General features: G+C 35.5%; 7 protein-coding genes across 9 annotated transcripts; 2 read left to right on the top strand and 5 right to left on the bottom strand.

Annotated features, from left to right (window-relative positions):
• Window positions 1-14,502: 14,502 nt before the first annotated feature.
• On the bottom strand, window positions 14,503-15,471 carry LOC112002883 (protein VACUOLELESS GAMETOPHYTES). Its single transcript, XM_024035041.2, has one exon. The coding sequence runs from the start codon at window positions 15,390-15,392 to the stop codon at window positions 14,652-14,654; it is 741 nt and encodes a 246-aa protein (XP_023890809.2). The 5' UTR covers window positions 15,393-15,471; the 3' UTR covers window positions 14,503-14,651.
• A 6,740-nt stretch (window positions 15,472-22,211) lies between these two features.
• Window positions 22,212-27,585, top strand: LOC112003245 (protein FAR1-RELATED SEQUENCE 9). The gene is made up of 3 exons (XM_024035437.2): window positions 22,212-22,427; window positions 25,236-26,733; window positions 27,445-27,585. Exons 2-3 carry the CDS (start codon window positions 25,253-25,255, stop codon window positions 27,473-27,475), a joined length of 1,512 nt encoding a protein of 503 aa, XP_023891205.2. The 5' UTR covers window positions 22,212-22,427; window positions 25,236-25,252; the 3' UTR covers window positions 27,476-27,585.
• Window positions 27,586-32,633: 5,048 nt separating this feature from the next.
• Window positions 32,634-35,478, bottom strand: LOC112003220 (protein FAR1-RELATED SEQUENCE 5). The gene has a single exon (XM_024035408.2). The coding sequence runs from the start codon at window positions 34,878-34,880 to the stop codon at window positions 32,649-32,651; it is 2,232 nt and encodes a 743-aa protein (XP_023891176.2). The 5' UTR covers window positions 34,881-35,478; the 3' UTR covers window positions 32,634-32,648.
• Window positions 35,479-37,568: 2,090 nt separating this feature from the next.
• On the bottom strand, window positions 37,569-39,232 carry LOC112002959 (small ribosomal subunit protein uS5x). The gene is made up of 2 exons (XM_024035128.2): window positions 38,450-39,232; window positions 37,569-37,923 (listed from the first exon to the last, which is right to left on the bottom strand). The coding sequence occupies exons 1-2, from the start codon at window positions 39,107-39,109 to the stop codon at window positions 37,765-37,767; spliced, it is 819 nt and encodes a 272-aa protein (XP_023890896.1). The 5' UTR covers window positions 39,110-39,232; the 3' UTR covers window positions 37,569-37,764.
• Window positions 39,233-46,188: 6,956 nt separating this feature from the next.
• LOC112003229 (AT-rich interactive domain-containing protein 6) lies at window positions 46,189-53,150 on the top strand. 3 transcript variants are annotated; one of them, XM_024035428.2, is made up of 13 exons: window positions 46,189-46,477; window positions 46,875-47,696; window positions 47,800-47,839; window positions 48,761-48,813; window positions 49,106-49,151; window positions 49,256-49,327; window positions 50,488-50,610; window positions 50,775-50,820; window positions 50,903-50,978; window positions 51,092-51,158; window positions 51,265-51,315; window positions 52,118-52,210; window positions 52,684-53,150. In XM_024035428.2, exons 2-13 carry the CDS (start codon window positions 46,993-46,995, stop codon window positions 52,786-52,788), a joined length of 1,476 nt encoding a protein of 491 aa, XP_023891196.2. In that variant the 5' UTR covers window positions 46,189-46,477; window positions 46,875-46,992; the 3' UTR covers window positions 52,789-53,150. The 3 variants fall into 3 exon arrangements, with proteins under 3 accessions (XP_023891196.2, XP_023891191.2, XP_023891184.2); XM_024035423.2 differs by having other exon boundaries at window positions 46,190-46,477; window positions 46,939-47,696; window positions 50,769-50,820; XM_024035416.2 differs by having other exon boundaries at window positions 46,190-46,477; window positions 50,769-50,820.
• A 736-nt stretch (window positions 53,151-53,886) lies between these two features.
• LOC112002891 (cellulose synthase-like protein D4) lies at window positions 53,887-59,011 on the bottom strand. Its single transcript, XM_024035050.2, is given in 8 exon segments — window positions 53,887-55,050; window positions 55,181-55,524; window positions 55,727-56,046; window positions 56,049-56,130; window positions 56,476-57,280; window positions 57,567-57,962; window positions 58,127-58,142; window positions 58,145-59,011. Coding segments are annotated over 8 exon segments (3,267 nt in total). The 5' UTR covers window positions 58,485-59,011; the 3' UTR covers window positions 53,887-54,086.
• Window positions 59,012-62,011: 3,000 nt separating this feature from the next.
• LOC112002900 (AT-hook motif nuclear-localized protein 25) lies at window positions 62,012-64,162 on the bottom strand. Its single transcript, XM_024035059.2, has one exon. The coding sequence runs from the start codon at window positions 63,317-63,319 to the stop codon at window positions 62,480-62,482; it is 840 nt and encodes a 279-aa protein (XP_023890827.1). The 5' UTR covers window positions 63,320-64,162; the 3' UTR covers window positions 62,012-62,479.
• Between the last annotated feature and the right edge of the window lie 7,550 nt (window positions 64,163-71,712).

Here is a 71,712-nt window from a genome sequence, read left to right as displayed (position 1 = left end):
GATGCAACTTTCTTTACACGTCACATGCTCATGCATTGTTCATGCATACATACCTTTTCATTTCCGTATTTTGGTACTATTTGTGATGGTACTTTTCTATTTCTCTCCCTTTTTCTCTCTCTCATAGTCTGCAAATGGCACCCAAGTGCAAAACCACTCCGTCTTGGAACCCTCTTTGTTCTGGGGCATCTTCTTCTAATCCTACTCCTCTTCACATTCGATTCCATGATGAGAAGGCCCAAAAGTACTTCTCAGAGAACTTCTCCAAACATGGTGTTCATTCAGAGCGCTGCATGATTCTATCAAATTTTTCCGATACTACTCTACCCACTGTCATTCATAGTCGAGGATGGGAATCTCTATATGAGATACCCATAAGTTGTCCCACCATGATCATTTAGGAGTTCTACTCCAACATGCATGGTTTCGATACCTCTATACCTCAGTTTGTTACGCGCATTCAAGGTACATGTATCATAGTCACTTCGGACATTGTTTTTGAGATACTACACATTCCGAGGGTATCGCATCCTAATTACCCTTCATGTCCATGTCTAAGGATTGTGTCCAAAGACGAACTTCTGTCTCTCTTTTGTGAGGCACCTTTTTTATGAGGTGATCGTCAAAACACCCCATGCTCAGGCTTTACAAAAGGTCCGAGGTTCCTTAACATAGTGATGACATTTGTTCTCTGTCCCTTGTCTCAGTATAACTCCAATACTGAGCCTCGTGCTCGCTTTCTACTTTCCCTCATTGAGGACCTTACTATAGACTTTTCCTCTCATTTTATTCTCTCTTTTATAAATGTCTATAAAGATACAGCGACCCATGTTAAGCTAATCTTTTCTTCTGCAATCACGAGGATCATCCGACATTTTTCTGCTCGTTATCCTGAGCCTTCTCACTTCACTGTCATAGGTTCCATCAGCGCGACATCTATTCGATGGAGCAAGGCCCAGCTTTGACCGAAACGGCCACGGACTAAAACAGCGACTCCTCCAGCCCATTTCGCTCCATCCACCTCCGCTCCTTCTTCTTCATCTGCAGGTGGTGTGACACTAGAGGCCATCATGGTGTAGCTTGGACGCATGGATGCTTACCTTAATACACTCACTACTGAGTTGTATCAGGTGAACACCTGTGTTAGTCGTATCACACTACGACAAGCTCGTATGGGTGGCTTCACCGCGTCTCCATCTCCCCCTCCATCTCCACAAGCTTTAAAGGATGAGGACAATGACGAAGGTTTCGGTGATGAGGAGATGACCGCTTCTCCGTGACTTGCCCTTTGTCATTCATGACAAAAAAGGGAAGTAGTTTTGGGTTGAGAGTAGTCATGTACTTAAGGGGAGAGTTAGCGTAGGACTTTTTGATAGGGGAAGTGTTTATTTTTTTAAGGGATGTAGTGAGGATTTATGTATCTTTTCTTTTTTTTTTCTTTTTAGATACATTATCTTTTGTATATCGGTCTTATGACCATTTAGTGATAGCAAACATTGTACTTCTTTATCTTATATATATGATGATGTTGTTATTGTTTCACCTATCTCTTCGTGTGTTGTTTCTTTTCTCTCTTTATATACATGTTTCTTATGTATGCAATCTTTTATTTATGTTTCACACAAAGATACTTTGATGAGTTTTTGTTTAAAGTGTTTCAGAAAGACAAGTTGTCAAAATCTATCATGCCATGAACTCTCTTCTTGCAAAGTTTTTTAAGAGTTTGTGTTAGGATTAGATTTTATTGTATTTAACAACTGATTATGAGTTGAGTGATTTATGACTTCTCTCATACTTTATTTGTTTGTTGTGATTTTGTCAAGGATTGCTAAAGGGGGAGATTGTTAGGACATATGTGGAACTTGTTAGAACATATGTCATGTAGGATTGGCTAATCCATTGACAAAACACATTTTACTTGTAATTGGGTAGATCTAGGATGTGTTTAATACTTCAAGTAACAAGAGTTCAAGTCTAGTATTGAAGCCATACAAATTTGTCCAAGAAATAAGTGAAGAAGTGCTGTTCATTAAAGCTCGACAGATAGCTCGACAAATGTATCTATCGAGGTTTAATGTTTAATTCTCGACAGCTCTCGACAGAAGCTGTATCTATCGAGAATTACAAAATTCAGATTTCTATTTCTGTTTTTCACGCATATCTAAGTTATTTGTGTAGGATTTCTTTCTCACAACCTTAGACATATATAAAGATTATTTTAAGGGCTGTCAAAGATGATGCAACTTGATGCAAAGTGATTATTCACTCAAATTGTGACCAGAGATAATTTGCCCTAGTTCATCTTCTTTGTAGAAGCTGCTGCGTCTTTGCGCCAAGGGTTTTGTAACCAAGGAGCTTTTTGATCTTCTTCATGTGGATGAACTGAAGAACTTTGTAGCCAATATTTTTCTCAAGTTGGTGTGTTAGTCACGTACTGAGATCCGTACATCAATTGGCTATTCATGTACTTGGAGCCATGCATTGAAAAGAGATATTTTCACTACATTGCAAGTCCAATTGTGTATTGGGATAAGGGTTCAACTGTAGGTTAGTATTAGCAATTGGGATTCCTTTTACTTGTAACCACTTGTTTTGATAATAGTGGATTCTTGGGAGCGGTGACTTTAAATTCACTCGGTAGGGTTTTGCCTCGATAGTTTTCTCCATTCATAAACAAAACACCCATGTCAAATTTAATTTCTGCTGCATTTAGTTATTTGGTGATTTGTTTGTGCTACCACGCTTATTGCATGTAATTGAATCTAATTAATTTCACTTGGCTAATTAATTAATTAAGTTACCAAAGGGATCAATACATTCTTGGCTTATCAGCTGCCTTACTCTGGGCTGTCCAACTTGCCTTTGATGAAGGTTGGACCCATGTCATTTTCAAAGGAGACTTAAAAGAGTGCATTGACTCGCTTTCTGTGGTTAACTTTCAGCCTAGCTAGGCTATCGCCAACATTGTTAGTAATTTCCTCAATTATAGTGCGTCTTTCCTTTCATGCTCTTTTGTTTAGGTTTGGAAAGCTGGCAATCTTGTTGCCCACGTAGCTGCAAAGATTGCTCTAAACTCCAACACATCTTTATGTTTTAATAAGGATAGTCTGCCACCAGTTTTAGCTGATGCTTGTAAGGCAGACTTCCCCCCTTGTATTTCACTTGTTTAGTTTAATGACATTGAAGTTTATCAACAACAAAAAAAATATATATATTTTATGTATTATACCATCCCACTTTATAATACACTCTACATCCTAATTTTTAAATTTTTATACAACACAATAAAATAATATAAGTCAACACAATAAAATAATATAAGTACAAATAATATATTATAAATCTCTCTCTCTCTCTCTCTCTCTCTCTCTCTCTCTCTCTCTCTCTCTCTCTCTCTCTCTCTCTCTCTCTCTCTCTCTCTCTCTCTCTCTCTCTCTCTCTCTCCCCTACCACTATCTAGTACCACCACCATCGGTTCAAATGCAAGCCCCAACCACTAGCCACCAAAACTATAGCTAAGCACCTCCAAAACAACCCAACCCACACCAATTCATGTTATGACAGTTAACTGTGTTGTGGAAGTTTTTATCATCAATTTTATGTAGCTTTTTATCAATGATTCACATTATGATCTTGTATATAAGTGCTCAATTGGCAGGGACGAACCCAGGTGGGGGCCCGGGGCCCCTTGGGTCCAAATTATTATTTTTAAGTTATTATATATTTAATTTTTTTAGTTGTGGCCCCTTCTAAAACCTTAGGCCCCCAATTTTCCTCAATAAGCCTAGCTAGCCTCACTCAAATGACAACTATCCAACCCAAAAACTTAACAAAATAAATAAAAGCATTCACAATGGTGATTGTATCTTAGCAAAAAAAAAAAAAAAAAACTATATTACCCCCAAAGAACCAAAAAATTATGTGTTATTGAAGAAGGTAAAGCTAAATTTTTTGCAACTACTGTAAACTGGTATAAATACCAATTAACTATAGCAAGTTGTTAAAAATAAAATACAATATTTTATTAAGATTATATTTCTTCCTTCAATTAAAAAACTCAAATTCTCTCCCTTCCTTTATTAATTTAATTAGTTGTTTATATTATTTTAAATGAAGTGATAAAAAATAAAACATTTGATATTGGGTGTATTGTAAAGTGAGGTGGTAAAATAGATAAAATAGCTTTTTGAGGTGTATGTATTATTTTTGGTAGCTTAAAATCCTAAGTCCGTCCCTATCAATTGGCATACTTTGAAAAATAATACATACACATCAATTTGTGTTCGTAATTATGGAAACTTCTTTTTAAAAAAAAAAATTCTTTCTTTTTTTGAAATGGAAAAGATGAAATCCAATAATTGTGATGTCAAAATTGAATCATGTCTTATACTATGGTAGGTGCAACTTGTAAACCCGTAGTGGAAACTGGATATGAAAATCTCTTACTTGTGAGGTTATTACTAGAGATAAGAATACCTTCCATTTGGAAGTCCTCAGTGAGTATATATCCACTCTACTCTATTCTCAATCCATTCTTCCATAATTATAGGTTTTAACTTTGACCAATTCTCCAATATACCCTCAACTGTGAGTCCCTCTGCAACCTACTTCAATATATACTAGAACTGAAACCCAACCAACACCCAAATGACCACCATTGAAACCTACCACCAATTTGAACCTAGTAACCACTGAAACACCAACCCATAGCCAACCAAACACCTACCCACAACCACTCAAACATAGCAACTACAATAAGCAAAAACAAAAAACAAGAAGAGAGAAGATAGACAGAAGAAATGAAGAGTTGGAGAAAGAGGAGAGAGGAGGAGAAAAAGAGAGAGAATCGTGATTGGAGAGAGAGAGAGAGAGAGAGAGAGAGAGAGAGAGAGAGAGAGGAGATTTTTCATTAAAATAATTTTTTTTTTTTTGTATCCCACACTACAGTTGGTTCTATATTTGAGAACCAACTATTCACAGGTTGTAAAAAAAAAATGAATACCCACCCCCAGATGTAAGGGATTTATGGCTTGCTAGTTGCTAAAATAGCAACTGGAATGTTTTACACCCAAATGCTAGTGCTCTAATAATGGTAGTTACAACTTACAAACATTGGTAGCTTATATATGAGAATTCAAAATTTAAGAGCTTTTGCATTGATAGTACTTAGTAGTAAACGTATGATGTATCAAAATTAACGCTAAAAACTTTCCTAAGAACCTTGTAGTCTAACGACATTTTTTTATATTTCCAATGAAATTGCCTAGAGTTCGAATATCCTTTCCCCATTATAACTATCAAATGTAACCCAAAAAAAAAAAAAAACCCAAAACAAAAAGATAAACACTAAAAAATCTTTTCAATGTGTGTTGCAGACACACTTTACTTATAATTTGGTAGATCTAGGATGTGTTTAATACTTCAAGGAACAAGAGTTCAAGTCTAGTGTTAAAGCCATGCAAATCTGTCTAAGAATTAAGTGAAGAAATGCTGTTTATTAAAACTCAACGGATAGCTTGACAGATATACCTATTGAGATTTAATATGTGATTCTTGACAACTCTCGATAGAAGCTGTATCTATCGAGAATTATGAAATTCAGATTTCTAGATCTGTTTTTCATATATATCCAAGCTATTTGTGTAGGGTTTCTTTTCTCACAACCCTAAACATATATAAGGATTATTTCAAAGGTCTAAGGTGATGCAAAGTGATTATTTACTCAAATTGTGACTGGAGATAATTTGCCCTAATTCATCTTTCTTCGTAGTAGCTACTTCGTCTTTTCACCAAGGGTTTTGTAACTAAGAAGCTTCTTGATCTTCATCATGTGGATGAAATGAAGAACTTTGCAACTAACATCTTTCTCACGTTAGTGTGTTAGTCACGTACTGGGATCCGTACATCAATTGGTTAGTCACGTACTTGGAGTTGTGCATTGAAAGGAAAGATTGTCACTACATTGCAAGTCCAATTGGATATTAGGGTAAGGGTTCAATTATAGGTTGGTATTAAGTACTAGAATTCTTTTTACTTGTAACCGCTTATTTTGATAATAATGGATCCTCGAGAGTAGTGACCTTAATTCTCCCGGTGAGATTTTGCTTTAATGATTTTTCCTATTCGTAAACAAATCATCTGCATCAAATTTATTTTTCGCTACATTTAACATAGTTAGTGATTTGTTTGTACTACCACACTTATTGCATGAAATTGAATCTAATTAATTAACTTGGCTAATTAATTGATTAATTTACCAAATGGGTCAATATATTCTTGGCCTATTAAGTGGTATCAGAACGAGCACACTCTGATTAGGGTTAATCTTTACTGTGTGATCCATTGACCTCTGTTTATCATTGATAGAGAACAATCTTTAATCATCCCTTCTTTATTTGATGGCACTAATTATGCATACTGAAAAGTATGCATGAGAGCTTTTTTGCAGTCTTTAGATGAAAAAGTGTGGCAAGTTGTGAAGATAGGTTGGACCAAGCCAAAGGAAGCGCCGGCTGATTGGGATGATGCTAAGATCAAAGTGGCAAACTTCAACAGTAAAGCATTAAATGCTTTATTCAGTGTAGTCACCAATAAAGAATTCAAGAAGATATCCTCCATCGAAATTGCTAAGGAAGCATAGACTATCTTCTAGACAACCTATGAAAGGACTAAGGTTGTTAAGGATTCAAAACTTCAAAGACTTACTACAGGCTTTGAAGAGATTAAGATGGAGGAGGATGAGTCGTTTGATGAGTTCTATGCCAAGCTGAAGGACATAGTGAACTCTATCTTTAATCTTGGGGAAACCATTCCCAAACTCAAGGTTGTACAGAAGGAGTTCAGATTTCTGCTTAAGAGATTTCATGCTAAGATCACTACTATTGAGGAATTAAAGGATATTGACAAAATTCCTTTGACAGAGTTGGTTGACAACTTGCAAACCTATGAATTGGGTTTAATTAAGATAGGGAAATCAAGCAAGAGCAAGAGTATGGCTTTGAAGGTCAAAAGCAGTGATACTGATGAGTCTTATGATGATGAAGATTCTAAAATGAAATCCTATATCACGAGGCAGTTCAAAAAGCTCATGAAGAATGCCAATGCAAAGGGATTTGATAAAGACTGTAAGCAGTCCAGTTCATCTTAGTTTAAGAACCAAGACAGAGGAAAGAAGGATGCTAAGGAAGGCGATCAGTACACTGTTCCCTCTAGACCAAAATGTTTCAGATGTCAAGGTTTTGGACACATGAAACAAGAATGTCCAACTTATCTCAAGACTATTGGGAAAAGCAAGGTCTTTGCTGCTACCTTGAGTGACACCAAACCTGAGCATGATTCAGATGACAATGATGATAAGGGAATCTTGAATGCCTTCACTGCTACAATTGATTCTACTGATAGGATTTTAGAAACAGTAGATGATGAAGAGGACTTGGTGGACTCTAAGTTTGAGAAAATGGACGATTAAAATGACATCCATACAGCCTATAAAAAATTGTACAAGGTTTCTGAGAAGCATGAGAAACTATATAGGCTGACCACCAAGAAGCTGAGTGATGTGGAACTTGATCTAGAAGAGCTTTTCACAAAGTTTGACGAAGCTAATCAGACTATTGGAGCACTGCAGCTTGAAAACAATCTCTTGGCTGAAAATACGAAGAAGCTTGAAGCAGAGCTGTTTCAAGTTAAAGCTCAATTGGAGAGGACCTCCAGTGCAAAACTTGATGAAATGCTTAGCTTTTAGATATCTACTTCTGATAGAACCGATTTGAGGTATGATTTCTCTTCTCCTCATATTGCTTCTTCTAGTACTACTGTGTCTGTCTCACCTGCTAATAATGTTAATTCTAAGAATAATGATGTTAAAACTGTTGTAGCTAGTGAGAATATAGACAAGAGAAAATCTATCTTAGGAGCACCCCTTAAGCTGGATAAAAGACTAGAAAACCTAGGACTAAGAAGGGTAATAACCAAAAGTCTAAACAGAAGAAGTAGCATCTCTGTCATCACTGTGGAGCTACAGGACATACTCGACTTAATTGTTACAAGTGGTTAGCCACTCAACAAAGCAGCAGTATGATCTCATCTGGAAACCAAAATCAGTTTCCATCCTCTTGCTCCTCTTGGAGATCTTCTTAAGGCCCTAATGTTCCTTTCGAACTTAAACGGTTTCAATTCTTCCCCCTCACCGCCAGATCAAGGGTTCGCCAAACGGAATGGTTCTTCCAAGGTGTGAAAGGAAAAAGGCTCAAAGTGATTTAGTCACTTTTTCTCTCTCTTCCTCTCTTTTTGTTTATGCATTACTTGTGTGTTTTACTTTCTTGTTTTGAGTCAGTCTAGTTTTATGCTATGCTTTGTTTAACATGTTTTTGTTTGTTTGTTTTCAGTTTTGCATTTTTTTTGTTTTTCAAAGAAAAAAATTGAAAAATCTGAAAAATACAAAAACAGTGTGTGTTTTGTGTACATTGGTACTTATGTACCTTGGATGGCCATTGGAACAAAGCTTTTTAAACTTTGTATCTTTTATAGCTTAGATGAGCATCTTAATGCATAACTAAGCAAGTGATCTTAGTGGCTCGTGTTCGTGATGAGTATGATTAAATAATCTCTTATACTTAACACTCATATCACTCTTTTTGACGGAAATGATTAAAAAATCTTAAGAGAAAGGTATAAATAACAATCTCACCACTAAAGCCCATCAATCATGAATAACATCTGTGTGCTTTGACATAGCAAAATTATGATGTTTAAGCTTACATAATGGGTATTTCTTCTCTCTCCCTTATATGGTCATGCATGATATGCTCAAAATGAAAAAAATATGCAAAAATAACAAAAGCAAAAAGAATCAAAATGCTTTTAAACATGGTTGCAAGCGTGTTTCTAGGAGAGGTGGGAGTTATAGAATGTACCTCGAAGGTGATAGTCTCTATCAAGCAGTTATAATTGTGTGTAAGTTAAATTAATTTGCTTATATCTCAAATCGTCAAAACATGAGACACTTATGCAATCTTGTGATGTTTTCACACACAACACACAAATTCTTTGCTACTTTTGATATATGTGCTGGTACAATATGATTTGGCCATCACAAGAGATACATGTGTTAATGTATACTCACTAAACTGTCTTGACTTGTTTTTGAAATATAAAATTGGTTAGACTTGTTATGTGTGTGTGTGTGAGTGTGTGTGTGCTTTGGATATATAAATGCTTTGCATTGTTTTGTTAAGAGATGTTTTTGAGATCTTAACATGTTGATTGGATCTTTGATTGAGTAGCTTTAATGATTGCATTCATTTCTGTGTGTTTTTCCTCTCTTTGAAAAACCTGTTTTCATCAAGCTCGACAACTTCTCGACAAATCTTGACAGATAGCTATCTATCAAGACCCTTGGACTTCTTTTCTCGACAGATCTTAATGCATTTTTGATCCATCAAAGCTTTCTGAAATTTGTCTCGATAGCTTCTCAATCCATCGAGAAAGGTTCTACTTGGCCGATAGCTTCTCGAAAACTGTTCAATCCATTAAGGTACTTTTGCCATCGACAAATTCTTAACAAATTTATCTATCGAGAATTAGTGCTCGACAGAATCTCGATAGATCCTTGATCCATCGAGATGCGATTTCTTTAAATAGATCAAGCGCGAAATCTGGTCTCATTTTCTTTGATTTCTCTCGACATATACACTTCTTTTTCTCTCCTAAACACTTTTCCCTCAACCCATTCATCTTCCCCACATGTTTTCAATCTAATCCTCACTTTTTCCCTCTGGTATGCTTCTCTAATCTCTCATTCTTCATGCATTTCACGCATTTAGACCTAGGTTTTGGGTTTTTGTGAAATTTTTGGGGTTTTTGAAAATTGATGAGTATTTTGTGAAATTTTTTGGTTGGGTTTTACTTATTTGACGATATATGCTCATGCATTGCATTACATTTGCATTTTCACAATGTTTCATGCATTATAGATATGTGTTTTTCTAAGTTGGAACCTTATGTGCTGTTAGGATTGGCTTAGGTTGAACCCATGATGCAATTTTCTTTGCACGTCACATGTTCATGCATTGTTCATGCATATGTTCCTTTTTATTTCCATATTTGTTACTCTATGATGATGGTACTTTTTTGTTTGTCTCCTTCTCTCTCTCTCTCTCTCTCTCTCGGATAGTCTGCACATGGCACCTAAACGCAAAACTACTCCGTACCCTCTTCATTCCGGGGCATCATCTTCTGATCCTACTCCTCTTCTTGTTAGGTTTCGTGATGAGAAGGCCCGTCAGGACTTCTCAGAGAACTTCTCCAATCTTGGCATTCATTCGAAACGCCACTTAATTCTATTGGACTTTTTCGATACTACTCTACCGACTGCCATTCACAAGCAGGGTTAGGAATCTCTATGTGAGATACCTGTGAGTTGTCCCTTCGTGATCATACAGGAGTTTTACTTCAATATGCACAGTTTTTATTCTTCTATGCCTCGGTTTATTACTTAGGTTCAAGGTACACGTATAGTAATCACTCTAGAGCTTATCTCCGATGTGCTACATGTTCCGAGGGTATCACATCCTAATTACCCCGAATGTCCACATCTGAGGACTGTGTCCAAAGTTGAACTTCTGTCTCTCTTTTGTGAGACACATTCTTCATGGGGTGATTGCCAAAACACCTCATGCTCAAGCTTTGCAAAAGGTCCGAGGTTCTTGAATATGGTGATAACATTTGTTCTTCATCCTTTGTCTCAACATAACTTTATTACCAAGCCTCGTGCTCAATTTTTGCTTTCCCTCATTAAGGACCTTACTACCTTACTACAAACTTTCCCTCTCATTTCATTCTCTCCCTTATAGATGTCTATAAGGATATGATGACCCGTAATAAGCTTATCTTTTCTTCTGCTATCACGAGGATCATTCGCCATGCCTCTGTCTCCTATCCCGACTCTTCTCATTTCACCATCATGGGTACCATCAGCACAGCGTATGTTTAATGAAGTGAGGCCCAATTTCGACTGAAACGGCCACAGACCGAGATGGCAACTCCTCCAGCCCATTCTGCTCCATCCACCTCTGCTCCTTCTTCTTCTTCTGCAGGTGGTGTAATGCTTAAGGCTATCATGGCACAGCTTGAGCGCATGGATGCTTACCTTGATACACTCACTACTGAGTAGTATCAGGTGAACACCCGTGTTAGTCGCATCGCACGACGACAGGCTCACATGGGTGGCTTCATTGCATCTCCATCTCCACAGGCTTCAGAGGACGAGGACGATGATGATGGCTCCGGTGATTATGATAATGATAAGGATAAGGATGCTAGCTCTTCCAGTGATGAGAAGATGACCGCTTCTCAGTGACTTGCCATTTGTCATTCATGACAAAAGGGGGACTAGTTTTGGGTTGAAAGTAGTCATGTACTTAGGGGGAGAGTTAGCATAGGAATTTTTGTTAGGTGGAGTGTTTATATCGTTTGAGGGATGTAGTGAGGATTTATGTATATTTTCTTTTCTTTCTCTTTTAGATATATTATCTTTTTGTACATCGATCTTGTAACCACTTAGTGATAGCAAACATTGTTCTTATCTTTGATATATATATATATGATGATGTTGTTATCATTTTCACCTATCTCTCCATGTGTTGTTTCTTTTCTCTCTTTATACACATGTTTCTTATTATGTATGTAATCTTTTATTTCTATTTCACACTAAGATGCCTTCATGAGTTTTGTTTATACTGTTTTAGAAAGACAAGTTGTCAAAGTCTATCATGCCATGAACTCTCTTCTTGCAAAGTTTTTCAAAAGTTTATGTTAGGATTAGATTTTATTGTATTCAACAAGTGATTATGAGTTGAGTGATTTATGACTTCTCTCATACTTCATTTGTTTGTTGTGGTTTTGTCATAGATTGCCATAGGGAGAGATTGTTAGAACATATGTATCACAAAACGCACTTTACTTGTAATTGGGTAGATCTATGATGTGTTTAATACTTCAAAGAACAAGAGTTTAAGTCTAGTATTGAAGCCATGCAAATCTGCCCAAGAATCAAGTGAAAAAGTAATATTCATTAAAGCTCGACAGATGTATCTATCAAGATTTAATATGTGATTCTCGACAACTCTCAACAAATGCTACATATATCGAGAATTACGAAATTTAGATTTCCAAATATGTTTTTCACACATATCCAAGTTATTTATGTAGGGTTTCTTTTCTCACAATCCTAGACATATGTAAGGATAATTTTAAAGGGCCGTCTAAAGTGATGCAACTTGATGCAAAGTGATTATTCACTCAAATTTTGACTAGAGACAATTTTCCCTAGATCATCTTTCTTTGTAGAAGCTATTGCGTCTTTGCTCCAAGGGTTTTGTAACCAAGAAGTTTCTTGATCTTCATCATGTGAATGAACTGAAGAATTTTGCAGCCAACATCTTTTTTAAGTTGGTGTGTTGGTCATGTACTGGAATCTGTGCATCAATTGGTTAGTCACGTACTTGGAGTCGTGCATTGAAAGGAAAGATTGTCACTACATTGCAAGTCCAATTGGGTATTGGGGTAAGGGTTCAATTGTTGGTTGGTATTAGGTACTGGGATTCATTTTATTTGTAACCGCTTGTTTTGATAATAGTAGATTCTCGGGAGTGATGACCTTAAATTCACCGGTGGGGTTTTGCCTCAGTGGTTTTCCTCATTCGTAAACAAATTACCTGTGTCAAATTTATTTTCCACTACATTTAACTTACTCGGTGATTTGTTTGTGCTACCACGCTTATTACATGTAATTGAATCTAATTAATTAACTTGACTAATTAATTGATTAATTTACCAAAGTGGTCAATACATTCTTGGCCTATCAAATTACACTAACCTCACTTGAGATTTTATGAAATGACATTCCACCCAAATGTTTGATGAAATGACACCCCATTTTACACTAACAAAATATTCCATTTTAAAAAAAAAAATTCCTATTAATTTATGCATGGTCTAGCAATATCCCTAAGCTTAAGAATCAAGGGCGGGGGAAAGGGGTCATGGCCCTCTTGACTTTCTAAAAATTGCCCTTCCTTCTTCTATTTTTGGTAAAAATATAAAAACTTATGTATAATTTAAAATAATAGCCCTCATAGATTTGACTAATATGTTATTTTTATTTACAAAAATTACTCTTATATACCACACATAACTCTTTATTTAAAAATGTATTTAATATATTTCATAAAAATAAAAAGTTTATAAATTATTAATATACTTTATTTTTCCTCTAATTACTCGTATATCCTAATAGCTCATTGAACCAAATAATATTTAGGAGACATCCTAGAAATATATAAGTAAATATTTTTTATAAAACAATTTTAAAAACACGGCTTAATTGTTTTCACTCTAACTTATCTAAGAGCAGAACAAAAGTAAATAGTACGCAATAACCAGAACTACTCTCTAAGCCATAACCACAAGCAAGCAATGATAAATATAAAACTTAAAGAGTAAGCGAAGAGAGATGCAAATACAAGATAACACCAAAACATGTTATCGGAAAGAAAACTGAAGTACTCGGTGAAAAGCCTCTTCGCGACCCTCCAAGCCGAAATCGATCCACTAGTGAATAAAGTTGAAGTATATGAATATCAAAAAGACTCTCCAAGTCTAATCCACCCAATGTACTTGAACTCTTCAAGTTCCAGCTACCAACAGGCTTCATGGAGCCATGTTTTCACTAGTTATCTGGATCCCAAAATTAGCTCCAAATTGCATCCACCAATCTATGGCTTCTTCCAATGCTTCTCATATGCACCAAAACTTCTCTCAACACTCAGAATGGGTGAGGTAAGTGTTTGGGCTAAGAACCTCTTAAGGATGTGTAAATGGAAAGGTAGAAGTAGAGGAAAACTTTAGAGAAAATGTGTAAATAACTGTGAGTTTACAATCTCTAACTCTCAAGTGTATAGCTAAGATTTTCTTTCTTAAAAGTTCCTTGGAAAAACTTCTTCTTTCAATTTCATGGGTAATAAGGGCTTATATAGTGTTGGTAAAGGAATGAGAAAAACCCACTTTAAAAAAGCTCTAGGCAGTGAGTTTTGCGGGTCACTCGCAACTTGGCCTAAGTTGCGAAGTGACTCGCGAAATCCAGTCTAGCATGAGACTATTCAGATTCTAGTATGTGCTTTTCAAGTGGCCTTTCACAGGTTGTCACTCGCGAGCCAGTCACGAATTCTCCTTCTTCACAAATCTTCACCAAACTCTCACACACAACCCTTACATTAAATCCCACAATAAATACAAGGAAATGATTACACAAAAATTACAATCAACTTTGACACGAAATTAAAGCCAACATAAAAACATAATTGTAAATCACAACATTATTAATTTCATTCCATTCCAATGAATGTGATTGACTATACTTCAATAATATAATAAATGATTTTTTTTTTTTTTTTTTTTTGTGGTTTGTGACGCATTGATTTGTAAATTTTTTTTTTTTTTTGTGATTTGTGACGCATTGATTTGTAAAACTTATGTTATAAACTTTATAATATCACATGTGAATATTATACATGCAGAACAGAAGAGACTATAATAATTACATATATATCATATGCATTAATTTCTTTCGTTGGTGTTTTGCTCAGTTCTACCTACTTGGATATGAATCCCCCAACCACTGCAGCTATTATAGCTGTAGGATCCCCCAAGATGGCAGAGACAATAACACGAACAGCTCCACCAGCAATCTGACAGCACTTGCTCACCTTTCCTCCTCTCCCTGCTCCATGACCATGATAGTTTTTAAGTGTCCCTTTAAGGCTTGGGATCCTAGTTTGCATTTCCCTGACCTTGTTCTTGTCTACATTAAGATACATAGCCTGCCAGTTCTCCACAAGCAACTCCTTAACACATGACACATGTAGGTGATAGGTTTTGCAGTGGGACCTATAAGACCAACCGTGTCCTTTGCCCCCACAACGATGGCATGAACTAGAGAGCTTGAGGCACAAGTAAAGGTTGTATTCCCCATCGTTTAGGACCTGTGGGAGGTTTGCACAGCAAGGATGAAGATCAAAACCACATCTTTTGCAGTGGTGCACAAACCCCAGAACATTTTTCCTACACGCATCACATATTCTCCTAGCTGCACCAGGGGGATTATAGTGAAATTGGAAATCACATTTCTCGTAAAAAGGATGATGAATAATACTAGTTGGGGGTGCCACAGCACAGGCCTTATGTAAGTCAAACTCGCATTGCGGGCATTTGTATTTGAGGCCAATACCAGCTTCTTTGCACCCATCACAATTGAATGGGATCTCTGTGTATTCAAGCTTTAGTTTGTGCAGTGGATGGATTGGGTGAGAAATCTCTTTGTCGATTTTCATCATGAGGGATTTTTCTTATTTTTACTCAACTTCTAATAAGCTAGCTTATATATAGCCCGTATGAAAATTTGGGGAGATGGGATTTGTTTATATGGATGGTATGGATGAAGACTAGAAGTATAATTTGGTTTGCTTTTGAATAGCTCACAAGGATTTTTTTTCAACAGTCCTCTTGGAAGATACTTTGCGTAAGTTTTACATGTAGAGTTAGAGAATAACTTGTTTATACGGTTGTTACTACAATTTAAGGCAAAAGGTTGGTTGAGTGAGAAATCGAGAAAGCATTTGCAGGAATCTAATAAATCCTTGCTTGGGGGATGTTGTTATTGCATGCCTTCTAGCTGATGCGATTACCATCTCTAATACCAAAGTTACTGTTTTAATAACTCAAATTTGCAATGCATGCCCCTCGAGCACTCTACACGTATATATTCTAATTTACTTGCTAAACTATAGGCTTTTAAAATTGAATCTAAAGGTGTGGATTAATAAAAAGAAATAAGAAACTTAGAATAGTGTTTCTTTATCTGTTTCTCTATCTTTTTAACTTTTTGATTGATAAATTTTTGTGTTTCTCTTAAATAAAGTGGCCATTACTTGTATTGATTTTGGCTTTCTGTTTTTTCACGGTACAACACTAGGAATTTTTCAGGCATATTTTTTGTTAAAACAAGGAATTCAACGCTTGAAAAAGTTGCAGGCTGAATTATCTGGAAGGTTTGGTATCTACGTCAGAGAGTGCAAAATGGACCTGATCATAAAGTTAGTGACACGTTTTTCATGTTGTACACATTCAGCTTTTTGGTTGTGGCTTGAATGAGGTATGCGAATTGTTCTTGATTCCATGCCACTCTTCTGTACATGTGTCACTAACGCTACAATTTTAGTTGGAACTTAATTGGAAGCCTTATACCTTATATCGGTATTTGCGACCGTATGCATGCACCTCAAGATTATATATTGACTACCCTAAGGCGTTCATGAGAGAATAGAAAAGAAATCACTACTTTGTTAAAGTCACAGTTCGATGTATTATACAGAATCTGATTCCATAGGGCATGTAATTGTACGTGACTAGTTTTGTTGAAATACGGAAACCATGATACTTTAGAAATTCGAATACAAATTCATCAACATCACGGAGAAAAAAACAAGAGCTAGCACATGAGAGCAATAATTTTGAAATGTTTATAAGGTCAAGAGACTCGAGGATAATTATACATGTGGTTTTATACATTTATATCGATATTTGTGTATACTAGCCGTAGACCCACGCGATGCGTGGGAATGTAAATATTACGTAATGATGTGTAATATATAAAAAGTAACAATTACTTCAAGTATTGTCTATCCCGAGCCAAATACTTAAATTGAAAAAACCCATATAAGACCCACAACACAAAAGAGGTAGTAATAAAAGAGGGCAAAAAAACCAACAATCAAAAGAAACAATACTATTAATCTAATCCTTACATTGAATTATAAGTAATAGACATCAATTGTGAATTTAAATATGTGCCAAGGAACTGCATAAATCAATAAAGAGACATTCCACAGGTGCAAGTTATTAACAATTTTGTACCAAGGAATTGCATAAATCAAATTATTTGCATCGAGGGGCTTGTTGATTTTTTTTTTTTCTAGCAACAAATTTCGAACCCGAAGAAGTACATTCTTGAAAGTGAGAAACTTTTACACCCACCTAATTAGGAGAGAAGATTGCAAAAGCCGAAAGGTCTATGGGACAATCGAGTGATATCCTAAAAAATCCACATAAAATAACTATGAGACATGGTGGGAAATAGAAAACCCCCCACCTTTGCCCAAACATGTCTTCAAAATTTCAATAATACACACAATATGTTCCTAAACCCAGGTATATGGACTATATGACACAGTGAAAAGATAAAACCCGCATCTTTTCTCAAAACATGTCTGAAAAAAAAAATACAAAATTAATTGAATCACCCGAAACAGGAATTCAATCATATAAACAAAGAAATAAGTACATAGCTAGTTGTGTTCATATATGTTAATTATGCAGGAAAAAACTCACAAACTTCATACAGAGATGCAAAGGGAAAAACTGCAAAGATGTTCACCTACAAATATCATAATGATCAAAATAAATAAAATCCATTCTACAAAATTTAACATTTAAATAAATAAATAAAGCAAGAAGGTATGGTATGTGTTTAAAAAATGAAAGTACCTGGAGTTTGTGTGCATTTAAATAAAAAAGAATACGAAAAACATAAAAGTGGTGTGTGTGTGTGTGTGCGCTGTAATTCTTCTCAAGCTATGAAAAATTACAATTTGCATCTCTCTCTATTCCTCTATCAGTTATTTTCTCTAATTTTCCTCTTTTATTCTTTCAATTCTCTTGGAGGTCAGGCTACCTCGAATTAGCCATAAACTCTTGAATTAGGATCTTAACTATGGGGTCTCTTTTATAAAGGAAAACTACAAAACACTAAGGTAGTTGTCCTGAACCTAGACATTCCGAAACTCATGACCTTAGAAGGGATACACCAAAAAAAAGGGAAAAAGAAATTCCAATCACTAAACTATACAAATATAAGAGCATGGCCTTGAACTTCAAGTTATCATAGTTAGAGGTGGGAGGTGTTTAGGAAAATCCAAATTGAAATAGCTAAAAGAGGATCTCTGCCAGTTATATAAAGGGTACAACTTATTTCTCTCTTTTCTTCTTAAATATTCCGTTCTTATATGTTAAAGAAAAGAGAAAAATTATTGAGCTGCAGCCTAAAAGAGCTTAAGCATATATTATAGTTCTACTTTTGTATAACTTTAAATACGCTAAGACAAATGAATAAAATGAAACTGAGTTAGCATGAAGCTAGGCCCCACCATTAGATTTTCCCAAAAATACAAAATTAATTGAATCACCCGAAACAGGTATTCAATCATCTAAACAGAGAAATAGGTACATAGTTAGCTATGTTCATATATGTTAATTATGCAGGAAAAAAAAAAAAAAAACACCTCACAAACTTCATGTTGCGATGGAGAGGGCAAAAAAATTAGCGACTGCAAAAACTACAAAGATGTTCACCTACAAATATCATAATGATCAAAATAAATAAAACCCATTATAAACATTTTAACATTTAAATAAATACATAAAAAAGCAAGCAGGTCCGACAGAATATCTGGACCATCTGCAGTACTGGAGAAGAAACAACTCATGCTACCAGATACAACAATAACAGATGATAGCAAATATAAGGCCCCCAACTATGTGCACAATACCTGTCAAGGGACACATCATAAGTAGACTTAGTATCACGTTTTCTGCCCATCCAATAACCGATTTTAATAGCATCTTCCAAGACAATTTGTCTACTTACAAATATTGGTGCCTACCCAAAGCAATTTTTAAACTGATTATAGAAGCTTTAAAGAAACATTCATACATAACCAAGGAATGTTATTAGATCTGTTGAAGTCTCAAAGGACGTCAAGAAGGATAAGGGGGTGGCATTGTTGTGCCGTCCCTGTCAGATTTCATCACACACACACACACACTCAAACAACAGCCTATTAAAACTTTTTAAAAAAACCCACCAATTGGAAACTCCATTCACATCAAGGTAATTTCAACTGTCTTGAACTCGAAAGTCTGAATTTCATTATTGTGCAAAATTGACTTGTACCAAATGCAATGCTAATCTGTGGAAAATATATACCTTGCATCTGTTTGCCACATTTTTTGCATTTGAGGGACGTGCATCCACACTTAGAATGTCATTTTTCCTAGGCTGCAGATAACAAATGCCTTGATGTAACATAAAACTGAATTAAACATAATCAAGACATACTAATCGTAAATTTCTAACCACCTTGCTAAAGTATAGTCTGGCAAAGTAAAGCATTAACAATTCTTTTTGTAATTCTCACCATAGTAAAATGAAACCAAAGGGGAAAAGAAGAAAGAGAAAACTTTAAAATAATTGAATAGATTTATACCCCAGTTTTCATACAAAAAAGGACTTAATAAAATAGATGTGCAATAATATTAAGCCAGAAATTGAGAGACATACACCCAGTCATATTCACACCTTGGACCTCATAAGTTCTTTTTCGATCAGCAAACTGACTGAAGTTTGCAATATTTGTTCTATTATCAAGATCCAACGTTACATCGTGGGAGCATAACAGCACTCCATCTTAACTGCTGAGGATGTCTGTTTCTACGAAATCTGCCCCTTCTTCAATAGCTCTCACCTAGTGTTGCGTTCAAGTTTTAAAGGTCTGAAGTGAATCATCAAATATACCGTTTTAGAAAGCCAAAGGTCTGAAGTTTTGAAACAGTGTTTGGAAGAGAGAGAGGTTGGCGTTAGCTAGCTGAAGGGCTAAAGTTTCAAAACTGTGGAACACAGGTAGAGCAAAAGGAGGGGATACAGAAAGGGTTGGTGATATAGAGTAAAGGCTATTAAGAATGGGTTTGGGCGTTACGGTGGATAGCATTTTGATAGTCCTCTGTTAGAATGTGGGGAAGGGGAAGGAATGCGGTTTGTGTGAGAAATCTGTCGTTAGAAGGTGGGGAAGGAGAAGGAACATGTTTTCAGTGAGAAACAAAAGGGAAGGAAATCCAAGAAGTTGTAACCGTGATTTTCAAAGGGTTTTCGATTGAGAAGGCTTGGGTTTGGGCTTTTATGTTAGAAATAAATTTAGAAGAAGTGGGCTGGTGGAATTAAATTTATAGGAAGTAGGCTTTATGGTAGAGATAGGTTGGAAATAATTTTAGTTTTATTAGTATTTTAAAATTGATAAAAAAATATTTTAAAATTGTAGGATAAATTTCGGAAAGATGATGGAAATGACATGACTGCTGACGTGGCTCAACATGAGCGTAGCAACATTAAATACTACGCTTCAGCTTTTAGTAATATATAGATATAGATATAGATTTGACTTCTGATGATTGGTTGCATCAAGCATGGACAAAGCACAACTTTTTTTTTTTGAGATATAGAACAATGGGCAACTTGATAAATTACAAAAACAAATAAATCACAAGTATTGTCTAGAATTTAAACTTTTCCTTCTTATTTTAACTATTGAATTATCAAAAAAATAATAATCACATTGCTCTCCTAATTGCTTGTGAGGCTAAGAACACTAGAACAGGAGTTTTCTTCTCTTTTTTTTCAAAGGGGGGTGCTCTGAATTTACTAACTAAATAACCGCGTGCATGGTTGAGAGTTGAGACCTGTAAACTCTCTTGCCCATTCTAAAGGAGATGTTGATACTTTGTCTAGCACCTTTCTGAAAGAGATGGAAATGCTTCCTCCTCTTTCTTTGTTCTTATAATATCTTTTTATTACCTAACAAAAATAGAATATATCATGAGTACAATAACGACTATAGAGTTTAATTTGTTATTTTTTGAAACTTCAAACACAATATTTTTTTANGTAGGATAAATTTCGGAAAGATGATGGTATTGACATGACTGCTGACGTGGCTCAACATGAGCGTAGCAACATTAAATACTACGCTTCAGCTTTTAGTAATATATAGATATAGATATAGATTTGACTTCTGATGATTGGTTGCATCAAGCATGGACAAAGCACAACTTTTTTTTTTTGAGATATAGAACAATGGGCAACTTGATAAATTACAAAAACAAATAAATCACAAGTATTGTCTAGAATTTAAACTTTTCCTTCTTATTTTAACTATTGAATTATCAAAAAAATAATAATCACATTGCTCTCCTAATTGCTTGTGAGGCTAAGAACACTAGAACAGGAGTTTTCTTCTCTTTTTTTTCAAAGGGGGGTGCTCTGAATTTACTAACTAAATAACCGCGTGCATGGTTGAGAGTTGAGACCTGTAAACTCTCTTGCCCATTCTAAAGGAGATGTTGATACTTTGTCTAGCACCTTTCTGAAAGAGATGGAAATGCTTCCTCCTCTTTCTTTGTTCTTATAATATCTTTTTATTACCTAACAAAAATAGAATATATCATGAGTACAATAACGACTATAGAGTTTAATTTGTTATTTTTTGAAACTTCAAACACAATATTTTTTTAATCCTAGGATTTAATTTGTTATATATTTTTTAAAATGTCAAGGTTAATTTCGTTACTTTTGTTAAACTATATGATTTAATTTGTTAAATTCCCTTCCACTATAGGGTCTAAAATATATGGTCCATATGTTTTGACAAAATAATAAAATGGTTTCTAGAAAATGAGTTATCCTTCCAAAAAGAAAACTGTTGCATTTTCCTATATTTGGTAATGACCTTGTAAATAAGTTGAAAAATGTTTTCTAATGTTTGGCATGCACAAAAAATTAATAATATTTCTTATATAATTCAAAACACAAAAGAGCAACTATGAGAATGAGATTTTTTTTTTTTTTTTTTGGAAAATAAAAGTGAAAATATCCTTTTGAAATTAAACTAATTTTTTATTGAAGTTTTTCATTAACTAACTTTTAATTTTCCTTTGAACAACATTATCTAATGCCACCAAATACTGAAAAAAAAAATTAACTATATTTAAAAAAGGTTTTCTTCAAAAGAAGAAATCAAAAATTTTAAAAAGAAAAAGACTTGTCAAAAATCATATAGCTCAACTAATATTTGATGAAGTTTTGAATAGAAATCAAATTCAGCATGTATCCATTTAGTAGTCACTGGTTAAGTTAAGATTGGCAATGGGTATATAAGTAAAATTGACCAACATAAAAAAATTGGGTATGTGGAGGAGTGGATTCTTGGTACTTGGAGACTTTGAGTTGAGGAAAACAGTTCAGAATTTGGAGTAAAAGAGTAGCAGAAGAAGTGTCAATTTTCATTTGTAGAAACAGAATAATTAATAAGTTGAGTCTTGTCTTGAATCGTGCTCTCTCGCTCGCTCGAGGTTTCTGAAAACATGGAATTTGGGAAATCCACGGAGGAGGAAGACGCTCATGTTTGAAATTGAAATTGGACTCAGGTGCTGTTGTTGTTGTTGAAGTTGAAGCCGATACCACCATCAACCGCTCTGGGTTTCAGGTTTGTCTCTCTCATCCTCTTTAACCTCTCTTCCTTCTGCCTTCACAAAACAACATTGCATTTTTTGTCTTGGGTTTTGTATTTTCTATTGTATAATTTGTTTGCGTTTGGGTTTTTGAATGGGATTGTGAAGAGAGTTGAATTTTCATGGGTATTTTGTTTTGTTTTGTTTGGCTTTGGCCATGTGGTATTGGTAAGGCTGGGAGTGTCAATAACGAGGTTTGGTGCTTGGGTTGGTTTAGTTTTGTTAAGGAATGGTTGGAGATTTTATGTTTTTCAGAGTTAAAAGGTTTGTCTAACTGAAATGCAAGCAATTAACTGTTCGATGAAATGCCTCTGTGAGCTGTGTATTTTGATGCATGAATTTTTTTACACACAGATTTTGAGTTCTGGTGCCACAGTGACAAGGTTAGTAAAGTTTGTTGGTTGTCTTCAATGTAATCCAAGTAGTGGGCTTTTAAGTTTGAAACTAAGTATTATACTACGTGTGTCATGGTCACCTGACCCCCACGCCCAACCTGCTTTAAATCTAAAGAAACTGATTTTAATTGATTGGTACTTATCTTTATAGTGATTTTCTATTACGTGTGTTGCCAATCATGTATGTCCATGGAACTTGCTTAAATAAAAACCTTCGGATTAAGCTAACTAGTACAGATGAATGGGATTTGGATTCAAGGCATTTTAAATCAATTGTTTTCATTGCTATGCTTTCAATAAAATTTTATGATCTCAAATTATAATTTGACCACCTCATGATTCTCTTTAATCTTCTTCTATATATGCAACCATGACTGATTTAAGAAGTGGATAATAAAAGTCTTGTTACTGTTATCGTAAAAATAAGTTTGATTATTTTTAAGTATGGTTCCAGTTTTTTTTTAGTTTGTTGATTGCTCTGTTTAGGTGTTGCAGCTTTTTGCTGCTGGTGTTTTGTTGTTTGTATAGTTTGCTTATATCTTACATGTTTGATTAAAGGAATTGTATCTCTACTTTTAGTTTTCAGAATTAAGAAACTTCTCATAGTGAATATTTGATTTTTGGTTACCAGTTCTTTGCTAAAAACTTGGTCATTACTAGCACAAGCATGCTATACTTCTGATATGTTTCTAACGGGCTAGGTGATTAGTAATGCTGGTTAGATGTATAATTTTCTAGATATCCTATATAATTGGATACTAATACATCTCTTTCTTCTAAAAACTTTCACATATAATTGGAAATTATTACTTCTCTTTCTCCTAAGAACTTTCATGTAAAATATACTTTTTGGTGTGATTTCATGTAGAAGGATTAAGAAAATTAATAATTAAAAATATATTTTATTGATCTTAAATCCAAATCCAAATCCAAACTTAGGTAGCCAAATAGTGGAATTTCAAATGATAAATTTCATTCCTTCATTGTTTAAAAAGACCCAAACAAGGAATTTTAAAATCAATGGATTTCAAATCAAGGCATTTTAAATCAATGGATTTCAAATCCAAATCCAAATGTCCATCCAAACAAAACCTTAGCACCGATTAAAGAATACTTCCCTCCAACCTCCAACCTCCAAGGTAGGTTTTTTTTTTTACTTTAGTCCCTAATCCCTCATTCACATTGTTATTATTATTGTCTCCAAATTTTATCATCTACACTACGAGATTTCATTTGGGAATGCTTTTTCATTCCACTACAATTCAACCTTTTCTTATGTTATGTTATAACTATCTCAATACCCATCAACAACCCAACTTTGTGATTGTGATTATGATTGCCTTCTTTTTCTATTTAAGTTTCAGTATATCTGTGTCCTGTTCAACAATAATCACCTGTTGCGTTTTTGTTTGTTGGAGTTGGAATTGAACCTTTCAAAATAATTTAAAACTAAATCCAAAACCTAATTCCTCACACTTGACTTGTAACAACTCTACTCTGCATTATCTATAACAAATGCAAGCAAAGCAATAGACATTTGGATTAGGACTGTGAATATTCTTTTTTATTAAAGAGACGGGAAAATGAAAAGCATTTGCAAAGTTAGATGGATTAGGATTTAGGATTAGCCTCCACCCCTAACTATAACCAACCCCTTCAACTTCAAATTTAACCTTTCAAATATCATTGTAAAATTTTTCACTTTTTCATTGAAGATTCATTTCAAACAAACCAATAACATCTGTTCTTGTCTGCTAGAAAATAAAAACCCCAACTCACTAATGGGATTCTTCTAACTTGATATTGCTACCAGTTTCTTCTCAAAATTTAATTCCTAAAGAATATAGGCATAAATCAGTTGGTCATAAAAATAAGCTGTAATATTGTAATTGTCATCACCATGGTGCTGTGTCGAGGTATGTTTAATAATTGAATGGCTGCTGCATCTTTTCCATCTAATCAATGCTATGATTTCATTGCACATTAGGTCTAGGGAATGATAGCAGATTGCTGTGCCTGGCTTCATATTATTTGCACTGTCATGCAGTTTGCTTGGTTTATGGAAATAGTTTTAATGAACCAAAATGATTCTAATGGGAATCGTTGTCTAGTTTGAGCTGAGTCACAGCCATTATTCATGAGCTTCTACATATTGTAATAGGGTGTTAAATTATCTTGTTTCCTTACTTATCAAAAAATACATATCTGCTTTTACTTGTCAATAAAGTTTGTCAATCATAATTCATAATATAGGAATGCTTCAGCTCTAGCTTGTATCCATAAAAAAAAAAAAAAAAAAAATTCCCTTTATAGAAAGGCTTATCAATTTGACGATATCCCTTTTCTTCTGTCTCTTTTTTTCTCTCTTTAAATTTTCCTATGCCACAGTTGATATCTAGAGATACATGAGTGGCAACAGGCAGAGGACCCTTGGGGGTGGGGGTCAGCATGTACTGGACTACCTGAAACGAATGCATGCAGAGAATCCTGCTTTCTATTATTCAGTTCAGGGTGATAATGATCACACTAGTGGAAATATATTCTGGGTAGATGCAACATCCAGAATGAACTATTCTTACTTTGGGGATGCTGTCCTATTTGACACAACATACAGGATAAACCGGTATAGGGTACCCTTTGCCTCATTCACAGGGTTTAATCATCATGGGCAGCCTGTGTTATTTGGTTGTGCACTAATTCTCAATGAGTCAGAGTCCTCCCTCATATGGCTATTCCAAACTTGGCTTCATGCAATGTCTGGACGACCACCCGTCTCTATAACAAGCGATCCAGACCGGTTTGTACAAGTTGCTGTCACACAAGTTCTTCCTGAAACCCGCCATCGTTTCTGTAAGTGGACCATATTCAGAGAAATGCAAGAGAAACTGGCTCATTTATACCAGTCACATCCTACTTTCGATACAGAATTCAAGAAGTGCATAAATGAGACTGAGGCAATTGATGAATTTGAGTCATGCTGGGCTTCACTGCTGGAGAGATACTATCTCATGGGTGATGAATGGCTTCAGTCAATGTACAATGCTCGGCAACAGTGGGTCCCAGTATACATGCGAAACACTTTCTTTGGAGAGATATCTAGAAGTGAAGGAAGCGTGGGTTTAAATTTGTTCTTTGATGGATATGTGAATGCATCCACTACCATACAGATGATGATTAAGCAGTACGAGAAAGCTATAGCAAGTTGGCATGATAAGGAATTAAAGGCAGATTACGACACTACTAATGCTACCCCTGTTCTGAAGACACCATCTCCCATGGAAAAACAGGCTGCAAATCTTTATACAAGGACAATATTCATGAAATTTCAAGAGGAACTGGTTGAGACCCTTGCTAATCCTGCAACCAAAATTGATGACTCAGGGACAGTCACCACGTATCGAGTGGCCAAATTTGGGGAAGACCACAAGGCACACACTGTGACTTTCAATTCTTTTGAGATGAAAGCTAGTTGCAGCTGCCAAATGTTCGAGTATTCTGGAATTATTTGTAGGCATGTATTAGCAGTTTTTAGAGCGAAAAACGTTCTCACTCTTCCAGCTCAGTATATATTGAAACGATGGACAAGGAATGCCAAGAGTGGTGCAGTGTTGGATGAACCTGCTGCTGAGTTGCCAAACAGTTCTCGGGAATCTTTAACCGTGCGGTATAACAATCTACGTCAGGAAGCAATCAAATATGTAGAAGAAGGAGCAAAATCTATCCATATTTATAATGTGGCAATGGATGCTTTAAAAGAGGCTGCTAAGAAGGTTTCTGCTGTGAAGAATCGAGGTCCAGGACCTACACAAGGTGCTACTCTAGTAAATGGAGGTGGGCAAGAATTGCACGCAACTCAAGAAAATCAAAGGCAACATATCAATCTGTGGTAAGTCTCTCCCAGACTGAAAGATTATCTATTTCAGGGAATCTTGAAAAAAATTTTTTTTTTTTTGGAGCAATTATTTTAATTGATTGATTAGTTATTTGAAATGAGAGCGTTTCCTAAAACTGAAAGAGATATAATATATATATATATATATATATATAATTTCCTTCCTTGTCTTGTAAAACATCCATGTTTAATTGTTTTGTCAATCAGCTCTTAGCTCAAATTGTACTTTCTCCCACAATAAGAACATGGTGGAGGGTGAGGTCAAGAGTTTAAGAGCCACTCAGCACGTGTTATTTAGGGTGCGTTTGTATGAGCTATTGGAAAACGGTGTTTTGAGTTTGAAATGAGCGTTTGTAAAAAAGTTATGAGTTGTGGTTACAAAACGGAGTTTTGGGTTTTGGGATTTAAAAACGCTCTTTTAAGCTCTCAAAACACCTAACCAAACAGACCCTTACTAGAAAAAATAAATAAATAAATTAGGAAATCATATGTTTTCTCACCTGATTAGCCATTTAATTAAACATGTGTAGTATGCAATTAAACAGAAAAGCACACAGCATTAAAGATTCTCTGTAATGCGCTTCAGAAAACAAGATATAATAATTCTGTGGCATAACTTAAAAGAGTCTCATCTTTATATGCTTGTTGTGATGGTGCTTGCATTTCTATCTTGACTTTGATATGAATCATTAAATAATTGCTCAGGATGAGAAGAAAAAGAAAATTAGCGAATTGACTGCCGAGTTGGAGAATACAAATCAACGGTGTGAAGTGTATCGGTCAAACCTGCTAGCTGTTCTGAAAGATATGGAAGAACAGAAGTTGAAGCTATCAGTGAAGGTTCAAAATGCGAGGCTTAGCTTGAAAGAATGAACAGTACATGCATGACAAATTTCATGTTTCTTGTAAATCTTTCACATACTAGTGAGCATCTTGCAAGTGAGGGGGTGGGTGATTGTAGCGGCAGGCAGCCGTTGTTTGATTTGAAACATTTATTTTCCCTAAGAGATTTAGAATGTATGATAAAGATGTTAGATCCAAATGTTGAAGTATCTGGCTGGATGAACCATATGTTAGACTAAAGACAGTAGGAGCGATCTTTGTGACGAGGAAAAGAAATGCCATAAGAATACCCAAATGTTGACTCTCCTGATGCACTTTGAAGTGCAGAGGAGGAGGTTTAAACTAAAAGGCCCAATTATTAACGTCTTAATGATGCATTCCTGATGATGCACTTTAGATGGGCGAATGAACATACTGTGATTAGCCTTAAAAAAAAAAGTAAAAAGAAAATGATTTAACAAGTTGTCTTGTTTCATATAATATGATTAACATGCTATTTTTTATGTTGTGAAAATTATGAGAATAAAACATTTTCCAGCATCCTTTTTGGTCAACCATGAAATGGTGCCAGAACTGTTGTTCCAACTTGTACCTGCTCATCGTGGCCTAGCTGCCAATTGGCCGAGTAGGGTTGTGTTAACGGGCACCGTAAGGTGCCTGTTAACAACAGCTTTTTTACTTTTTTTGGTACATTTTTTTGATCTCTTCTGCAATTTTTTGCAGCTTTATATTATTTTTTACACATTTTTACAACTTTTTGCAACTTTTTGAATGAAAAATACATCCTTAGCCAGCACCAAACCTGTGCTGGTTAATATTTGCCTAGTATAATAAGAGCAATTCTAGTTGGAAGCATAAATTCGTGTAAATTGCCTACTAGTAGCAATTTTTTTTTTTTTTTTTTTTTTTTTTTTTTTTTTATGTACCACTTCTGTAATTTCTTTGGCTTCTTAAACTTGACTGTACTATTGTAATGTACTATTTAATGGTGATTTGGACCTAACACTCTCATTGAAAGCCCATAGAATTGCATGCTTAATTATTTCCTTATTGGGCAGGGAAGGGTGATTTTTTTTCTTTGGTATTTCAGATTTTTATTTTATTTTTACAGTAGTTTAGTTTTATACTTGGCACCTGGAATGGAGAATATACATAATTGACTCCATTTTAAATTATGGGTTGCTTGTACTGTCGTAGTTTTAAGTGATGCATTCCAATTTGACACTGCTACATGTAGGTTTCTGTATATATTGGCAGATCTGCTGTGCATGGTTTGTGACATTATATTGTATGTGTGCAGGATGATATGGACAGGAGAATTCGAGAACTTACCAATGAACTGGAGAGTGCAAATCGAAAATGTGAGGTTTATCGGGCAAACCTGCTTTCAGTTTTAAAAGATATTGAGGATCATAAGCAGCAGTTGTCGATTAAAGTGCAAAACATAAAGATTAGTATGAAAGACGGCCTCTAAATTGCAATACAGTTAGATACATGTAGTTTATTTTAAGTCTATGTAGTCACAATGTTCTTTGGTTTGGACTGGGCTGTTCGCCTGTTCCTTTCACTTTCAGTAAGTAGATGGTGTAGAGATTGGGTAGTCTTCTCTTGGATAGATGATGGATGTTAGGTTGCCTTGCACAGTGTATTTAATTTGGTGCCTCTAGATGTGGATTGTAATAAATTCAAAGTGGTAGTTACTTCATTCAAACCCAAACCCAATGTTTTTGCCTAAGATCTAATCAGGGGCAGTTCAACCATTAGGCCAAAGACCCAAAATAGAAGATAGCCTCTTAAATATATCTATTTTTCTTATAGTGTTGCAAAAAATAATACTGTAATAAAAAAATAAGGCCTCTCACTTAGAATTAAAAAAAATAAAAAAGAGCTTCTTTTATTGGCCGATAGAATACCTTGTCTATCTTATGGTGTAAAAAAATTTAATTAAGCTAAATAATAAATAAAATTATTTTAAATATATTACTATATTCTTTTTGAATGTTCTTCAACATTTTATTAATATGTTTTATTACGTTTGTGGTTGTAAACGTTTTCAATCTCCTAATAATTTTATTATTCCTTTTATCAAAATTTAAAAAAAAAAAATAGAATTAATCTTATACCTGCAACTACTCGCATTGATTCATAACTCCAGGTGTTTTGGAGGGCTGTTATAAATTATGAGTAGGTTTACTATAAGAATAGAAATGCCATCCAGCCANTTTTTTTTTTTTTTTTTTTTTTTTTTGGGGATGAATAATATTACCAACTAAGAGTTTGAAATGTTTTTGTAACCTAAAAGAGCTTATGCCATTTGAGCCTCTGATCCTGTAGCAACCATGTGTTATTTGGTCTCAGGACACTATCTATATATATATATATATATTTTTTTTTTTTGTGGGGGGGGGGGGGGGGTTAAGTTACAAATATAACTGTCATCTTGGCAGAATGCTATGGATTGGTTTTCAAAGTAATTCTTCATAATCTTATCAAGCATTCTCCTAGTTGATTTCCATTTGGATTTTAGCCTTAAAGAATTGCATAATCTTGTTTGTTCTTTTGGTCAATGTGTATCTGTTAAAATTAATCAGCCCCAACACTGGTGTGGTGTGGATGTTAATTATGTGTTAATGTTATATCAAATGCTCCATAGTCATGTTTGGCACTGATTCTTGTGCTTGTTTCTTTAGTAGGCAAACAATTTGCTGGGGATTTTACCTGAGTTTTGTTTATTACTTTATTTCTACTGAATTGTGTATTTGAGTTTTGAGATTTTTGAAAAATGTGATGCTGTTAACCGGAGTGGATGATTACAGCTTTGCTGTGGATTAGCTTGAGAATGATGTACCACTTCTGTAATTTCTTTGGCTTCTTAAACTTGACTGTACTATTGTAATGTACTATTTAATGGTGATTTGGACCTAACACTCTCATTGAAAGCCCATAGAATTGCATGCTTAATTATTTCCTTATTGGGCAGGGAAGGGTGATTTTTTTTCTTTGGTATTTCAGATTTTTATTTTATTTTTACAGTAGTTTAGTTTTATACTTGGCACCTGGAATGGAGAATATACATAATTGACTCCATTTTAAATTATGGGTTGCTTGTACTGTCGTAGTTTTAAGTGATGCATTCCAATTTGACACTGCTACATGTAGGTTTCTGTATATATTGGCAGATCTGCTGTGCATGGTTTGTGACATTATATTGTATGTGTGCAGGATGATATGGACAGGAGAATTCGAGAACTTACCAATGAACTGGAGAGTGCAAATCGAAAATGTGAGGTTTATCGGGCAAACCTGCTTTCAGTTTTAAAAGATATTGAGGATCATAAGCAGCAGTTGTCGATTAAAGTGCAAAACATAAAGATTAGTATGAAAGACGGCCTCTAAATTGCAATACAGTTAGATACATGTAGTTTATTTTAAGTCTATGTAGTCACAATGTTCTTTGGTTTGGACTGGGCTGTTCGCCTGTTCCTTTCACTTTCAGTAAGTAGATGGTGTAGAGATTGGGTAGTCTTCTCTTGGATAGATGATGGATGTTAGGTTGCCTTGCACAGTGTATTTAATTTGGTGCCTCTAGATGTGGATTGTAATAAATTCAAAGTGGTAGTTACTTCATTCAAACCCAAACCCAATGTTTTTGCCTAAGATCTAATCAGGGGCAGTTCAACCATTAGGCCAAAGACCCAAAATAGAAGATAGCCTCTTAAATTATATCTATTTTTCTTATAGTGTTGCAAAAAATAATACTGTAATAAAAAAATAAGGCCTCTCACTTAGAATTAAAAAAAATAAAAAAGAGCTTCTTTTATTGGCCGATAGAATACCTTGTCTATCTTATGGTGTAAAAAAATTTAATAAATAAAAATTATTTTAAATATATTACTATATTCTTTTTGAATGTTCTTCAACATTTTATTAATATGTTTTATTACGTTTGTGGTTGTAAACGTTTTCAAAAAAAAAAAAAAAAAAAAAAAAAAATCAAACTCTAACATTCTAAGTAAAAAAATGAGATTAAATGGGTACGGAATAAAAAATGAATTGAATCAAGAACCCCTAAATCTATTTCTCCATACTCCATCAAAAGAAGAGAAATAAAAATCCAGTTCTCTATATGTCCCCTGGACACAATCTGTTACACCTTAGCAAGGATTTCCAAGATAATCAAGCCCCGGTGGAGAACAAGTTGCCAAATTAACATTGATGGTTCATCCCAAGAATTTAAGAAAAATAATGGGAAATCCCAAGATTCACCCATGCGCAAGTTAAAATTCTGAGGACTACCAGTTCCTCACACACTTTTTTATTTTATTGATAATTCCCTGGTTGCAATGGGGGAAGAGATTTGAACCCTAAACACCTCTATTGTAAACATCTGCAAGTGCTAGTTGAGCTGCTGAGAAATAAGTCATCAAAAAAGTCCATGAAAGAAAAGGTGTAGAAAGTATAGGATTTGGAGCTCCACTCGTAGAGTCTTCAGAATGAGGACTTAAAAAAAAAAAAAAAAAAAAAAAAGAGAGAGAGAGGAACTCAAGATGTGGCAAAGATATCTCATTGCCCTCAAAAGGACAACAATTCCTCTCTTTTTAAATGCAGCACATAAGACATGAAGGAGCTGTACCCCACACACTCTTTAACCTAACATGTATGTATAACTTGATGCAATGCATATATACTTCTCAAGATTAATTTCCTAATGCTAATAATGACTAGGGGTTGGGTGTTCTTAAGTATATATATTCAGATGTCTTCCACCTACAACATGTACATAGAGGCATGTTATCAAAAATAAAAAATAAAAACATGCACATATAGGCATTGTCATGGGGTTTTCATACCAGATTCATAGCCATGTTTTGCAGGATCCAACACAATACAATTATTTCATGATGTTAGGGCTTAAATAAACATAACAAAACCAAGAGCAGTTCACCAGACAATTAAAAGTAACCAAAAGAGGAGGGAAGGTAAACACGTAAAAGAAAATTTACTTGATAGTAATTTAAGAGAACAAATGAAAGTAGAAAAAAAATATAAATCAATTACATGCAACTCTATGGAGACAGATAAAGCAAAGGATAAGTAGAAATGAAAATTACTCTTACCTCAGATAGATGCTGTCCTGAGCACCTTTCAAGATCATCAGTGGTGCAATTTGTACGACTTCCATCAGTCGCCAAGTTACCCTTAACACGCCCGTTGGCCATGCCTGTTTTTCCCTCGTTCTTTGTTGCATGAGAAAGTTTTTTTGCAGCCACTTGCAAAGCACCCATTGCCACATCATAAGTTTCCAGAGCCTTTGCCCCTTCATCGACAAATTTGAAAACCTCATGGCGTAGGGTATTATATCGTACGGTATGAGATTCTAGATAATTGGTATATACATCACTAGTACGTTCTTCTAATATAACACTGCTCTTGGCATTTCTCGTCCATCGTTTTAATATATAGTGAGATGGGAGAGTAAGCACATTAGTCACTCTAAATACTGCCAATATATGTCTGCAAAGAAGACCTGAAAACTCAAACATCTGGCAACTACAAGTTGCTTTCATCTCCAAAACATTGAATTTAACATAATAAGCTTTATGATCCTCCCCAAACTTGGACACTTGATATGTGATTACCTCCCCATCATCCTCAGCCTTGGATGCCATGAAAGTTAGCGTTCCAACTAGCTCCTCTTGAAACCGCACAAATAGTTTTCTCGTGTAAAGTTCAGATGCTTGTTTCTCCATTGGAGAAGGGGTCTTCAAAATCGGGGCAGTGTTCATAGTATCATAATCTGCTTTCACCTCTTTCTCATTGCGACTCTCTAAAGCTTTCTCATATAGCTTAAAGAACTGACTCAGATTGGTTGAGGCATTCACATAGCCATCAAAGTATGAATTCATACTATCACTTCGCTGGGTTATAGACATTTCTGCAAAGAAGGTATCCCGTAAATATACAGGTACCCATTGCCTGCGAGCGGAGTAGATTGTTTGAAGCCACTCATGATCCCTGAGATCATATCTATCAAGAAGTGACAACCAGCAAGACTCAAATTCCTCAATCAACTCGGTCAAGTTAACACATTTATGAAAGTCCGCTTCAAAATTTGGGTGCTTGAGAAACACATGGGACAACTTCTCCTGGCATTTTTTGAAAATGTGCCATTTGCAGAAGCGGTGGCGGGTCTCTGGGAAAACCTGTGTGATGGCTGAACGTATCACCGCATCATGATCAGTTGTGATTGACACTGGAGGTCGACCAGACATTGCCACAAGCCACGTATTAAACAACCACACAAATGATGCTTCAGATTCATTTATTAGGAAAGCACAACCAAACAAAACAGGATGTCCATGATGGTTTATCCCAGTGAAAGGTGCAAAGGGAAGACGGTACCTATTGGACCTGTAGGTAGTGTCAAATGTAACAGTATCACCAAAGTAAGTATAGTTCAGCCTCGCCTTTGGATCAGCCCAGAAAACATTGCTCATAGACTGATCCTCATCACCCTGCACTGCATAGAAGAAATTTGGGTTCTCGGCATGCATTTGTCTCAAATAATCCAGAACAAGTTGAATGTCCCCTTCTAAGCTCCTCTGTCGGTTATTCCTCATGTAATTCCTACAATCAACCTCTGTAAATCCAACTTTGCTTATTCCACCATACTCTTTAATGAGAGCAGACATAATCCTCCGAGGACCCATCCCAGCAGCCTGCAAGGTATCAATCAAGGTCTTGGCAGGGCCAGAGATTTGCCTGTGAGAGCGAAGGCAGTGCACCTGATCGGGTGGAACCAGCTCATGATTGTGTTCCCTTACAAACCCAGACACAACCCATTTCCCTGAGTCCTGCATCTTGACAGACAAGGATGCTTTGCAGCCCACTCGAGTAATGGTTCTTGGGCGCTTAATCTCTCTGTCCTTGGTGCGCTTCTCATTCAAGTTGCGAAACCCCTCCTTAGCACAGACAAATTGCCTCTGTATGATAGCCCCATCACGCCTGGAACGACGGGAGGAGCTGACACGGGTACTGAAGCCAACACGACGAGCATAAGAATTATAGAAAGCCTTGGCAGCCTCTTCAGACTCAAATTCCATTCCTTCATAAGGTTCAAGGTCCAATAGGTCCCCCTCAGGAAGATAAAGTTCAGAGCTTGTGCCAGCACCACCTCCACCACTGGTAGTGATGTGAGTTGGGCTATCAACCATTTCTTCATCATCCATATCCACACCATCATCATCACCACCACCACTCCCCAACCCAATATCAAATTCAATCATCTCATTATCCATGTAGGAATTTGAATTATTATGATTTACAATTTCAATGGGCAACCTAACCGTGTGAATTTCTCACTCATATGCTTTACTAGTAAACACTGATAATCACAAATAGAAAGTATTCTAATTTCCAATACCCAAAAAGCCAAAAAAAAAAAAAGGAAACAAATTGAAAAACAAAGCACTGACCCTCATAAGCGTAACCCAACTCTGTTTTTCATAAATAATAATATCTCCTGCTCCATCTTCAGCCAAAAGAATCTCAGCCCACAAAGCAAAAACCAATATTATAGAAAATATGAAGAAAAACCCACCCAAAAAAAAGTGTTCTTTATCTGTTTTCAGCACAAGTTGTAGGTTTAACAGACACAGAAATGTGAGGTACAGAGTGTGGAAAGAAAAGTTAAGTTACTTTATTTTTCTTTGTTTTGTTCTAGGGTTTCTGTTGAGTATTGAGAAAGAAGAAGAGAAACCCTAGAGCTAGAATCAAATGGGTTTTGATCTGGTTTAGAATTTGGAGGGTTTGCTCTTTCCTTTTGCAATAAATAAAAATAAATAAATAAAAAAAGATTGTGAAGAAATGAGAGAGAGAGAGAGAGAGAGAGAGAGAGTTTTTTTTTTTTTTTTTTTTTTTTTAATCTTTTTGATTTCTTTTCTTTATTTTTTTTGGGTCCTTTTCAAATTTAATCAAGCGTGATAGGGTTGATGAGAATTTGCTATTTTCATTCAATCTCACATTCACCTATTATGTTAATCTTATCCTAAGCAATTGTACCAAATTACCAATTACAAGTTTCTTTGTTAATTGAAGAATTGACCAATTACTTTGGCTTTTTTTCTCCCTTTCATTTTAAATTATTAAAATAAATGAATAATTTCAAAAAAATTCCGCACTTTGCACTATAAAATCTAATATTAATATTTTTACAACAATCTTTTTTGTAATTATAGATCTATAGTAGATCAGGTGTAATTTTTAAATTTTATTTTAACTTATGAAGAACTAACACTTTAATAGTTTGTAAAAATATTGAAATTTTATGATTATAAAAAATCTTTTCCTTTTTTTGTTCAATTTTTAATTTACCTCCATTTTATTTTACCAAAGAAGTCATATATATTTCAAATTCTACTTATACTTTACTTTATTTACAAATTTCCCTTGTACTTCACAACTTCATTTACAAGATCAACTTCTTTATTTCATCTTTTAATCAAATGAGAGCTTATTAATTGCACAATGATATTTAATTAATTCTATTTCGTTCCATCAATCTGTCCAATTTCAAACCATTTATATGATATTATAAAAAGACACTACCAATTAAGCTTTAGACACTTAGGGGGTGTTTAATACACTTATTTAAACAACAATTTTCAGTGTTTAAACACTGAAACACGTATTTTCACAACACTTTTTAACCTACACATATTTCCACAACACTTAAGCAATGATACTAGATACCTCTAACCTAACGAGCCCCCACATTCGCAATGTCAATGATCAACCATGAAATGAGGATGCTTGTAAGTGTAATGGTATCAATAATCACAACTTGAGGAAGAAAGATGAAAGATGCAAGGTCATGAGGGGGAATAAACATTGGAAGTTGTGCAAGAATTTGCACAAACAAACACAAGACTCATCTAGTAAGAAATTTCTAGTAACATTATTGTTTTGTAAAAATACGTATAAGCAAAAATGTATGTAAAAATATATGTTATGTTATTTAAACACTGAAAATTGTTATTTAAACAACAGTACCAAACACCCCACACTAATTGCCGATTGAAATGTGCGTTGTGCAAACCACTTGACCGTGCACCATCTCAATCCAATGGTGCAATCAGCTTGATGACGGTCCAATGAGTTTGGACCAAGATCAACGTGTAAAAAAAACCTCCTAATCCAATGAAGTTGGCTTAAGAGTTACGACTACAACATAAAATATTACTCCCATCCCATCCATGGTTACCGTTAATTTTACTCTTAAGATTTGGCTAACAGCGTTGTTAACTCTTGTAGGCGCATAGTGATAATATTCAAGCCTACTTCTGTCCCCCCTTCTTGGGTATTGTCTATAGAGGAGTGAGATACACCGCTCCACCAGTTTCAATTAATACACAAACGAGTTAGAATAATGCATTATGTGAAGAGTTCATTAGGGCCAGCTATTATGAGACTAGATACAACTTAAATATTCGATTTAGAAATAACCAAAGAGTAAGTCTTAATCTTATTAACTCGTGTTTGGCTAAGCTTGATTTCCAGCTTACTTTGATTACTTATTAGCTAATTATTGTCAGCCAAATAAAAGGCAAAGAAAACAGGTTGTAGAACCCAAGACAAGCCTATAGAGAAAAACACTTGGTAAATGAATCAACTACAAATCATAGGTAAATCCCTCTAAAGGCTCGGACAAACTTTGAGCATCATTTCCAATATGGTGTGAAACGTTTCACACGGAATCAAAATCATCCAAGGTCTATCAGATTTCACATAAGCATAAATATTGCAATATAGGAGTACATATAAAGGCAAGCACAAAGCCAAGAATAGGCAGATAAAGGCAGCTAGCATGAAACTCAATATAAAGAACACCATCCAAATCGTGCTGTGTGTAATGGATTTCATATTCTGTTCTTGCACGTTAGAGTGTTCTTCGTACCTGTGTATGATTGATTGGTTGTTTGCAGTGATTACTGCTTAATTGAATAAAATGTTATTCATTAAAAAAAAAAAACAATCAAAATAAGCATAAAACCATCCGATTCAACAGTCAAATACCAAAAAGATACGCTAGAAAGAAATAGAAAACATCTTAACCGGAAACATATACTCAAAAAAAGTTGTCTAACGGCACATTCATCTCATCGTTGTTATACCCAAACTAGCTCAAGCATCATTCCTCTCAGGCTCCTCCAGGACTAGCTTACCAGTTGGTTTTGCCAACAGATCGGTATGCTCTTGGAATGGAGACTTTGTGAAGCGAGTCTCTCTCCAAAAGTCAGGTGTAAGGAAGCCATAAGTTTTCAGCAGACATTCAAATGTTGCCTGCAAAGAAAGAACACCATTATGATCCACCGATTTATAAATAGCACATTACATCTTTAAAAATACCTTTCATGTCTCTCTCATTCAACATTTTTTTTTAATAATCATAATATCATATACATAACAACCATCTTACCTTCAAACACACAAAATTGCATTTTATGTCTCTTATTCAACATAGAATTTATATATAACTCATACATTTTAACCTAAGGGAACTACGTATAAGAAATTCTCACTATTGCAACTGATATAATAATATCTTTGAAAACCAACAAGCCTCTTGAACGAGTAATCAACCTTCACCAAGCCAATAGTATATATATCCTCTCTATTCAAATGGACCCATTTCATCATTCAGACTAGACAATAGAATAACATTTCTCAAATTTTCATAAACCCAAATATTGAATCAATAGTGCAGACAATAACATATCACTACAACAATAAATCTTATCGATTCAAATCCCAACATAAGCAGCATACAACATATCATGAAAGAAACAAAAAGAGAGAGAGAGCTAACCTTGACGAAGTTTCCGAGAGTCTTAGTGGAACCCCTGGAGGAAGTGAAGACATCATCAATACCAGCAAACTGAAGCACCTTCTTCGGAACCCTAGCGGCCACAATTCCGGCACCACGAGGAGCAGGAACCATACGAACAGTAACGGAACCACACTTTCCGGTGACCTTGCAGGGCACCGTATGAGGCTTACCGATCTTGTTACCCCAGTATCCTCTCCTGACAGGAATGACAGAGAGCTTAGCCAGAATGATAGCGCCACGAATGGCCGTAGCAACCTCCTTGCTGCACTTGACACCGAGCCCGACGTGGCCGTTGTTGTCGCCGACGACGACGAAGGCCTTGAAGCGAGTTCTCTGACCGGCACGGGTCTGTTTCTGAACGGGCATGATCTTCATGACCTCGTCCTTGAGACCAGGGCAGAGCTTGTCCACGATCTGGTGCTCCTTGATTGGGAGCGAGTGGAGGTAGATCTGCTCCAGGGATCTTATCTTATCGGAATGGACGAGGCGTCCAAGCTTTGTGACTGGCACCCACTTCTCCTCCTCCTCGCGTCTCCCGCGGCGGCGTCCACCACGCCCGCGGTCGCCTCTGGAGCGTCCGCCACCGAAGCCTCTGCCGAAGCCTCCGCGCTCTCCTCCTGCTCCACCGCGCTCAGCCATGATTAGGTTACTGGAAATGGGAGATTTTTTGGGATTTCTCTTTTCTTCTGTGTGCGAGAGAGAGTGAAGGGAGGCGAAGGGAGAATGAAGCGATTTAGAGGGTGAGCTAGGGTTTTTGAGGGATTGAGTTAGGATGGTGTTTGGTTACGAGACTCACTTCAGCTTACGATGGGATTAAGAGCCTTTTGTGGTGTTGCAGGCCCAATTCTAAATTGTAAACCCTACAAAAGCTAAGGTCCAGCCCAGTCCAAACAATTTAGAGCATTGTTTAACTATGTAAATAGATAATAAAAAAGAATTTGGATAATTAGGGATATTGACACAATATTTTTAAGTCCCAATGAGCTAAGTTATTCATGATTACAATCAGTTTGATTGTAAGCAAAATAGATCAAAGCTTAATGATTCTGAACAGTAAACATATCAAAGCCTAATTAATCTAAATAGTACTGATCATATCAATGTTGTGTAAATCAAAGTCAAGGAAATCATACTACCCACCAAACTAATTTGAAGACAATTGTGAATTAAATGTGATTAACAACTATGAATGTGATTCAAAGCCAAAATAAACTTGGTTAAACTGAATAACAAGATTATAAGGAAGCACTTATTGGCATGAATACCGTACAAAACAAGCCAAATGCAGTATGAGAAAATTTCCTAAGGAAATAAATTATAAGATCTCTTGAGTGAAATAAGTTTGTCAAGTCGAGTATGGTGTTCTTTTTTCTTCTTCTTTTTTGATAACGAGCCGTACATTTACACTTAAGGCTCGATGGTTATTAGCAATTGTTTCTTCTATCTTTCTTTCCTTGGGCTTGGATGATACTTGTTAAAATGTTAGAGAGTAGGTATAAATCATTTAATGCCATTTGCCTTTGTTTCATTATTAGTAATTGCCATGAGAATTTTCACATCTAACCCTCAATTTTTCCAGTACTTTTACAAATAGAATGTTTCTATAGTGCCACTTGTCACACCTTTAATAACTTGAAGAAATTTTAAATTAATTCCAACCAAAATATGGTATTTTTTTAGTTTTAAATTTGTTTGATATATTTAACCTAGAATCTTGATAAAATATTATGCCTAGACTACTTTGGGGTTATTCTCCTAGCTTCTCCTTCTCTATTTCCTTTTCTTCTTGAGAATGCACACAAAGAGGTAGATGGTTGGCCCCCAATACTTTTTTCTATCTTTTTTCCCCTAAATAAGCAGAAAGAGAGGTTGTGGTGAGAAGAATAGCCGCTTTAAATATCGTAAGATTGGAAAATTAGGCCGAAGATGAAGCTTGGACTAGCTATTGCTTAATGCTTTGTCACCCTCCATAAAAGACATAATGTTATTGATGCATGGGGGAAAAAGATAAAATTCAATTTGTGGTTTAGCATAAGGTATATAAGCAATATCTCTTCCCTCTCTGTGCAACTTTCCCCAATGCCATTTTCATTACTGTTGTTTGTTCGCGTAGAAGTAAAAAGAAATAGCCAAAAATTACCAGAATTTCTCACGGTTAGTGAAACTTATTAGTAATTTACACCATGGTTACAAATATTTGGCTAATCTGCTAGAGATGCTCTAATAAGACTAGAGTTAAGAAGGCCATAAAAAGCCATGTAAGAGACTTGATTATCAAAAAATAAAAAATAATAAAGAGCCATGTAAGAGACTATGAAACTTACGAAATGAGGTTTTTGTTATCTTCTTCAGATTTTTTTATATGACATGAATGCGGTATATCTAAATCATCTAGATTAATACAAAGTGAGTTGAAATACAAAATGTAAAGAATTTAAGGCCAACTACGGCATGGTTGCCTTTTTTGAGGATTTAAAATAAAAGAATTTGAATAATAAATTATTAGTATAAATTATTCGATATAATAACTCCATTTTTTTTATGATTCCAATGACTGGAGAGGAAAGATCCATTTGTTTGATGATTTCAATGACCGGAGAGGAAAGATTTGAGCCCAGTATTGCTTATAAAAGAAAGACAACAATACTATTGAGTTATATGACTCTAGACAATTTATAAAAAATAAAAAATAAAATTGAGAAGAACTCTATGCAAATTTAACTTTACATGCTGATGTGACTTTTGAAAATTTTGCTCGAATATATTTTTTATATATTACCAATCCACATTGTGGGGACGTAAGCTCAAATATATATTAGGCCTTGGGCCTGTCCAAAGAGGCCCCGTGATCCGAGAATAGATCAATAGCAAGGAAGGCGTAATCTTCGAACTTTATGAGCGAATTGTGACTATAGAAGGTGGGAGAGGTTGTCCGAGGAGGAATATCCCATCGGCTAATTGCAACGAAAATCAAGATGTACCTCCTATCATTCAGGGTGACGTTCCAGGAGGTTCTATTGATAAAGACATGCATCATGAACGTACAGGGAAGATGGGAGCTAGGAAATATCTAAGAGAAAACTGCTGCCACAGCATTAAATGCCCTGCAACTAACTTTCTAACTGCATTTATGTGGAGAAGACCCTTGAACGGTGTTGCATTGGCTACCCCAACTCACATAGGGTCGAAGAGAGTGTCCGATGGGACAAGCACTCAAGTAGTAACCCAAATGATCAACAAGTGGAGGGCCAAGGTCATTTAAAAGAAGATATATAATGTAAGAGACCCCTAATGAAATAGAGTTCGAAAAAGAGAAAGAAAAATACTGTAGTAATCAAGAACTGAACTTGTAATCAAATTCGAGAATCAATATACAATAACTAATCTCCTCAAACTATGCCGAGGACAGATTTCTTTAGTTTAATCAATCTCTCTTCCTTTTCTTGTTATCTGAACCCACTTCATTTGTTGTCCAACTCATTTAAGCCTAATTTTTTAACCCACACTCTACAAATTCATTGTATTAGGTTTATTGGGCCTAAACTGGTCCACCCTGTGGACAAAGAATCAAAATCTGGTCCTTACAATTAACGCTATTTGTGGGGAATTCTGAGGTTATAGTTAGTTTATCATTCAACAATGGTAGGTTCAGGTCCAAACCAAGCAGAATCCATGGGGTCTCAATGGCAAAATCACTTTCGTGATCTTGAATAGAGAATGGATCGGGAGGGTAGTGTGCACACTACTCATACTATGAGCCAGTCTCAGGGTGGGAGCCACATCTCTCATGAGCAGAATGCTAAGAACATGCAACGAGAGATTAATCATCTAAAAGGGAAGTTACGCCACGAAGGGCCAAGGCGAACTCCCTCACATTCTGACTTATCTTCTGTCGGTGAAGAGGATGTTAGTTACAAATGCAGATCAAGGACTCCTCCTATTGAGTCTTTCTCGTATAATGAGGACTACCATCATGAGCACGGAAACAAAAATTCATCTTCCAAAGGCTTAGGGAATGATGCTATGAGTAGAGCATTCAACCAAATTTCCAGGTCACCCTTCACACGCAGAATCGAGGGAGGTAAACTTTCTTCGTGGTTCAACCAGCCCACGTTCACCATGTACAACAATCGAACAAATCCTGTGGAACACATGAGCCACTTCAACTAGAGAATGGCTGTGCACTCCAAGAATGAGGTTTTGATGTGCAAGGTGTTCCCTTCTAGTTTGGGGACTGTGGCCATGAGGTGGTTTGACGACCTAGGTGCAGGTTCCATTAATTCTTTCAAGGAGCTCACCTAGGCGTTTAGGTCTCGTTTTATCACATGCAGTAGAGTTCCTCGACCCTTAAATTCCTTATTATCCATGTCCACGCGAAAAGGGGAGACCCTAAAAACGTATTCGGACAGATACTAGGAGATGTTCAACGAGATTGAAAGGGACTTTGATGACAAGGCTGTAAAGACCTTCAAGGTTGACCTACCCACCGTGCATGATCTGAGAAAATCCTTGACCAAGAAACCGACCAGAAGTAAGGTCGGCTTATGGACCACATTGATAAATACAAGAGGGTTGAGGAAGACCAATAGTAAGGCAAGGGGAAAGGTAAGGTTATCCCTCAAGAGATGAGGGATTTCAGGTCGGACCACTATAACAATAATAGACCCCGAAAGGATTTTGCAGGACAATCTGGGTCTATAGCTCCTCAGGCATTTAACATTGTGTTCTAAGAACCAGTGCATCAAGTCTTGGAGAAGATCAAGAACGATCCATACTTTAAATGGCCGAACAAGATACCCCATGAGGCGCAACTAAAGTCTTCATTGCCAATACCACCAAGAACGAGGACTGCAGAACTTTGTGGAACTATTTAGAGCAACTAGTCAAAGAAGGAAGATTACAACAATTTTTGTATCCACCCAACGAGCATGGAGATCAAGCAAGGTCAGGGGCTCAAGGGAATGCGTCTTCAAGGCCCCCTTTGGGCACGATTAATGTCATCTTTGCCCCTAGGAGAACTTGTTCTCAACCTTCTAGGGTGATGTCTGTAGCTCAGCTACTAGCCGAGGACTTTGATTTTGAGTCAAAGAGGGTTAAAATGGAGACCCGACTGGCGCTAAGTTTTTTGAAGGATGACAAGATTGGAACCATCCAGCCACATAATGATGTTTTGGTGGTCACCCTCAAAGGAGGATATGATATGAAGAGGGTGATAGTAGACCCGGGAAGTGGTGCAGAGATCATGTACCCTGACTTGTACAAAGGGCTAAACCTGAGACTTGAGGATTTGACAGCCTATGATTCACCCTTGGTAAGTTTTGATGGGAAAGTTGTCATTCCAAAGGGTCAAATTAGGAGAGCCAGTCCGTAACTAGTGGACCGGATTGAGGAATAAGGAATGAGGAATAAGAGGGAATTGATTCCTTGTAAGACACTTCCTGAAAAAAAAAAAAAAAAAAAAAAAAAATTTAAAATTCCTCCAAAGTTTGGAAAAATGAAGAATAAGAGAGAATTGAGTGTATTTTAATGAATTTTCACTAAAATCACCGTAATACTCCCTTTTTCTCCCCTTAAATTTTCATACTCCTATTTTATTTATTTTTATATAAGAAAGTGATATATAAACCTTAGGTTGGATTATTCCACTTTTTGCTTATGAGACATTTCAGAAATCCAATGAATTAATAGTATAGTTGATGAGACCTAGAACCTCTAGATTTACGATACATCATAGTTCATTGAGTCCATCACGTAGGTGTCCCTAAAGGGGCATCTATTTTTATTAAAGAAGAGACATAATAAAAACATTATTATAAAAATGATTAATTTCCTTTTATTTTCATTCAATTCCCAAATAATGTTACTTTTTCTATTCATTTATTTTCAAACCGCTAAACAAGAAAAATGACAATATTTAATTCATTTTCATTATTTTATATTTTATATATTCTATTCCATTTATTTCCTTTATGAACATAAGCTAAGTAAATAAATTCACAAAAATAAGCTAATGGAAAGCACATTATCCAAATATTTGTACATAATCTAATCTCATCTATTAGGAGAATTAGGATTTTATTCCTCATCCTCATTGTTGTAACTATTGAATTGTAAAAAAAAATTTGTTATAACTTAAATATTTTCTATTTTAATAAAAAAGTGAAATATAAAAGAGAACCAATGTCTAGTGTCCATTTGGTAAAAGAAGTATTTGTTTTTTTCTTTTTGTATTTTTAAAATTTTCATTAATAAAATTTTAATAGATCTAGTTTTTTAAAAATAAAAAAATAAAGTAACTCTTATTATTTTTCTGTCACATATTTAATATAAAAATAACAAAAAAATAAAATATTTTTCTATTGTCATATTTGGCAAGTAAGGGCCAAGGAATCTATGAGAAATTTTTTTTTTGGGGATTAAGGGCCCGTTTGGTACATGTGTTTTGTGGGAGGAAAAAGGCCCAGCCCAACGTAATGGGCCGAAGGCCCATAGGAGGGCTATTTTGCGACCGAGAAGAAGAAGATGGAAAAGGCAGGGCCCGTCTGGAAGTGGGACCCTCAGAAGGAAGAATTATCACAATCCGAAGAGGATATCTCCTGTCCGAAGAGGTTGTAATCCTCTGACGCAATATTATAAATCAATTGAATGTGTGAAAGGCCAAAATGACCTTCTGAGGACTCCACCTGATCAAGATAAACTCTGAGTATGCTATGGAACGATAAGGATGGAGAAATATCTAAGGGGAAAGCTGCTACCACCATATTTAATGCACTGCAGCAACTTTTTTGGCCGCATTTATGTGGAGAAGACCCCTGAACAGTGCATCCTAACCTACCGCCACTCACACAGAGCTAAAAGAAGATGGCTGACGTGACATGTACTCAAGCAAACTCATGGATGAGGAACAAGTGGACGATGGAGATGAGGAGAAGGGTGACTATATAAAGGAAGGAAGCTCCTAACAAGAGGGGAAGGATGAGAGCTTGATTAGAACCCTAAGATTTTTGTTCATCAGATAAACAATAGTGTAGCTCTTCGGATTTTCAGATTTTACGTATAAATTCATATTGGCTTGTGTTTGAAAGTTGTGATCCATTATTATCAATCCCATACTTAACCTAGCTCTTTCACCCATACTCTACAAATTAATTGTTTTTGGGCTTGGGCCACAAATACCAACCCTACATGTTTAATTAATAGTTTTCAGTTTTTTTGAAAATACGTGTGAGTAAAAAAATGTGTAAAAATACATATAGCCTGGGTTTGGATACAGCGTTAAGCTGCGGCGCGTTTCATCTCTCGCGTTTTCTCTTTTTTTTTTTTTTTTTTTTTTTTTTTTCCGCACTTGTTGACTTTGGGGACAAAAAAGTACTGTGCATGCACTGTTCACGCACTGTTCATGTCATATTTAATATTAAAAGTGGGTCTCACAATACTATTCACACATTTAAAAATTATTTTGCTACAGTGTTTTCAGCAACAATCAGTTTTTATCAACTTTCAGCAACAATAAGTGTTATCCAAACGGACCCATAATGTTTAAAAATTGAAAACATGTGTTTGAATTTGCGTACCATACAGGGCCTAAATATACAGTAAAAAAAAGAGGTGGGTGGGGGTGCATTCACGAGGAAGTTTGTGTTTGATATGGAGAGAAGAAAAAAAAGGTGAAAAGGGGAAAAAATAGTAGCGCTAGTTGGAACTTTTTTTTTTTTTTTTTTGGCTGAATAGCACTAGTTGGAACTTGGTAGCGGCATTGCAATTGCAATTGCATTTTTGCATATGCAAGACAGTAGAGTAGTGGTGAATATGATACACGCGTGACTTTAGCTTTGCTGATTGCTCCCTTATTTGGCTACCTTCTCTTCTCTTTTTTATTACACTACACACACTGCCACAAAGCCACACAGAGCCCAGACAGACAGACTCCACATCCTTTTTAGAGTACAGAGTGAGTCAGGTGAAGAATCAGTGTCACCCATCAACCTCCAAGCTTTTGAATTCCAGGTAACTCTCCTTTGCTACATTAGTTGATTTGCATTAGGGCAGGCCTCTTCATAACATCAACTACACTGTTTTCTTCTTCTACTACTCAAACGTTTCCTTTTCTATATATATGCTAGCGTGTTTCTGTTTCTGTTTCTGTTTGTTTTTTCGTTTTATTCCGTCTTTGCTGAGAGCTAGGCTCTTCTTCGCAATGTTCTTGTGCTTCTAAAGTCTCTGTCTTTCTTATCTCTTAGCTCTATTCACACTCAAACACCCTTGTCATATCTTTCTTAATACCAAGATAAACTAAAAAGAACTGGGCTTTTTGTGATTTTTGTTGGCTTCTCTTTTACATTTTTAGATAAAGACTTTCAATTTTGAAGCTTTGTTGATGTGTGCTGTTTGGGTGGTCTTGCAGAGACTTTTTGAATTTTCTATCGTAATGGACTTTTTGTGCTTTGTCTTCTATCTTCCCCATCTAGCATAAACAATAAGATACCCAGAAACGACCACAGCCCTTTTGAAGGACTAGAATTATGGATGATAACAAACAAGAGCTTGAAAATATGGTGGACCCACTTGATAAGGACAACAATCTGACCCATCCCCATGCACCAGTTGACCAAGTGGAGAACAACATTGATGATGATAAGGGTCTTGAAATCCCTATTGAAAACCAAGTTCCAGTTGATGTTGCTACTGCCTCCCTTAAGACCTCTGATGATGCCAATGTTGCTGTCAATGAACCAGTGCTTTCCGACACCCAGACTGATGTTAGCAATGCAAACCCTTTAAATCAGCCAAAACCCGATGAGAGGTCCATGGAGATAGAGGTCAAAGTTGATAGGGAAGTGAAGGACACCGAAACAGTTGCTGCTAGTGATTTCAATTCTTCCAATCAGCAAGGAACCAATGTGCCCCCTGAGGGTTATATGGAGATAGAGGCCAAGCATGATGATAAAGGGCATGAATTGAATGTTGGAATGAGCAAAATGGAGCTGTCTCCGGATAGAGAGATTAAGGAGCAAGTGTTGAAACCCAAGTTGGATGTAGGTAATGAAGTTTGTATGAAAATCCCAGAGCAGTCATTTCTTTTGGCATCAGATGGGGTTGAGGGTGATGAGTCCGGAACAGAGGAGGAGCAAATGGCATTCATGATGGATGTAGAAAATTTCCACAGGGAGAGGAGCCTGGAGTTTAAGCCCCCAAAGTTCTACCAAAAGGAATTGAATTTGCTCAAGTAAGCGTTTGGCAATTTTTTTCTTTTAAAATTTGCATATAAATTTCGTTAGAGAACCTTTTCTAATTTTATGGTCAAAATCTTGGTTCTTTATTTGATTTAGGTTATGGAGAGCTGTAATCAAACTTGGTGGCTATGAACAGGTTTGCCTGGGTTTATTTTTCCTTATAATCCAATTTTTTTTTTTTTTTTTTTTGCTCTTCTTTTTGGGGGTCCATCTTCTGTCATGCCTCAGCATTATAGATTATTGTTAGAATTTTTTTTCCCAAAATCCCAATAAATTAAAATTCATTGACTTGATATAATTAGAAAAGATAAAACATAGTTCTGATGCTATGTTAGAAAAAGCAAGACATAGTTTTGATAACTTGATAAAAGTGTATGAGAAAACATGAAGAAGAAAATAAAGAAGGCAGATAAAGAAAGAAAGAGAACATAGAGAATTAACATGGTTGTTCGGCATTATAGGTCTACCCTCACAGTGAAGAGCCCTTGATGGCTACACCTTTTCTATTTAGCTCTATGGATATTAAAATGAACCCAATGATGGATAATTATGGTAAGCTACATCCTAGATGATGCGTTCATTGTAATATAGATGGAGCTTAAAATTAAAGATGTAACCGTTAAGTATTTTTTGCTATGAATGTATACCTTTAATGCCGAACCACGTTAATTGCCTATGTTCCCTCTCTTTATTTCTTTCCTTGCCTTGTTTATTTTCTCATACACTTAATATAAGTTATCTTTTCTAATATGGTATGAGAGCCATATCTCATATTTTCTAACATCGTACCGGAGTTATGTTTTGTCTTTTCTAATATGGTATTAGAGTCATGTCCCATCTTTTCTAATAGATTTAAATTAAATTTAGACATTATTCAAAATTTAAGAATGAATTCACATAGTTGGCTAACATAAAAAACCTTCTCCCCCCTCTCTCAATCCCCAACACAAATGCTCGTGCATTTTTCATTTGAATAAACAATTTATGTACTTCTCTATATATTTATCACTGCCATGAAAGTATTACAGGCTTGATTTCTGTTTGTGGACATTCATAGGTGACTTCGTGCAAGTTGTGGCGGCAAGTGGGACAAGCATTCCATCCCCCAAAGTAAGTAATTAAACCTTTTTTTTTTCCGTTTCTGCCTGTATTCTAACTATGGTAGGGCCAGGTAGGCTAAAAAAAAAAATTCTGCAATTCTCCTTAGGGTGTAAAAAGGGGGAAAAAGGATAGTAAAGACAAGAGAATTTGCAAGTGGGAGTTTGTAATTCTTGTTTAGTGTAGACCGCTTCCCCAACCACTCTAAAAAAGGCTCCTTTCTGTTTTAACAGGGACATTATACAAGTTTCATTATCTATTGCAATACAATGGCTAATCTTTTATAATGATTTGGCTTGACCAGGACCTGCACTACTGTCTCTTGGACTTTCCGAATTTTTTATGAGAAGGTTATGCTCTACTTGCTATGTTTCTCCTCCTGTACATTAGTTCCTGAACTTTTTATTTGCTTACTTGCAAGTATTTTGTAGTTCCTGATTATCAATTTCTGCAGGCACTTCTTGAATATGAAAAGCATAAGATGGGTGCTGGTGAACTCACAGAGCCTAATAGAGTTAATAGTCAGGTAATTTAAGTTAGCTAATCATGCGGTCATGTCTTTGGTGTTTGTAGAAAAATATGATGTCCATTTCATTGTCAATATGGATGCTTTGCTTCAGGCACTTTTGACTTTTAGGTTGTAGAGAACTGGGGGGAAGAAAGTGGGAGGGGTTGCATTGTTTGGTGGAGGAACTTTAGTTATGTCAAAGTTGTATGCCTATGGTTAGGTCATATGTGGTTTGGTTTTTGACTGCTGTGATTGAACAATACATATATCAGAAAATGGTCTGGATGATGTGTTTTTGTGGAGCTGGTGCCCTTAGTAGATGATCAAAGTTACTAAATGATTTCTTAAAAGGGCATTAGGGAGATAAATGCTACATTTGGGATAGAGGGAGTGGAGTGGGGAAGGTTTGTTCTGGAAAAACCCAAAATTTGTTCTTTAAAAGCATTTGGTTATTGTGGAACAAATTTGAGTTTTGGGCAAAGAATCACTAGACTGAGTATATTTGAGATAATTCTTTTAGTGTGGTGATCAGATACGATTACTGGATTCTATTGTTTCATCAAGACAACAAGGTTTGGTTGTTTTGGAGATTGGGGAGCGTTATAAACTACAAGCTAATGGAGGTTTCAAGATTACTTTTTTTTTTTGGTGGTTACCTACAATGGGTTTGTTTTGGGACCTTTCGTTTCTCAATTTTCACAGCGAATTGATGCCTCATTCTCTCTTTGCTTTTGTTTTGCATTTTTGTTTGTTTGCTTCTATTTTTCTCCATCCTTTTGAAAATTTTGAATTTTGGTATAATCCATGCACAAATGGTATGCATCCACACAAAGAATAAATTATAAAGAGCCAGCCATAATGTGTTGTTTTTCTTTACATGAGTGCATACTAAATACATTGTGGTGTGTCTTTTAATTTAGTGAGAATCTTAAACTGAAAAATAAATGGCTAATTATGTATTGGTGATATTTAAGACACATGATGATATTACTGGAATGCTAAAGCTGGACTGCCTGATGCAGTTTTGCAGTTATTGGGCATTAGTGGAAATACAATCTGGTTCTGCACAAAGTGATTACAATGATTCATGTTTGGTGTGAGTAATAATTGATGATTATTATGAACTCATTTGGTGTTGCAAGAGCGAGCTTAAATGATTGTAACAAATTTCTGTGCAGGTTGGTGATAGTCAAGCTTTGGGATCAGGTAGGGCACTAAGGGATGCTGCAGCTCGTGCAATGCAGGGTTGGCACTCTCGGCGTCTTTTTGGGAATGGTGAGATTGGTGATCCAATTATTAAGGTATGTGGAGAACTTTTAAGCTCTATAAATTGAACTCTTGTGTGTTTTTCCAATTTTTGGTTTTCATTGGTTTTGCCTTTTTCTCCTTCCTTGTGATCATTCTGTATTATTTCATATAATAAGAATTTTTTTTTTTTAATTTTAATTTTTTTTTTAAGGAGAAGAATTTGAGTTCCATGCCAAAGGGTGACAAACAGGTTAAAAGTGTTGGTATGACCACTCTACTGGGTATTGTGTTCAGTAATTTTAACTGCCATTATGGTCCTCTTTTGAACTTGGTTCACTAACTCAGGTTTACTAAAGCGGAAAAAGCCATCTACTGTTGAGCGTAACATCCAAGTTACTCACTTGAAAGTGACAAAGCCACAGTTAAGTTTATTGTTTTTTTTTTCCCTTCCGTGAGGTCTAGGTTTTTGTAACTCATTTGATATAAAATGTGGTACATTTGCTCTTGGAATTGCTCAAGTTCTGTTTTTGACAGATTGGAAACAATGGTTGTTGATGTTGGACCCCCAGCTGATTGGGTGAAGATCAATGTTCAAAGATTTGTAAGTTTCTCTCTTGTGTCACTCCTAAGACTAATATACTCCTATTAGTCCTCTAGCTTTTTTGCAGTGAATATCTTACTAGGTTTGAAATTTTGACCGTTCACAGAATGACTGCTTTGAGGTGTATGCCTTAGTTCCTGGGCTTCTGCGTGAGGAGGTCAGTATATGCCTGGAAACAACTTCATTTATCTCATTTCTGATCTTCTATTACTATGATGCAATGCTTGCATGTACATTTGAAATTCTTCCTGTTTTTTAAGAGGTAGACTGTCTATAACGTGGTGGTTAAATGGAAACAAAATAGACATCACTTGCTTGGTTCAAATGGAGAATTATTCCCATTTAAGAGTTCTATTTGGTTCTGACTTCCAATTATGAACCAAGTGGATATAATGAGAGATAGGTTGATGCACCAAGGTCCAGAATGTAGAGAAACTACGCAGATGTCTTTTTGTGATAAGTGACTAAGATGATAGTGTATAATCTTAAGACCAAATGAAAGAAACTGCGGCCCATACCTGGGGCTAGGTAGTCTTTGAACAACTAAGTAAATTTTCTTTGGCTGGCGCTGGACTCAAAAATTTTTTTTTTTTGAGAATCGGACTAAAAGTTGGGAATGAAGTTTGGGCCTGAGATCAATCCAACCCAATTAGTAAATAATAAATTTCCTTACAGATTACAATTGTCAACAGTTGTGAAACAATTTAAATCTGCAAAACACGGTTTGAGATCAACCCAAATCAAACATTTTTACTCATCAGAAAACTTCCTACTACTATACTGTTCTATGGTAGTTAATTTTATTGGTAAATTTTTTATTAACAAACTAAAACCAAAAAACAGAAAAGTACACAATCAGTGCTAGGACATATTACCGACTGTGAAGCTCACACTTTTGATGCCTTTTGTATTGTGTTTTTGCTTTACTATTGATTACATCCTTATTCTATGTAATACAGGTGCACGTTCAGTCTGATCCAGCTGGATGCTTGGTTATATCTGGTCAACCTGCGCAACTGGATAATCCTTGGGGTGTCACACCCTTTAAAAAGGTTTGTGAAGTGTCACTAATACCTAGATTACTTTATTTGAAGGTGTCATCCAGTGCTGTTTTGCAGCAGGTCCTGGTCACTTGGCAATTGAATTGGAAGAGACTTTTGGCCTTAAAAGGAATTGCAAAATTGATGACATTGGAAGCTACCTAAATCATCTAATTCTACCCCTCAACATTATGTCACCTTTTTGTTTTAGTCCAATTCAGAATAGTGTTGATTTCTTTTAGGCTAATAGTGTACATATGCGGATTTTGAGGACCCCGATTGTCTTGATAGATTTAATTAGTTGAAAAGAAAAATAAAATTAGGAGTTAATTAGAGTACCAGGCCTGGGCAATATCATTTTCCTGTACTCTTATCTGTGACAATTTAGTGTTGTCTTCATATATTCATTGGTCTTCAATCCCTTGTTATGTAGGCTTGAGACTCTATAAAACTATACCTGACAGTAGAAGTGGTTTTGGTTTTAGGTTGTCAGCTTGCCTTCTAGAATTGATCCGCATCAAACATCTGCCGTTGTGACGCTGCATGGCCAGTTGTTTGTGCGTGTGCCATTTGAGCAGTCAGATTCGTAGAATGTGGAGATGATGTTCCTGTTCCCTGAATGCAAAGATTGCTCCAGATTTTTTTCTAGAAGATGAATTAATTTTATGTGGATGATGGAAAGTCCGAATTTCTCTGTAAGTTTTATGTATTTGTTTCATGCTTACAGTTGAAGCTCAAGCAGCCTACTGATTGGATGTATGTACAATTACAATCTATATTATCCTGTAATTATTAGCTGTTATGATTAAATCTGATGGGACCATATGTAGGGGTGGGCTGGGATATATATCAAATTGTGGATTACTGACCCCATTTAGGAAGCTATGATTTTTACCATTTGGCTTAAATTTTCTTTACGTCTTTAATTGCAAACAACTACAAATTAACTCAATTTGATTGAGGACGTGCCATGGTATTGTAATCATTCTATTGTTTTCTGGAAAACATGGTGAGGTCATTTTTATACTATGTTACATTTGAAATGTATCTCTTGTTATATTCCTTGGAGAACTCTTAGGGTGGGGATTGGAGATCTCATAAGAGGGTCCATCATGTTCTAAATGCTTGATTCCACTGATCTGGTGCAAGAGAAAACTGATTTAAAGCTGTTTTCCTTTTGGCCACAATTATGTGTGACTTCTCAAATCAGCTCAAACCTGTCGATTGTGTTTCTATTGCGTTTCTAAGAGACACTAGAGCCAGTTGATATTCTATCTCTGGTCATTGGTTTTTTTGATAGCAGAATCAGTCCATCAAGGCCTTTCAAATGTGTCCATTGTAGAAACTGAACAAACACTTGTGGACACCCTTTACTTGCACCTATTTAATTCTAATCGAAGTGAAAATAAAATAGTTCCTCTATGGTTTTAGGGGGAGTTGGGTTCTAATTACTTAGAAAATGGTGATTAATGCTTTGTTTTGCATTCATTAAAAATATAGCGGTCAACTCTTTGTTTGGCTTAATTTTTAATGCTTGTTTTGCAGTCGTCTGTGTTCCCTTGCTTTCTTATCTGTGGTTTATCATTCTAGCGAGTTCATTAGTTATCTAATACAACTTCCCTATGGTACTGAAAAACAGGGTTAGAAGTGATATCAACTACAGGAGAAATTAAATAACGATTGCTTAGACTAGGAAAATTTTCTTTGGAGGATTGTTTTAATGCGTATTCGTTTTACAAATCTATGCAACTATGCTTCACTTCCCTTCATCAATATAATCAACTGATAACTCCTCTCATCTCAAGCCCTTCTTCATATATGTATTTTTGATCTCCATAATCTTCTTTTCATGACACATGAAACCCAACCCAGCACATCATTTTTGCACTCATGGGAATTGAAAACCTCCTCCAGTGTTTTGTGTTGTGCCTCCCTTGGGTGGGCTAATGGCAATCCATAGCAAGGAAAGCGTTATTGCGATGAGACCCGACCAAACAAACACAATAGTTGGTGTCTTCCCTCTCCTTCCCATCAAACCCTTGGCAAAAGGATACAAATGAGCCAACACCCAGAAGCTAAAAAATGCTCCTCCAACAAACTTACTCCACTCGGGGGTACTGCTATAAATCGTCCTTGAAAATGCAACAGCAATACCGACTATATTCAACATGGCAATAACAATAGGAGGAATCATCAATGAGGTCCACTTGACAAGGTACAAATCTGCATAACCATCATCAATGTCCTCTCCCCCTGACTTTGAAGTCAACGTGAAAGAGATTTCTATGCCTGCAATGACTTTGAGAAGGCCTTGAACCACAGCAGCCAAGTGAGAACTGGTTCCAGAAATAAGCCAAAACTGTTCATTCCTCCACCACTCTTCCAATCCCACACCAGACCATTTTACCTCAAGAATTGCCAGCGTGACGAGGCATATTGTTATAATGAGCAGGTAGACTAAGAAGGTGACATTTAGAGTTTGGACAATGAATTGTCCAGAGAAAAGTGAGAGTGCAGTAAGGAAGCAATAGACAATAAGGAACACAGAGGTGAAAGGGTAAATGCCAACGTTTAGGTAAGCCATACGCTGGAGAAACTTGAGGCGCTGAGAGCCAAGCAAGGCATTGTTTCTAGAGAAGAAAATCTCAACAGAGCCAGTGGCCCAGCGAAGCACTTGGTGAAGTCTATCAGTGAGGTTAATTGGTGCTGAACCACGGAATGCATCACGCTTGGTGATGCAGTAGATGGAGCGCCACCCACGGTTGTGCATTCGATACCCTGTCACCACGTCTTCAGTCACTGAACCGTAAATCCAACCTACCCGGTCACCCCATTCCGTCTTGTCCTCATACCTGCATAATTGAACAATTAAATTAACCATATGCATTACTATAGCTATGAACAAAAAACCTCTCTATCCCAGTATGAACATTCCATTTTATACTCCCAACTACAATATACATGCATTGACAATTGACATACCAACAAGATATAACTGAGACAGCCTCGGCAACTATAGCAGCATCAAGTGGCTCACGTGGGACTCTAAGAGCACCAGGAGGTCGGCCATACTTGATACCTGAATGATCGGCAAGGGGGCGACCTTGGTACTCAGCTATTGGAATGGATTCCGCAAGTCTTGTAGAATTTCCAAAACGCTTGGGAAGTAGATTCAACTCCAACTCAGGATCAAACTCTGTCGACTTCAAAGCTTGAGTCTCTGTCTCTGAGTCGGTCTTATTGCCAATCTTGTCAACTTGTGGAGGGTCAAAACCATACAGTGCAAACCGTCTAAACATGCAGCCTGTTCCCACATAAACTGGGCCCTGTAGTGTAGTACATAAAAACATCCATCTTAAGTTGCCTGGGAAAGTAATTGATGCCTAGAGTTTTAAGATTTTATTTCTTAGGCCCGACAGTGTATCGAATTTTACATCATTTATAATTTTAAATGACGTGATATTAGATATACTTTTAAATAATATGAACAAAATAGATCTATTTCAAATGGATATGATGTTTTTATACCTGGACACCATCGAGGGCTCGCATGTTGCCATCAAAGAAGACTGTATTATGATTGGCATACCGGTCAGAAGGATCAATGCCTTCAAATCTTTGTGGGAATTGAATGTAGCAAATGTCCTCACCGCCTTGGTCCATCATGAAGCACATTCCTTCGCGAATAGCTTTGCAGTTGTAGATGTAGTGGTCACAGTCAAGGTTGAGAATAAATGGGCCATTGGACAAAATGGCTGATGTTCTTACCAAGGCGTTCATGGCACCGGCTTTCTTGTTATGATCATAGCCTGGCCGCTTCTCACGTGATACATATACAAACATGGGAGCCGTATGTCCACATCTGTAAAGTCTATTATATTATCGTCTACCCCTCCCATTAATGGCTCATTTCTTGGGGGCTTCAGCATCACCTGTGGATTATATAATATTCTTTGGTCACATTGCATAGGCTTGTTGGTGCACAATTAAGATTTAGTTAGGCATCAATTAGCAATTTTACTATTATAAAAGACTTACAAATTGACATGACAATATATATGATTCGTATCATTTAAATTATATAACAGATAAACGTTTGAATATACATTTTTGTGATTAAGTTTATGTATTAAAATTTGTAATATCCTGGCAAAAGCCTTGTAGCTCAATTAGTCGAATTTTCATGTTTACGACGTAAACGTTTAGAGCTCAAATTCCACCACCCCAAGTATCAAATAAAAAAAAAAAAAAAATTGTAGTATTCCTCATGTATATACCTGAAGAATTCCTGCATGGTCACCTTTGGAGTGTTCACTGGCAGGGACAGCCCATGTGCCAGGCCAATGGGTAGCATCTGCCATCCAAGTGGCTTTCTGGACCTTCAATGGCTCCGAAAGGTCAGGCCCGCTCTCCCTCATGAGCTTCAACATCTTCATTTCCTCCCTAGCATTGAATGCATCTGATCTCCTCCTAATCGAGTCTGGGAGCCCATTAATTCTTACTTTGAACTCATCATATTCCCTCTTGATCTTCCTCCTATCCTTTACAAAATCAGGCCTACACTTGTTCCTGGTTGGATCAACTTTCAAGCTGAAGTAGCTTTCAGGATTTCTTGGCTCGATATCATGTTTTCTACAGAATGGAACCCATAAATCAGCAAAACCTGCAGCCTCAGCCATAGCCTCAAAGGTGAGAAGGGCACCTCCATCATCAGAAATGTAACATGCAAGCTTCTCTACAGGGTAATCAACAGCTAGAATTGAAAGGATAGTGTTGGCAGTGACTAGAGGTGGTTCTTTTTCAGGATCAGCAGTGGAGACAAATAGGTCTACACCAGGAAGGTCTGAGCAGCCAGTGGGATTTGATGGTGATGGTGTGTCAAACTTGTCATGAAGGACCTGAAGATCGGTTGAACGGTTGATGGGGCAGAGCTTGGGAATTTGGTCGAGGATCCAAGAGAAGGCAAACCATATCTCACACACCACTGACATGAGCCACAACCACACTGCATCCTGATTTGGATGTTTTATCCTCCATTGCAAGAAGAAACATAGCACCACCAGCCGAACCAAAATCAATAGCCTGGGTCATATATATTATTCATCTTTAAGTTAAGTACCGTACAACTGAGTGATAATGAATTGATGATAAATAATGTAAAGAAAAAATTTAAGTACATAAGGTACAACACTTAAGGTCCATTTGGATTGAGTGGGTGGGAGGGGGAGTAGAGTAGAATAGAGCATAGTAAATTTAGACAAAAATTAGTCTATTTTTAACCAACTCTACTCTACTCTATTTCACTCCCCCTCTTTCACTCTCAATCTAAATGGCCCCTTAAGCAATTACTGTATCTAAGATATATAACCTGTAAGGGCTAATGATGCCCGCTGAGATTGGCCATTTCCTACTTAAGGGCTTCCAAGGCCTATCCATTGATTCCATCATATCTCCCTCAAATCTTTCATCCTCTTCATGCCCGTATGTGTCATCTTGGGGCCAAAAAGCATTACCAACCCCATAAGTACCCTTTGTCTCAAACAACCACGGGTTGTTATCAAATTCTCCCATTTGGTTCCTCTTCATCATAGACATGTTATTAGCATCCCTTTTTAAGCTGTCTGGGGCTGACAATTGCAATTCTCTACTTGAAAAATCTGGTGCATCATCCTCATAATCCCTCACCTTGCAAGGCTCCTTGGAATCTGGACATAGACCATTTTCTCTTTGGGCATCTATGTAGCAATCTCTGCAAATGGTGAACCTAGACAGCACATTTTAATTTTTTTATAGTTATTTTCAGCTTTCACCTGAAGTCCTTTTGATATATTTGAAATGAGTACATAGTTTGATTGATTAGTCACGGAATATTAACAAAGAATTCAAAAAAAAAAAAAAAACAGAAAAATGATCAGATGTATCACATACCTACAATCACAGGGATTACATTAGCTCCTCTCTCATCCTTCATAACCGTGCCATCACAAGTAGGCATAGAACATGCAGTGACCTTGTCTCCTGCCATTTGTGGGTGACTGACCTCTGAGTCCATTGGCTGGTTGTCAGGCGTGGGAGGAAGGTGCACTGAGTAGTTCATGTAGTCCCCTAATATTTCTCCAGACATATCAACGTCTTCTCTTGACAAACTGACATACCTCCCACTCGAAGTTCGTCTTGCAAATTTAACAGTTTGCCCGCCTGAGTTTCGGTTTCCACGGGAAGTATTGGAACCCCCACCAGTACGCATAGCCGTCTTTGATGGCTGTTGGCTGGATAGTGATGCCATTAGCTAGTAGTAATATTTAAATCTGCCTACCAATCACCTCTCCCAAATCCTGTAAAAGTGGGTTAGCAGTGCTGCTTACCCTGCCTGATTTTATAGTTCAACAACATTTGCAATAAGACGTACCACTACTGATGGAATCCAAATTCTGAAAGAGATTTCAAAGCTTCAAAAGGTGAAAGCACCATACGCTATATCATCAGTTTATGAAAAAGACTAGATGGACCATACTACGTACAAGGCAGAGACAAGTTTGGATTTTTAAGAAATGAAAGTAGTACTGCATTCATATGTCTGAAGAATGGTAATGGAGGCAATGTCTCTAAAATTGTTGCAATAGAATGACACTTTTGAGGATGGCTGTAATTATTCGTGAAGTTTCTTTCACAACAACAAAGAGATACAAATGGGAGGCACGTAGGAACTTTTATTGGAGAGAGAGAGATCCCGTATCTTACAAAGAAGGTTGGAAAATGATTGATTCCTGTATGGTGAGATACTTCCTTTGTAAATGACTATTTTTGGGGTTTCTTAATTACATGTTGTAAGGATTGTGTTTCTGGAGGGAGCAAGGTTGTTTGAATACTCTCCTCACGTTCTTATAGTATATTCGGCATTCATCACTAATAAACATTCAGTTCCTTAGTTGCATATCACTTGGATTCCTTTCCCTCCAATAATCATCCTCATCTCCATCATGCCAAGTCAAAGTGAAGGACAACAGATCAGGACCTACCATACTGTAGACCCCATTCATTTGATCGAATTATATAGTTGAATATTATTTCTTTGAACTATCCGATATGAATATGACTATTATTCTTATAAAATCATTTCAATATCAACAGAGTTTGGTTCAAGTATGTGTAATTAATATTAACCATTGCTGATTTATATGGAACTCTAATCATCTAGCTGAGTGCCAAGATGGTCTAATGGCCGCCCTATACCTTTATCTAACGTGGTAGTCATATTTGGTTAAATAATTGGAAAAGGGAAAATGTCTGAAATCTTAAAACTTGAAAGATAAATTAATAGATTGTTTTTTATTTTTATTTTTATTTTGGTAATGAAATGAAACATTACATTACATTACATTTTGTAATGTATGTTTTTTTGTAACAAGATGGTCTAATGGTTTTTTGTAATGAAATGAAAAAAAGAAACATTTTATTTGTATTGGTTGAATGGCCCACATAACATTTTTTTAAGGTAGACTAGGGAAACACATACAAAAACCTTGGTAGATTTTTGATTCCCCTTAACGTGGAAGCCTCTTAAGCAAATAAAACACATGCACATAGCTTAACATACAGAATGTAATCAGTATTATTAAACTGAATGATGAGTGCAACAGAAACTAATCTGCCTTTACTAACTGCATAAACCCTTGATCGACTTGATTGGTAGGTAGTATGATTCCCAATTTTTTCTTTTCCTTTTTATGAGAAGCGGATTCCCAAATAGATGAAATAGAGAAAAACCTAAATTTAAGTATAAATGGTTAGGAATTAAACCAACTTTTTAGATCTGTGATCGATGAAAGATGGAAAAAAAAAATCCCATGACATAAGATTTATATAGTTTGGCAGTTTGCTTATGTCCACGAAGTGACTATTTTTGTCAATTTTAGGGGAAAAAAATACAGAGGTGGCAATTACAATACATCAATTCATCAAACCCTAATATGAAGCAAAAGTGTATATGTATCTCAAACAATGGATCTAAAATCTAGCCAAGCCTCCGCTTCATGGACTAAAGTTTAGAAAATCTCTTATTTAAAACCGTAATACTTTCAAGTCGGATTGGGTCATAAATCGAATCAAACATAACCTAGCTCCACATAGCCTAGCATAAAAAATTATCAAATGAACATCTATATATATATATATATATATATTTAAAAGCTGAAGCGTAACATTTGTTACTACTACTCTACTGTTGCACCACATCAGCAGGCAAGTCATCCACTTATTTTCGACACTTTCTCTCATCTGACATTTACACTTCCTCCAACATTTCTCCCTCACTTTTACTTTTTTATCTTTCCACTACTCTATATCATAAGGTTACAATTCCTCCATCATTTCATCTTCCTTTTATTTTGAATCTTCTTTTCTTCATTTTATTTACTATAAAGTTGCTATATTTTTTCATTCAATCCATATTTTGCCCACATAAAAAAGGTAGACTCTCTCTCTCTCTCTCTCTCTCTCTCTCTCTCTCTCTCTCTCTCTCTCTCTCTCTCTCTGTTTATTTCTTTTCATAGATTTTTAATTCTTTATTGCATCTTTACTTTAGGTTGATGACTTTTTGTATTGAATTCTACTTTGGGTTTATGAGTTTTATTTTATTATGTAGCATGATTTGGATAATTTGGTGTTTGCAACTATACATTTTTGAGTTAATTTTTAAATATTTTGGAAGTGAGAATTTGAGGCTATATCAAAATACAATCTCATGTCTATGTGTTTGAACGTGCCTTTCAATTATTTAAGTAATATCAATCCTAAATTTGTGATAAGATTTGATTATCATGATAATCTTCTTAAGAGAATGGGAATTTTTTTTTTTTTAAAGTAAGAGAATGAGAAATTTGAATCATTAATTTGAAACTTAAAAAAGTTTATTTGTACCAAAAAAAAAAAAAACATAACACACTATACCAAAAGTTTGAAGAATATAGATCACTTCAATATATATATATATATCGATCAAACACACCTAAAAAAACTTTCAAAATAATAAAATGACATCTTTATAAAGTAGAAAGATGGAAAAAAAAAATAGAAATAATTAAATTTTTCAGGAGAACAAATTATCTTTAATAAATTTTAGAGAATAAATTATACATTATACAACATTACAAAATAATTATATTTTTCATGCATTGCGTGGGTCTACAATTAGTGTAAATTAAGAAGCATAGAACACGAAATTCTAAAGAAGACAGCCTCCCAGCTCACTTTCAATATTTTTCAAGTTTCAACACTTCAAAGTTCCAGTACCATGGTCCATGCATGTTTTCCCACTCTTGGGAAGTTGGGTTTTCTTTTCTTCCCAAGATGGTGGTTCAGAAAATTTTTTTCCTCTATTTTTGTTTTATTTTCTTATTTTGCGTGGCAACAAGTGAAATGGATGTGCTGGCAGCTGGTTAAAAATCAACCAAACTCTTTCAGTGCTTGCTCTACCCGGATCAAATAGCTGAAGAGAATAGAACAAATGATACTAGGCTTCCTATTGAAGAAAGCTAGTACTGAAATGGTTTACAGGTTGATATAACTAGCCTACTAGATAATAAACAATTTAATCAATTTGCTCTTTTTCAGTACTAGCTTTATTTTTGCATACTTTGGGTTTTCATCAGTCTCCTTTAACCTTTCTGGAAGAATATAAATGCTGACTGTGTGAAATTAGCCATCACGAATAAAACTCCAGAAAATGTGCATTTGGAAAATTTACCACAAATGTAAAATTTGATAAAACAAGAAAAGGAAAAAAAAAAAAGAAAAAAGAAGAAGGAAAATCTGTTAACAATTGAAAAAGAAGAAAATAAAACAATGTCATGATATTTTGTACATAAATTGGACTTACAGATACGGAGGATTTTCCATGTCCTGTGCTCCAAATTAATGAGGCTCACATCACATCCTCACAACTGAGGGTCATGTTCTATATATCACCATAAAAAAAATACATTCTATATATATCACAAGTTTTTCCCTCAGAAACATGTTTGTCCTGATAAAATATCACAGGATTTCATTCTACTCTCTTCCTGATTAATATTTAATGCCTGCAGACCATTGAAATCTTCATCTTCCCCATATATATGATCATCTCAACAGTCAAAACCAAGATACATATACCAACATTCTAACAACAAACATCTAAAAACACCCCCTTCCACTTCCAACTCATCTGACACAGAGCTCTCACTTCTGCAAAGTCTGAGAGAGGTGGTTGATAATAGCAACCCCCTTATAAGAAAAACAATACTAAAATGGTGGCCTAGCTGCATTGCCACTACCCCAATTACCAAAAGCATCACCAGGGAAGGCTGTATAATTTCCCATGCTCACCCCCAAATTATAAAAAGGAACACCACCACTGCTGCCACCGCTTCCTCCACCACCCAATTGGCCACCGCTCACTCCCGAAGTTTGTGAAGCTGTAGGCTGTACCTGCACTCCTGACTCTTCCTCCTCCAATGGGAACCTATCATACACTGCATTTGCAAATGATGCAACCATCAAAAGCACAGAACTTGAAGCTGTCAAAGGTGACACCACGCTCCCTCCCATGACTTGTCCTTGCCCACCTGCCAAAAAAATAGTCAAACCACCAGCTCCCGGAGGAGCTGGTGGTGGCAGAGCTGTCCCAGTCAGAGACAATATGTCAAACCTCCCATGTAATGTTACAACACTCCCAGCTGGTGATGCTGGCTGTCGCAAAGTTACATTGGTGACAGAACCACTGCCACTAAGGACACAAACTCCACGGCCGCGGCGCAAGGCGTAATTTGAGACTGACTCAACTATGTCTGAACCTGCAGAGACTTCAAGTACATGGGATTTCAATGCATTTGGGCTGTCCTGGGTGATGATTATCGGTGGCTTGGGCTTGTTTTTGGAACCAGCAGGACGGCCACGAGGCCTGCGACTAGAGGTTGCTCCTGAACTTGTAGTGGGGGCATCAGGGTCCGTACTAGGTATTTGCTCTTTCTCTGGAGAGTGTTTGGAATCTGTGAGTTGGGGCTGTGATTGTCTTTGTAGTTGAAGCTCTGGTCCCAGGAGCTGGTGGACATAGCGAGAACCTGCTGGTTCTAAGCCACTCATCTGCTCAATCTATTTCTCTCTCTCTCTCTCTCAAACACTCACTACCTACTTATCTATATTAGCTAGTAAGAAGATATGACTATGGAAACTGTTTCTAAATTGTTATGGAGCTAGCATTTCTTCTACTCTACCTGTTCAGATTCGCCATGTTCATGAAAATAAAGAGAAAAATCAAACTAGCTAGAGAACTAAGTGATTTAGCTCTGTGAGAACTCTAGACTAGAAAAGAATTAATGTCACTTTCCCATTCACAATATGAGCCGCTATCTCTCTACCTTTTCAAAGATTGAAGATTTTGACCCCAAGGCTTATAACTAGAATCAGAGGAGTTGTCCACTTACCTAGAAGAGATTTCCTATATAGGTTTCTGAACTGTTTGAGTCGGACCCAAGTGAAACAAAGAAGGGAAAATAAAAGGTTAAGATTCAGATCTCGGAAGCTAATTGATATGCACCAAGAAAATGCTAGCTGTTTAATTCTTAGAAATCCCTAGTAGTAGCAGGTACATTCTGCATTCATGAAGTTGCTTGCCCCTACCCAGCTTTAGATCTTTTCAGGAACGAAGCAACTAGGACAGGTAGAAACCTAGCTATAAAACCAAGATGGCGAAACCCATTTGGTTAACAAAGGAGAGATGTAATATTATAATATTCATGAAAAGCTTGTATGATTATATTATATGTATTAGAATGAAGTTTAAAACAATGTTCTTTACTTCTTTGTAGCACCCTACGTTTTTGAAAGCCTGAAACTTAACTTCAGATCGAATGAATTCAAAGCGAGGAGTTTGAGGAAATGAATTTGTGGAAAGCTGAGAGAGAAGCTGTTCTTTTTCTTTTTTAAGTTAGACAAACTCATTTTCTTTACATTAAATTAAGAAAAAGAAAGAAATAAAATAAAGGAACGTGCATGCATATGCTTTCGTGTCTGTGAAGGCAGGAGTCTAGGGAGAACCGAATCAATGACAGAATGCTAACTCGTGGAGGTAAAAGGCTATACATGAATTATGCTGCCCTAACATATTGCAGTATGTAATAATATGGTTATGGTTGTGTTAACAATTTTTGACTTTTTTTAGTACAGTTTTTTGTCTTTTTTTATAACTTTATGTCATTTTTTTCAGTGTGGAATCAACTTTATATGGAGAAAAAAAATATTAAAATAATTAAAATAACTAATTTTATGTCATTTTTATTTATTTATTTATTTATTTTATTAAATTAGACCCACTTTAGTATAACCTTAACAAACACTTACGTTGTAATTGTTAACATTTGCCATAAAGTTATATATATATATATATATATAGTAGAAACTTCTTCCCAGAAAAGTTTGGATGCTCCTGAATTTTGCTTCGTTAAGGGTAAAAGGCAACACTCAGGGATAACTTAGGAACTCCATGGCTCACCCTTTTATGTATTCCTATATATGCTGCCTAAAACGGCTTGCATTGCACCATTTACAAACTGGACTTTGTAGAGGCCTGCTATCTGCTGATATATAATGAAACCTAACTTTATGCTCTTATATTTAAGTGTGAATGGTATGTTAGGTTAAGTATTTCAAACAATTAATTAGCCTCTTTTTTGTCTCTTTAACACCAAACTAATTAGGAAATTAAAAGTTTCCTTCATTGCTTTACATTTATTCTTGGACATTCTTTGATTTCTGAAAATGTTAGGGCTCATGTGAGAATGAAAAAAGCTTTTCTTAATTAAGATATTAAAGATGTGATGGGATGTGTGTATTTGATTAGATAATTAAACAACTCACATACACACATCGCATCGCATCACATCTGTTCATATTATAGTAGTAATAATTATCGCACATTATCATATATACTCGGTGTAAAGTGTGAACATCCTTAAAATATTGTGGATATTTGACTTTATAAAATGCAAACATTATGCAAACTTTTTTTTGGGGTAGAAAACATTGTGTAAACCAGTGTATATCAAGTAGTGTAAAACAACAAATAGTGTAATTATAGAGAGTAGTAATTTTCTTAAACTTTTGTACCTGGACATGCCTCATTATGATGGAAGATATTATAAAAGTAAAATGATAAGCTCAAACCAAGCCTATAAGCAATATGCAAACTTAAGCTCTTAAAAGTCTAAGAGCTTGAGCTTGGCTTGGCTCAACATAATCCATTATTCAAGTCAAGTTCGAGCTCAATATTAAGCTCTTGAGCTTGAGATCCAACACAAATAAATTATCAAATGCTTAAATCTCCCACAATTAAGTAAAAAGAAAAATAGCATAGTAATTATGTCATGCTTCTAATCCCACTTGTGATTAGCAATTCTTCAAATTACATGCTATCATATGCTAAAAAAACATGTCATTAAGTAAGATATGAGTTTATTTGTAAAATTCATATCATGCTTATTTGTATGAGTGCTATTGTTTACTATTTTGTTTATAAACAATTTTTTCGGCTTGAGCTTGACTAATTTATTAAAAAAGTCTAAAATTAAATATCAAACTTAGCTTGTTTATAAACAAATATACATTAGCAATCTTTTTATCAACTCAAACCCGAATGGTTAGCTTAATTCATTTACAACACTACATTTATATAACCATACATTTTCACCATAACCATAAGCAATCCACAGCAAGGGCGGATCATAAGTACGAAATTCAAAGCGATTGCTTGAAGCATACTCTAGGTACGTTGTGTTAAACTTTGTTTCCACTAACAACTTTGTGAAAGATGAAGCCTCATCTTTGTCCAATTATATTCATCCTGCAGCATTTTTTTGCAGCATCTCTTAACGATATCCATGGAAGCAAGAGTACGATTTATTTATTTATTTATTTATTTTAAGTTATTGGTTGCTAACAAGAATTTTCCCTTAACACGATTGAATACCATGCTCTTAAGACCTTTAGTTTTTTAATTATTTACTTTTATTTTTACTATTTTGCTAGCCAGTCCTGTAACCTAATTAGCAAAGTTTCTCATTGTGTGTGTGTGTATAATGTATATATATATATACTAGCATTACTCCCGTGCGTTACATGGTTTTGGCTATAAACTTTTAGAATAATTTTATTGAAAAATAATAAATTAATAATCACTTGAGTCTAGATCATATAAATTGTATATAAAATATTGTTCTTTGGATTCAAACAATCACACAACATATTTATATGAAAAAAGTTCCTGAATTTAATAATTAAAAACCTAAGGAAACTTAACCATAGGTTTTTCATTTGCCAAAATATTTATAGTACATCTAAAATGTGTTATGCACTTGAAGAGTATAGACTACATGGTATTTTGTTTTTTAAACCTTTAAAGAGTTACATTTTGATACACTAATGGCCTCTTCTATCTAAACTGGATCACCTTAAAAATGAGTGGAGAGTCATGAAAATTCAATATTTAAGGAGTCTTAAGGGATAAAAAGGATATAGACAATTGTTAGAAAAAATTATTAGTTCAAGCAAATAGTTGCATGATCATATATATTTAATATTACTTGCTAACAGCAATCTTGTGAAGGAATATGTTTTTGATATTTATAACATGCTATGTTAAAAATATTTTTTTTTCATGAATACTATTCAAATGTGTTGTGGGTGATAAATATAGGTTTGCATATTGATATTTGTAAAAACCAAAATAAAAATTAATTACAGTGAAATTTAATATAATAAAAAAAAAGTTACATTTTTATAATATTAGACAATTTCTTTCACACACATATAATATCATTAACAAAAAAAATAAATTAAAATGAGAAATAGTAACATAAAAATTTTACTACACAAGAAAACTAATTTAATCTAATAACGCACACATAAACATAGCACAAATACAAATAGAACTCTTGTTGTAGGAGAGAATACAAAATTTGATAATTCTTAAAAAATATTTATAGAGGTTTATATAATAAATTTCATGAATTTAAAATTGCATTTATGAATCATAAGCAAAACCTTCATATAAAAAACAAAAACAAAGAAGAGAAATACATACTTGTAATAGTTTGGATAGTATGTTTGATAAAAATTTCTACTATGGATTTCACAAACATCAAATTGCCTTAAGTAATAAGAAAAAGAAAAAAACAAACAAACAAACAAACAAACAAACAAAGGAGAGTTAGATTTCTAAACAACATAGAAATTGTAAGAGAATGAGAATTATTGATAATGGGGGAGAGAGAAGAAGAAGAAGTTGTGCCTACGAATATATAAAAATACACTGAAAAACAGAATATATATATATATATATAGAGAGAGAGAGAGAGAGAGATTCCAATTGTGAGGAAGTTAGATTTCTAATCGTTCTAGAAATTATAAGAAAAGAAGGATTAACTTAGGAGGTATGTTTATTAAAAAAAAAAAAAAAAAAAAAAAAAAAAAAAAAAGGTATATAGTCATTGAACGTAATGTATTAAAATTCTTTTAATTTAAAAAAAATTAAAAGAGAAAAAGAAAAAGAAAGAAAGAAAGTAGACGTGAATGACAATAAGGAAATAGGATAGAAATTATTTTTAAAGTTATAATCAGGTTAGAAGTTTAAAGTTATCCAAAGAAGAAGAAGTTAAACTCAACATAACTTTATCCAAAAAAGTAAAAAAATCATAGAAGAAAAGTTGATAATAATAGAATTATATCTATAAATTTTTGCACGTGTAGTATGTTGTTGTTGTTGTTGTTGTTGTTGTTGTTTTTTTTTTTTTTTTTTTTTTAATTTTATTAAGATTTTTTAATAAAGGATTAGATGAAGAATTTGAATTGTAATCAAATTAAGATAGAATTTGGATTGTAATCAAAGTAAGATTTTTATCAACTTAGAAATTATAGGAGAAGAAAAATTATTTCTATTTTTCTTAAAATCTTTAAAAAAAAATATGCAATTTAGTGAAGCCGCTTGGTGCAATCACGACTTCTATAAGCCCAACTTTTATTATATAGTATATGATATATATATATATATATAGGTAGGGGGGGTTAAATCCCGGGCTCAACCCACTAAGAATGGGCTAAGAGAGGAATCCAATACAATTAATTTATAGAGATGGGAATGCAGAACAACTCTTTGATTCCCTAAAATCGCGGCTTAATGATTAAAGAAGTGGAAGGTGAGACAGAGATAACACTTAGCATAAATTAAACAACAAAAAGAAGAAGATTGTTATTTAATTTTATCCTCGGGCTGGTCGAGAAACACTTGCACTTAAAGAAAAATACAACTTTTGTATGGCTCTTGTCTATTTCTCTCTCTCTCTCTATCTCTCTCTTAACTTTTTCGATCCCCTTCTTAAGTGGGATCTTCATTCCTTTTATAGCCATTTGAATTGCATCCCAGCCTTCCACTTAGAGAGCTGCTAATCTTTCTTTGGATACTTGTACCATCATTACCTTGCTGGTGGTGGTAGAGTAGGTTACAAGCTGTGAGGGCATTGTTCAAGAGTCATTTTGCCATTAGTGTGGCAGGTTGAGTTGTTGAAGGGCATTTAATGCGAAGGTGATGAATACTTAATCTGGAAGTTTCCTCCCTCTTTTATCCGTACGTCACCATGGTCCTCCTCGGCTTTCAATATCATAGCTCTTGCAGCTTACTTCTTGTCTCTCGAGGGGAAACTGCTCCTTGGGCAAGCTACAACCCTAGGTTTTTCTGATCCGTCGAGTACCTAAATTGTCTTGATTGGGCTGAGCATGGTTTGATAAACAGTTGGGCCTAATTACTCCTTGGGTTGATCTTGTCAAGGGCTCATTATCTTCGGGCTCGTCCCCCCACCCCACAATATATATATATATATATATTGGTTGAGTTCAAGTTATACCTAGTGTAATTCTAAGCAATTGTGCGTGCTTAAAATGGATGGCTGGTGGGCTTGATCTCTACATGGGCTCACAATCTATTTGTTTTGTGGGCTTTTTTCTTTTCCACTGAGGATGATTCTATGCTCGGTAGGCCCAAATACAACTTTATTTCCTCAAGCCTTTCTTTCTCCCTCACAGGATCACTCCTTCACTCCCTCTGAGTGTTTGCTCTCTTCTTTTAGTATTCTTTCCAGAATTGCCAACCCCCTTTCCTCATTCTCCTCTCTTATTTATAGCTCAAGATTAGTGGAAGAGTTATGATTACTTTTGTGGTGAGTGGAAATGAAGGTTCAATGTTATTACCTTTAAGTAGGTGTTTAGTTGGGAGTAGGAGACGGTAAGAGTGGTATTGGAACTGGTTCCCACATTAGAAGATTTGTCCAGCAGCGATACTCCCCAGGCAATGCCAAGCATCTTGGTACTCACCTTCTTGGGAAATTGCATTCCCCGACCAGGCAGGGTCTCATCCCCGCTGTTCATGTCATAATGGCTTTATTANATATATATATATTTCAAATTCATTGTAGTCTGTCTAAGATGGGAGAAAACCTCTGTTTTTCCAATCCAAAAAAAAAATAAATAAATAAAGATAACAAAGGGGATCAAAATTGACTAAAAGATCAGCTCAATACCAGGGCTATATTAAACCTTTTTGTTAAATTGTTTTCCATAAAGTATGAAAGATATATATATGTGTGTGTGCACGCGTGCCTCCACTTTACTACTAAATGAATTATTAATTTACTAAAAAAAAAAGAATTATTATTTATTAAAAAAAAACTTTACTAACGTTCCTAATCGAAGTTTTTATTTGAATAGAAAATCCAAAGTGGTGCCATACTTTTTTGTTGCTCAAGAAACGTGGTGGTGCAAATTATAGAAATGTGTGTTTTTTTTTTTTTTGTCCCTTTTTTTTTTGGTTGAATTATAGGATTGTTAATTCTCTTCTAGCAAAGCTATCAATATTGCACTGCATGTGACTCCCATCCATCTTTAGAACTGGACCAACAAGAAGAGGGTTTCATCGGTGGTCACATAAATCACCACTTTTTTTTTTTTTTTGGGTAGAAACGGGAGGTCTTATTTAGTTTATATAGAGTTCATACAACAACATTATAATCTGACCTTCAGGCACACAGTCTATTATTTCCGAGGTTGGCCAAATCTCTTACAAAATAGTGTTATACAAAACTGGGACAGGTACTATAAACAGACAAAAGATGTTGGTAGGTTCCTTGCTTCTCGCTAGTGCATCCGCACATCCGTTTGCTTCATGGTATATATGACGCGCCTACACCTCCCACTCTTGCTCCATGAGGCTCCTGCAATCACATATTAAAGACATCACATCAAGATAGTAAGTAGCATATCTATTAGTTAACCATGATAACATTGTAATAGAGTCAATCTCAATCTAGATAAACTTAAAGCCCAATCCCCTTAAGCCCATTGTTCATAAAACCTATCACAATGATGCCACGTGTACAAGGCCTTGTACTTCTTAGGCCTCAGGCCTTAGGGTAATGTGAGTGGTTGTGTGCGCTATTGGGCCTACAAACTTGACCCGGGAAAGCCTTGACACCCACCCAAAGCCCAAAAACCATAATAAAGCCATTATACAATGAATTTGAAATATATATATATATATATATATACACACTCTACAGGTGGTGGATGGGCTACCAAACAGGCCCTAATGCATTGTGTTTTCTTTTGGATCTGGATTGAGCTGGCTAGGAGTTGCCACAGACTATATATTTTGATATTAAATAATTTGGTTGTGTGTTGGATGGAATATTCTCACATTAATTATAGAAAGGGTCAATCCTCCTAAGTTATATTAATTAAATATGGGAATGGTGCAGTCTATTCGTTCTTTTTCTTCTTACTATTTATAATGATAACTTCAACTTAAAAGAATCTTTTCAGTGTTGGAAACTTTAATATATATTGGGCCACAGATAGAGCTGATGATGACAAGATTCTCGATCTATCGGCTTATTGATTAGCAAATTAATAAGCGTTGGCAAATTGCATGACTTCTGCAGATTTCTGATCTAAGCAATGTTGGTAAATAAAATAAATAAGAGAGAAAAATTGACACAAAATTAATGTGATTCAACAATATTCTGTCTATATCCACGAAACTAGCTAGCTAGTGACAGCACAGCAATTTTTATTATATGAAAACTAGTGACTGCAAATTTTATACTGTCCAAGAAAATGTGGACTCAATATAATATATAATATATATATATATATTATGGTATAACTTGATAGATTGAAATTCCCAATATAATATAGTACATTTAACAATATAAAACGCCATAATTTACCAAAATCTACCAACCATATGAACAGGAACAGGCAAGGCCACGTTATACCTGTTGGTTGGCTGTTCATGAACTCAATCGTGTTCAATATTAATTTAATGATCCCTTAATTAACTTGCTTTTCATTTATATGTGAATTAGAAAAAGAGATGGGTGCCTCGATGACCTTTTTTTGAGAAGACAATTAAAGAGTAATTTCTTCTTTTATTT

The sequence above is a fragment of the Quercus suber genome, unplaced genomic scaffold (genome assembly GCF_002906115.3).
Source record: "Quercus suber isolate HL8 unplaced genomic scaffold, Cork oak 2.0 scaffold_252, whole genome shotgun sequence".
Lineage (NCBI taxonomy): Eukaryota > Viridiplantae > Streptophyta > Magnoliopsida > Fagales > Fagaceae > Quercus > Quercus suber.
This window is presented reverse-complemented; position numbering and strand designations above follow the sequence as displayed.

Excerpts from the sequence above, each read along its gene's own strand:
- LOC112003220 (XM_024035408.2), bottom strand. The coding sequence starts at position 34,880 with ATGGATAATGAGATGATTGAATTTGATATTGGGTTGGGGAGTGGTGGT.
- LOC112002959 (XM_024035128.2), bottom strand. The coding sequence starts at position 39,109 with ATGGCTGAGCGCGGTGGAGCAGGAGGAGAGCGCGGAGGCTTCGGCAGA. Across the intron at positions 37,924-38,449 it reads CTCTCGGAAACTTCGTCAAG|GCAACATTTGAATGTCTGCT; the intron begins GTTAGCTCTCTC and ends CTTTCTTTGCAG.
- LOC112003245 (XM_024035437.2), top strand. The coding sequence starts at position 25,253 with ATGAGTGGCAACAGGCAGAGGACCCTTGGGGGTGGGGGTCAGCATGTA. Across the intron at positions 26,734-27,444 it reads AGGCAACATATCAATCTGTG|GATGAGAAGAAAAAGAAAAT; the intron begins GTAAGTCTCTCC and ends ATAATTGCTCAG.
- LOC112002883 (XM_024035041.2), bottom strand. The coding sequence starts at position 15,392 with ATGATGAAAATCGACAAAGAGATTTCTCACCCAATCCATCCACTGCAC.
- LOC112003229 (XM_024035423.2), top strand. The coding sequence starts at position 46,993 with ATGGATGATAACAAACAAGAGCTTGAAAATATGGTGGACCCACTTGAT. Across the intron at positions 50,979-51,091 it reads TTGAAAGTGACAAAGCCACA|ATTGGAAACAATGGTTGTTG; the intron begins GTTAAGTTTATT and ends TGTTTTTGACAG. Across the intron at positions 52,211-52,683 it reads GTGTCACACCCTTTAAAAAG|GTTGTCAGCTTGCCTTCTAG; the intron begins GTTTGTGAAGTG and ends TTTTGGTTTTAG.
- LOC112002900 (XM_024035059.2), bottom strand. The coding sequence starts at position 63,319 with ATGAGTGGCTTAGAACCAGCAGGTTCTCGCTATGTCCACCAGCTCCTG.